Source organism: Jaculus jaculus, chromosome X (assembly GCF_020740685.1).
Source record: "Jaculus jaculus isolate mJacJac1 chromosome X, mJacJac1.mat.Y.cur, whole genome shotgun sequence".
Classification (NCBI taxonomy): Eukaryota; Metazoa; Chordata; class Mammalia; order Rodentia; family Dipodidae; genus Jaculus; species Jaculus jaculus.
Genome location: NC_059125.1, coordinates 95,762,121 through 95,834,209, shown reverse-complemented (window position 1 = coordinate 95,834,209; position 72,089 = coordinate 95,762,121). Strand labels below are relative to the sequence as shown.

General features: G+C 40.0%; 2 protein-coding genes and 1 non-coding gene across 3 annotated transcripts; 2 read left to right on the top strand and 1 right to left on the bottom strand.

The window, feature by feature from the left end:
* The first annotated feature begins 9,372 nt into the window (after positions 1 to 9,372).
* On the top strand, positions 9,373 to 13,080 carry LOC101605130 (melanoma antigen preferentially expressed in tumors-like). Its single transcript, XM_012948938.2, is given in 3 exon segments — positions 9,373 to 9,668; positions 11,247 to 11,831; positions 12,570 to 13,080. Coding segments are annotated over 3 exon segments (1,392 nt in total).
* A 17,863-nt stretch (positions 13,081 to 30,943) lies between these two features.
* LOC123456556 (melanoma antigen preferentially expressed in tumors-like) lies at positions 30,944 to 57,534 on the bottom strand. The gene is made up of 7 exons (XM_045139916.1): positions 57,463 to 57,534; positions 56,779 to 56,901; positions 47,418 to 47,484; positions 43,611 to 43,794; positions 33,239 to 33,538; positions 32,239 to 32,814; positions 30,944 to 31,487 (listed from the first exon to the last, which is right to left on the bottom strand). The coding sequence occupies exons 1-7, from the start codon at positions 57,532 to 57,534 to the stop codon at positions 30,944 to 30,946; spliced, it is 1,866 nt and encodes a 621-aa protein (XP_044995851.1).
* On the top strand, positions 39,610 to 39,711 carry LOC123456892. The gene has a single exon (XR_006634761.1). It is a non-coding gene; the product is annotated as a U6 spliceosomal RNA (small nuclear RNA).
* Positions 57,535 to 72,089: the final 14,555 nt, after the last annotated feature.

The following is a 72,089-nucleotide window of genomic DNA, read 5'->3' as shown; positions in this document are numbered from 1 at the left end:
GGATCATTTTCCTTAACTAGACAATTGGAAACAGGAAGGACTTGGGAAATCCAAAAGTATCAACAGGGGAGATATCCCGGCACCAAATTTACCATACAAAGAATGAGAGTAGTTACCCCAGTACAGCCTATAGCATACAACCGGAATATATTCCTGAATCCTCCTGAACTCAGGCCTACTCATCCTAAAGGAAAGGGTGCTCTAACCTCTACCCTTACAGACATCAATAAAAATGTCCCCACTTCTGTCCTTCCTGCCCTGGGAATTCTCCCCCTCCCAATCCTATCCTCTTCTATGTTAAACTCAATGTATTCCATTGTCAATGCAACCTATGTGAATCTAACCAAGGATTGTTTTTTCTGCTTTAACCCCAAACCTCCGTATTATGTGGGAATAAATACTAATAGTACACTAGGAGAGGGAGAACTACAAATAAGAAAGCTCACCTATACCAGGGCAGAGAAAGAATGTCCTTGGGGAGGGGGACCTAAACATGTGTTAACACTAGGAAACATTAGGGGATAAAGGACCATGTCTCAAGTTCTCTCAGTATTTTTTATCCTACCCCTTTCAGGAATACTGTAAAACAACTTTAGAGCTAAAACCACAAGTAGACCTTACTAAAAGCCCACCTACTACCTGGTTTGCATGTACTAATGGCAAGTTTACTTGTATGACAGTACATGAGGTAGGGTACATATGGGTTTGATTTTTACTGTATCAGGCTTGGCCAAAAGAGTGTCCCCAATACTGTTACCATTCTTGATAGGGGCTGGCATTGTAGGATAAGCTGCTTTGGGAAATGTCTCTCTAGTAATAGGAGCAATAACCTTAGACTACTTAGTGAACAAATAAATCGAGATCTGGAACACATAGAAAGCTCTGTAACCCACTTAGAACAAGTAGATTCATTAGCTGAGTTTGTGTTACAAAATATAAGGGTTCATAATTTACTCTTCATGAAACAGTAGGTTATATATACAGCCCTAAGAGAAACTTGTTGCTTTTATGCTAACCAGTCTGGAATAATCAGAAACACCTTAGCCTTAGAGAAAGCATTAAAGAAAGAGAACTCCAAGGAAAGGCTGGAAGCTGGTGTAAGTCTAAGTATAATTGGTCTCCATGGTTAACTACTCTTGTTTCTGTGGTCACTGGCCCCTTCTGGTAGTACTACTAGGCCTCAACATTATTAAAATTTTGGTCAGATATGTGAAAAAAAGAATCAGCTCTGTTAAGCTTATGTTATTATGGACACAATATAACCCCCCATCAGAAACTGAACAAACCCTAGATGTTATCCGTCAAGTGTCAAATATTTAAATCAGTGCCATGTCAGAGGGAGAAATGTAAAGAGAGTAAAAATTTACATTTATCTACTTTTATTTATACCTAGTTTAGAGCAAAATAGAAGTCATTTCTTTGTAGGAGCTCATAAAAGAATGGAATGAAACGCTTGTTTAAGCAGATGGGGATGGAAGATAAACAGGAGGGGGTGCTGATGGTAGATAAAGAGGAGGTTCTACTAATGGCAGTTACACAGGAGACTCTCCTGATCTGAATATCGATAGTGCCTGGGCCTGCATTGTTGAGCACACCCCTTATGGCAGATAAGATGGCTATTGGGAGACTCCTAGTTGCAGGCTGTAACTGTCACATGTAAATTGTGATTTATGTTTTAACTCCCATCCTGTTTTTGCAAAAAATATTTTGTATTTTTTTTTGTCAATAAAAGGTTACACTAGGAGCAGTTAGGGGCAGTTCTCAAAGATTCCACATCCTGATGTGCAGCTCTGGCATGAAGGTTCACTCCCAGCACTTTGTGAATCAGTGGTCTTGCGTGTGCGACAATGTACCCCACTACATTCTTTCCAAACTGTGAGAAGGTTACTATAATACCTGGCCTGACACAATTAAGAATGGAGAATTAAGCTCAGGGGAAATTTCATCATGCTGGAATAAGTTGGCTCACTCGAACATCCACAGGAGAGAAAGAGAGAGAGAGAGTCTGTAATCATGAATATCCAGAGCCAAATAAAGCACTTTGTGCACCATAGGGCTGGACTCAAGAAGATCTGACCCCAAGTGACAAACCTCCTCAGCAGGGTGCTGCCCACCAGATTAAGGTTAACCTTAATCAAAAGACCCTGAGGCTATGGGGGACACACATTCAAATCTCCACATTCAATCTCCAGTCCCCATAGACTCAGAACCATCTCAGGATGCAAACTGCACTTAGTACAACTTCAAAGGTCCCCATAGTCTCTACTAACTTTAACATTGTTTAAAATTGCAAAGTCTCATCTAAGTTTAAAGACTGTCTTTCAACTGTAAAATCAAAACACAAGTTATATTCTTCCAATGCATAATGGTACAGAATAAACATTTGCATTTCAAAAGTAGGAACAAGGAGCGACTGGACCAATGCCAATTTAAATAGCCAGTAGGAAAACATCAAAAATCTATAGCTCCAAGCAAAATATCTACGGCCAATGACAAGTCTCTAGGTTTTAATTGTGTTCTTCATGCTGGGCTGAGCAACCTGGGGAAAATTTCTTCCCATGCCAGCGTCACTCCATGGCAGGGATTCCACAGTCCTGCCAAATCCCAAATATCTTCACATCTACACTACAATCCACAGTCCATCTTCATAGAGGCTTACAATGGCCCTCCTTGGCCTCCACGAAGAGATTTTAAACCTGTTTCACACTGCCACGTATTTTTGGATCCTAGAACTGGCTTATCTTCATACAATGGCATTGCTAGGAAATCCACACAGGGATTTCAACCCTGCTTCAGTGTCACAACTCAGTGGCTCTGGAACTGGTTCAACTTCATACAGAGGCCTTACTTGGTTCCACACAGGGGTTTTAACCTTCTTTTACATTGCCACATCACAGTGGCTTCTGGAACCAGGTGCACTTCATGACGCACTTTCCTGCATTTTTCATGCTTGCAAAACTAGTACCTGGCAAGCAGCATAGTCAAATTGTTAAATCCATGTGGGAATAAACTTGCCACCATGGGGGAGTGCACCCTGAAGTAGCCAGGCACCTGGAGCAACACATGGGCACATATATATGCACAGACCACACACTACACTACCCCAGCCTCCGTACACATAACACCTGTACATACACACAAGCAAAAGAAAACAATTCCTGTAATATCAGGCCTCTTAGAGAAAATGGTATTCTTAAGTTTATGTAAATTTGTGTTTGTTGTACCAATAAATGGCAATCGAGGACCATGTTTGTGGAATAGCAGTAAAATTTTGGGCATGATATATTTTAAAATTCTTTTAATCATCACTCAGCTCAAGAGTCATTTACGTTACTTTCCACATCTGCTGACAGCAAAGAGTTGAGGGCCACCTTCTTGCAATAGCAATTTATAAGCATGCCACTCACATTATCAGTGCAACAACAGTGTTATTCCTCATTCCGAATTATGATGGTCTCAAATGCTCTACTTTTTACTTCAGGAGTTGGGATCACTGACAGGACACAACACTGAGGCAGGATGGAGGCAGGAGAAGGTTTATTCTAATCTCAGCTGGAGGAACACAATTAAAACCTAGAGACTTGTCATTGGCTATAGATATAGAGCTGCAGATTTTTGATGTTTCTCTACTGGTTATTTATTTTTGCATTGGTCCAATTGCTCATTGTTCTGACTTTTGAAATGCAAATGTTTATTCTGTACCATTATGCATTGGAAGTATATAACTTGTGTTTTGGTTTTACATTCTTTGTTGATGTTATTCCAAGGTATTTATTTTTTTGTTGCTATTGAATATGGGACAGTCTCACTGATTTCTTTCTCTGTATATTTGTCCTTTGCATATAGAAAAGCTAATGATTTTTATGCATAGGGTGATGGACACAGACACTGATGTTACTCAACACCTACCAAAACAGAGATCCTGAGGCTCTTAAGTTCCCTTCACTAAAGTAAGCTTAAAATGCTCCCAGTATGGCTCAGGGAATTTTTTCTAAGAGGTGACAGAAAGATTGTTTAAGCCATAGTTGGGACACTTTGCACAGAGACATTGCCTCTCCCTCCACATAATGCATTACCCAAAATCCCCATGTGGTTGACTTGCATCCCCTATGCGGAAGGCCTCTTCAGAAATGGGACAGGGAGGAGGGAAGGAATGGTACCAACATGTGATGTTTATATACTAAATATGTCAATATCTAATACAAATACCAATGGCTAGGCTCAGTGTGTAAAGACACTTGTTTGTCAACCCAGATTTGATTCCCCCAATTAAGGAGAAACAGGAATAAGATAGCTTTCTATAAGCACTTAGTCAGTGACAGAAACCCATATAGAGAACAAGGAGATGCCATTCTGCCTGCCCTGGCAATACTGGAACTCATATGTGATCTTATCTCATCCAGAATATCTGACAGCAACACTTCCTATCAGGAACTTCCTGCTGCTTTCTCAGCTCAGCCTCTCTGGCTCATCCCGCTGAGTCCATGAACCAAACAGGTCTTGTACTCTCCTCAATCAGCCCTTTGAGTCTAGGAATCAATCAGTCTCTCCTTACACTCTTGAATCTGATAACAAGGCTCATCCTAACTGAACGTTTGATCCAAATAAATGAGGTTAAACACATGAGCCAGCCCTCTTTTTGTCCTTCCTGTGATCTCAAGTGAACATGTGTGTAAGTCTGAATATCTTTCTGGCACTTCATGCCTGGGAATTTTCTGCTTGCCTTCTTCATGTGTTTTGCTTTGGGGTGCTGCCTCACTTTTATTACATGTATTATTTTTTCTTTTGTCCATGAGTCACTATTTCTTAGTCCTTTCTGGAATTTTATGTGAAGGGTATCTATTGGTTCTTATGCTTTGCATTCTACATGTGGGTGTATTTGGCTCCTCCAGAGCCCTTGTTTTACCCCCAGATATTTCTGTGATGAAGATTCCTTCTGTCTCCCCTCTCCCTTTCCAGAAGGTCAAAGAGGAACACTCTCCTATGGCTTCAATCTTTCAGTTATCCTCATCCTTATATCTTAATCCTCCCTAGAATAAGCCTCATAATTTATAATTTATCCCAAAATAAACTTAACATTTCATAATTTCCCTTTCTATTTTCTCAATTATGTGTTAAAATGAGGAAGAAATTTGCCAAAAGACTGGCACATCAGTGAGCCCTAGGGAATCACCTTAGTCTCTTTCCCCGACACTGGCATGATTGGTACATGCTTCTACAGTTGGCATTTTTATGGGGTTTCTGGGGATTAAACAAAGTTTATTAGGCTTGTAAAAACACTTTATATGGTGGAGAGATGGCTTAGCTTTTAAAGTACTTGTGTGAGAAGCCAAAGGACTTATCTTCAATTCTCTAGAACCCACATAAGCCAGATGCACAAAGGGGTACATACATCTGGCATTCATTTGCAGTGGCTAAATGAGCTGGCATGCCCATTTCTCTCTCTCTCTCTCTCTCTCTCTCTCTCTCTCTCTCTCTCTCTCTCTCTCCCTCTGTTTCACTTTCTCACATTCTCTCAAGTAAATAAATAAAATAAAAACACTTTATATGTTGTTATCTTCCAAGCCCAAGAAATTTTGTATTATACTTTCTTGTTTAGAATCATACATTTTGTCTCATATATCTACCCTTTTCACTTATTTCATAGCCATTCTTACACAAGTTTTTTATATATGAATATTAGCATCAATTTGTTGAAGTTCTAAGTATGTTTTGAGGTATTTTTGAAATTGAATTAAATATATACATTAGCCTAGATAGAACAGATATCTCTTTTTGCCATATGTATGTGTATGTGTTGTGTGCCTACTTGTTTTTGTATATGTGTTGGCAGATGTGACCCACATTTTTACATGTGCAGGCTAAAGATTGAAGTTGGGTATCTTCCTCTGTAAAATATCCATAATATTTTTTGAGAAAATGTGTCACATTGAATCTACAACTAACCATTTCAGCTAGTTACCCAGGAAGTCTCTATTTCCCCAGTCCTGGGATTATAAGGCTGCACTTTTACATGAGTAAGGAACATCTAAACTCAAGTAGTCATGCTTGAATGGCAAGCACTTTACCCACTGAGCTATCTTTCCAGCCCCTGACATGCTGTGAATGTGGAGTTTGTCAGAGAAAAATAAAAGTGGACTAGCATCACTTCAAGTTCCTTAAAATGAGATCTAGAGCACTTAGCAAATCGTATTTAAGGCATACCCACAAGTAATCTTTTTAACTGAACTATCTGAATATCCACACGTTCCCCCAGGAACATGCTGACATTGTTCTGTGGCATAAATTCCATGTTCTGGAAAAATCTTCTGTAGTGATTGTAACAATTTGTGAAACCATCCCCCTTGCTTCCTAAGACTACACAATCACTTTCAAGACAGTTTTTCTTTAGCAGCACTGAAAGAATTGCACTTCTTGACAAAGGGTATGTAATTAACTTCTCTTGATCTTTAACATGTTTTAAAACCTGGTAAGGCCTGTTTGAATATCATGTCTCCTGAGTTTGCAATCTTAAGAAGGCTCAAGAAAATGTAATTGTTCTTCACTATTGGACAAGATGATCTGATTTCAGCCAACAAATTATTCTATCCTAGGAAAATGTCTGAGTGTGTTTTAATGTATAAAAGCCATTTAAACAGAATAACCCTAGACTAAGTCAGTAGTTAACAGAAATTTTCTCTTCTTATTGTCCTGAGAATTATACTTTACTTTGCTCGTTTGTATGAAAGTCCATTGTCTTTATAAAATATTTAGTATAATGGTTTCATTGTCTGTTATCCTGTCTAGAACTTTTAACCATTTTCCTTGTTCTGCTAATAGAGGAAAAATTAATGACTATCTTTTTTTTATGGGTTACAAGAGTCTTAATTTTCCACTTTTGCTTCTTTACTTAACATTGTAGCAGTGTCTGAGCATGCTTCTGCTATCCTCTTTGCTGCCAGTCTTTCCCAAAAGAGATACTGTTCAAAGACTGCAATTTTAAATCCTACACATCCTATATTCAAAACCACTCATCTATTTCACACATATTAGTAGTTCATATTAATGAGATAAACTCTTAATACATTCTGTGGTGGTTTGATTGAGGTGTCCCCCATAAACTTAGGTGTTCTGAATGCTACATTCCCAGCTGATGGAGATTTGGGAATTAATGCCTCCTGGAGGGAATGTATTGTTGGGGGCTGGCTTATGGGTATTAAAGCCAGTTTCCCCTTGCCAGTGTTTGGCACACCCTCTTGTTGCTGTGTCCCACCTTATGTTAGCCAGGGGGGTGATGTCCACCCTCTGCTCATGCCATCATTTTCCCCTGCCATCGTGGAGCTTCCCCTCGAGCCTGTAAGCCAAAATAACTCTCTTTTTCCCAGAAGCTACTCTTGTTGGGTGATTTCTACCAGCAATGCGAACCGGACTGCAACACATTCATTCTTGTCTCTAGCATAAACACATTTTTGTTCATATCCCTCAGCCTCCACCTTGACCCTCTAGGAACAACTACATAACTCTTCTCAGATTGACTGTATGTTTAGTTTCCATATATAAGAGAGACCTTACAGCTTTAAGTTGGACATTTGCAGAGTCCTTTCCCTCAAATATTGCTCCTTGCTTTACTTTCAGGATACATATTTCTTCGGCTTTTAAAATGCACTGTGTGTGTGTGTGTGTGTGTGTGTGTGTGTGTGTGTGTGTGTGTGTGTTTCTTTCCGTATGTGGACCTATAGTACATGCACATGTAGGTCCAGATGCACTTTCCTCATGTGTATGTGTACAGAGGCCAGAGAATGTCTGGTATCTTCCTCTTTCTTCTCCAATTATTTCCTTGAGATGAAATCTTGCTCTGAACTCTGAGCTGCCATTTTTAGTCATACTTGCTGACCCTCTTTCATCAGAGATTATCTGGTCTCTGACTCCCTAAGTATTGGTGTTAAACATATGTGTTGCCATACCAAGGTTTTTATGTTAATACTGGAGATGAAGCTCACATTGTCTCTGGCCCTCATGCATGCATGACCAGAACCCATCATTGCTGTTTGGCATGAACTTTTTTTTACAAAAATTATTTATTTATTTGAGAGCGACAGACAGAGACAGAATGAGGCAGATAGTGAAAAAGAGGCAGAGAGAGAGAGAGAGAGAGAGTGAGAGAGAGAGAGAGAGAATGGGCTCGCCAGGGCCTCCAGCCACTACAAACGAACTCCAGATGCGTGTGCCCTCTTGTGCATCTGGCTAACGTGGGTCCGGGGGAATCGAGCATCCAACAAGGTTCATCAGGCTTCACAGGCAAGCACTGAACTGCTAAGCCATCTCTACAGCCCTGTCATGAACTTTTAAGTGAACTTTAATAATTTAACCATCTTCCTTCATAAGTATCTGTTAGAGTTTAATCTGTCTTCATTTACTTCAAAGTGTGATGACGGTCATGTCACAAATCATGTGCTTGGATTTCATATTTTGCTCTTGTTTTTAAAAATCTGTTATCTACTTATTTTATTTACTTGAGAGACAGTCAGGTAAAGAAAGAAAGAACGAGAATTAGTGTGCAGGGCCTTCAGCCACTGAAAACAAACTCTAGATGTATGCACTGCATTGTGAATCTGGGTTACATGGGTCCTGGGAAATTGAACCTCAGTCCTTTGGCCTTTCAGACCAGCACCTTAAACACTAAGCCATCTCTCCAGCACCCTTTTGCTTTTTACTCACAACTATTTTGAAATTTGGTCAGCTTCTGTTTCAAAGACGAGGATGAAGGTATTACTTTCATTTAGAATTCCTATCATCTTCTTAGCTGTTTGTATCCTATATATATATATATATATATATATATATATATATATATATATATATATATATATGGAGAGAGAGAGAGAGAGAGAGAGAGAGAGAGAGAGAGAGAAAGAGAGAGAGAAAGAGAGAGAGAGAGGGGCCTCAGCCACTGAAATCAAACTCCAGACTCTTGCAGCACCTAGTGGCCATGAGCCACTTTGTACTTGCCTCACCTATGTGTGTCTGTCTAACATGGGATCTAGAGAGTTTAACATGGGTCCTTAGACTTCACAGGCAAGCACCTTAATGACTAAGTAATCTCTCCAGAACTATCTGCATGTTTTAGGAAGAAAATATCTGGAGCCAATTATAAAGGTGACAGTCATTGTCTTCTGCTAATGTAATGCTAATTTCTAATGACATTATATTGTATATATTAATACATAAAAGACAATTTTGAAAGTATACAAATACTAGAGTTTTTCATAAGTAACTGGACTTTTACAAAATATTTATTCTGCTAATATTTTCTACATTTCCAAACTAGTGGCAAAAGAACTATGAATATGTTGCCAGGCATCCTGATTTTTTTTTTTACTCTCATGCAGGTTTATGAAGATGGAAGGAAAGGACATAGCCACACTTCTATAACTTGCTATACAGAGTCTTCTGCATAATGAATCTGTAGCAATCAATGCCCTTGGCGAGATTCCAAAAGAACTATTTGTTCCATTGTTTAATGCTGTTTTCAAGGGTGGACATAAGAAGACAATGGCAGACATGGTGAAGGTTTGGCCCTTTTTCTGTCTCCATAATGGGAAATTAAGTGTGCAGGAGCCACAGTGTGAACTCTTGAAAGCCATGGTTGATGGTCTTCAGGTCTTTCCTGCCCAGAACCTTGCTTCGTGGTATGACTATGTATGAAAAGAGGCATGTCAGACAGGAAATAGTAATGCTGGAACCTGCTAATCTCCCAGAATTAGTTAAGGGTGACTGTTGAAGGGGCAGTAAAGAGGGGCCATTGGCTCACACTTGTGGTTACCATGAAGGCTGGTGAAATGAAATAATGTGCCAGAGACGGCAAGCATGCCATTACAGGATCACAAGGAATCAAGCACTGAAGAGCTGCATGACACAGTTCCAACCCAGCTGTCTCTTCCATGAAGTTCAGTGGGGCCCCTCTATAGAAACATCTTTGGCTATCCACGCTATAGATATCTGTGGTTTTCTGTATAATGTTTGTCTTTTTCTGTCTTTCACATGGTGTCCCAATCTCTAAGTCTACTTTTCCGACAAAAATTGGTGTTAGTGAAGTGTTGGTCAATGTATCTGAAACAGGCTCTGGCACAGAATTGGAAAAACAAGAAAATAGGTCAGACATAATTGTTTTCCTTAAAGGCCTTAAAGAAAGTCAGGCATGGAGTACAGTACACTTAGGAGGAAACAATGAACCTCCTGGAACAGTGTAAAAATTGTTCTATGACTAATTTTTCTAAATGGTGGCAATTGCAATTGACTCTTTACCAGGAGTCCTTACAGAAAACAACCAAAATCAGAAAGAGCTAAATTGGGACCAAAGTCTAAGTATTAGAGAGACAGGAAAAGGAAAATTCAAAATAAAGGATTGAGGGATAAATGGATCTATTGGATCAGTGATTAATGATGGGAACCCCCATTTTGTGCATGTTTTGTCTCTCACATTTAATATAGTAATTGAAAGTAGAAGTTTAGGAAATTGGAAGTGTTTGACCACACATACCTGGGGGAAATATAAAAATAGTTAATCATTATAGGGACCTGGAGACTTTACTTGATGTGAATAATTATGGGATTGTTTGATGTAAAGAAATAAGAAAAAAGTTTCTATGAATTCTGTGAAGCTGATCCTTTCTTGAAGTTTGCTCTTGGATGACATGATCAGAAAATAAAAGACTGAGACTAAGAGCTGTGACAGCAGAGAAGCAGGGGAAAACAGAGAACAGAGAAAAAGAGAAAAAAAGAGAGAAGCAGGGCAGAGCAGAGAGAGAAACAGAGAGAGAGAAAGAGAGAGAGAGAGACAGACAGACAGACAGACAGTCAGAGAAACTCAGCTGCCTTCAGCATTAGCCTGTCAGGATGCACCAGAACTTGACTTCTAGTCATTATTGTGCTGCTCCCTTTCACACCTTTCTTTGGGGACCCTCCTTTAAGCCAGGGCTGGACCCCAGCAATAATGTATAAATTATGGAATACAAGTGATTGACGTTACTACTAATGGATTTGCATGCTGGATAGTATTACATAGAATAAAGACATGTACATATAGCATACATATTGGAAAAGGTTAGAGAATAATGGATAACAATAATAAAATTGAAATTTCATAGGTAAGACTTGTGAGTAAATGCCAGAATGTGTATAATATTTTTGCATGTCACCACAGATGCTGCTGGGTTCCATTAAGATTTGCTTCCTCTCAGATTTATTATCTCCTCTTTTCCCTACAGGAAATCTGAACTGAGGATCCTAGACTTAAGGCAAGACATTGACTGCAGGACCACATGTGCGGAAATGATTACCAAGTCCCCTATGTGTCTGCATGCTTGTACTTACTCTAAACAATGTATCCTGAAAATAGAACCACAGTGTAGTATTACCACTTCAGAGTTAGAGTCTCTGTCATCCAAGCAGGCTATTGAATTACTAGTGGACCTCTCCCTTGATGGAACACTGAGGGCGAGGGAATTTATTTCTCTGATTATCAGTAAAGTGGAGCAGAGTTTAGGATCCTTGCACCTCTGTTGTCGAGATTTGCATGTTGATGCAATGTCTGACAGCAAAGGCATCCTGAGCTTCCTGGATCTTAAATGCATTCATCACCTGGCAGTTGGTCAGGCTTCTCTGAGTGAAGTCACCACACTTTTGTCTAAGGTAGTCCAACTGGACAGCCTTAGTGTGTCTAAAATCACTTTTAGCTCTTTGAATGAGAAAATCCTCACAAATTTTCTCACACATCTTGGGCAAATGGATCACCTCAAGAAACTCACCTTGACTTCATTCTGTCTCACAAACCACCTTGAAAGACTGCTCAGGTGAGGGTTTTGGGCCAACTAAGCATTGTTGTCAAGACGGGAGAGAAAACATTCTTGACTACTCCTTGGCTTCTTTTAATCCTTTTCTCTTTCCATCCCAGTAAGGGTAATGTTGGATGTTTAAAACTCATGACACAAAATTTATCTTTGTCCATTAAGAGAATGATAGAATTATCAAAACAAGCTATCCTGCCAATCATGTGCAGATACTATAATAAGCACACAAATATACTGGTGAAAAAATCATTCTTCAATCTAGGGAAGAAATGAGACAGAGAAAGAATTTATGGTTTAGCAGTAATACACATATTCATGACTTAATGTCCATAATGAGGAATATCAGATAATTTTTCTCATGTGTGATTTTTTTTCAAGGCTTAGGATATGAATGTAGAGATTGCCATTTAGAGTTGGTGTTACAACTTTCTCTACAAATTTAGTGACCTAGATGCAAAAGTAATAATTGTGAAAGTAGTAAGTGGGTTAAACTTTTTTACTTAATCATTAACACATCCCTCTTTAATAATATATTGTACACAATATCAAAATTTAACAGTTGTATCTAAGTAGAACAGTAACGTTCTCTGAATCATAATCTATTCAATGAATTAATGGCATATTGTTGACTATTATCACAATGTATGTGCAAAATAGTTTATTGTAGATTCACAGGCAAATATTTCCTCTTTCAGTCCTCATTTTCCCAAGATATCTTTGTATTTCTTTCTTTCTCTACAGAGTCCTGCCACCGGATCTGGATTTCTGGCATGTGTCTCTCTGTGAACTTTCTTACAGAGACATGATATTTCTGGCCCAGTGCCCTCAGGCAAGTCATCTTAAGGTGCTGAATCTCAGTAACAACCCAAAGTATTGGGAAGATTTTGAGCTATTTCAAGATCTTCTAGAGAATCTCTCAGGTACCCTGCAACATCTAGAGATAAATCATTCTCTGTTAACAGATGCTACAATCTCTGTTCTCCTTCCAGCCCTAAGCCTCTGTGCCCAACTCCATGTCCTCAGCTTTGCCCCTAATCCTATTATGATGCCTATGCGCATGAGAATCATGCAGCACTTAACACCCTTGATGGAGCTGAAGCACGTGATTTATCCCATCCCTGTACATTGCTTTGACCTATGGTACTTTCAAGTTCATATAGACCTACAGAAATTAGGTGATGTGCAAGCACAGCTGAATGTGATGCTTCAGGTGGCAGGGCGGAGAGACATGAAATGGGAGACTTATTGTTAGTGACCTTCACAGTTTAACACAATTCCAACCCTGATATATACCCTTTTAATTACTCAGATTTCTTTCTACAAGCACAGAGACATATGCATAGTTCTATTATTCCTAGAGTTGGGTGCTTAACACATCTAGAGAAGAGCACATCTGTGTTGGTTTGATCTAGGTATTCCCCGTCAACTTAGGTGTTCTGAATGCTAGGTTCCCAGCTGATGGATATTTGGGAATTAATGCCTCCTGGAGGCAGTGTATTGTTAAGGGCAGACTTATGGGTGTTGAAACCAGCTCCTCCTTGCTAGTGTTTGGTACACTGTCCTGTTCCTGTTGTCCACCTTATTTTGTCCAGGGGGGTGATACCCACACTCTGCTCATTCCATCGTTTTTCCATGCCACCATGCAGCTTCCCTTCAAGTCTGTATGCCAAAATAAACCTTTTGTTCCCCAAAACCTGCTCTTGGTTGGGTGATTCCTGCCAGCAATGCGAACCTGACTGCAGCAGCATGTAACAAAAAGATAAAGGTCTTCTACAAATCCTTCGTTCCACTTCACCGTGGTCCTCTGTTTTATTCTTCTTACTGACTATAGCATTTTGTATATGATGTGTGAGAACAAAGTTATGGCATAACGTACCCTTGCACACACTGATTGATTCAATTTTGGAGACTTAACAGAAGTTATTTAAGTCACAAGTTTTTCTGGATGCGTTTGTGGAGTCGTGGGTGGGTTTTGAAACAAATACTTTTACCCGCTAATCGCTATAAGCTTCTCATATGTAAGGCTGTATTGGGTTGTTTACGTGAATCCATCAGCAATAAATGGTAGAGAAAAAGAGACTATGTCCACTACCAAATGATTTCCTCAATTATATATTGCTAACTTTTTCATAGGTTTCTGACTCCAGCAGCTGAGTTCTTTTATCACATTAACCAAGCATATGTGTGGGAGGTGATTGTAGAAGCTAAGAATGTAATGGCAACAGAAACAATGTTCCTACCTCAAGCCACAAGGTTCCTAAGTTTCTGTGGTATGTCTGTCCTTCCACCACTGCTTTTTAGGACATTTCCAGAAAATCATTATATCCTCCTACACTGCCTTTTTCATTTTTCCCTTTGACATTTCCATGTGTACAAAGTGAAATCTAGTGTTGGACAGACCTTCAACAGTCAGCTCATGGCTTAGTTGTTATCTCTTCAGAGATGTTTTCACTCACTTCCTCTGTTACTGTTATCTGTCACTAGGCAAAATACCTGAGATAGTCCACATATAATGAAGAAAAGAATATGTTGTGTCACACTTGCATATATATATATTTGGTGTTTCAAGGTAGGGTCTCACTCTGGCCCAGGCTGACCTGGAATTCACTATGTAGTCTCAGGGTAGCCTCTAACTCAAGGTGATCCTCTTACCTCTACCACCCAAGTGCTGGGATTAAAAGCATGCACCACCACCTGGCTACACTTTCAGATATTTTAGGTGCTTGTTTGTTACCTTACTTTGGTCATGTGTCAAGACAGAGTATGGTACAGTCTGTAAGAGCAGAAGACATTCTCATGTCGTCAAGCCCAGGAAGCAAGGTATGAAGAGGAGAATGGGGGTTCCAGTATCCCACTCAGACAGTGACCTAGTTCCTGAAACTATAGCCCCAGTCAATTTTATACCACTGTTAATAGTGCCCTAAACTGAGGACAAATCCTTTATCACATACTTGTTTTTTGGTTCACATTTAGGAGTCAAGTTATCTATTTCCCTAGCTTCTGCTGGTTTTCTTAATTCACCACTAGATGCACTCTATTAAAGAAACATGTTCTTTCCTTGCTGATATAAGATGGTTACCAACTTTTGTTTCTCCTTGTCCTCCAGTAGTGGAATATGATATAGTGGTTTCATGTGATATAGTAAATACTGACGTGTGTATATAGAGTCCTAGGTATTATGAAGTCACTGAAAACTATCAACTCGACTAGTTTAGGAATCAGGTACAAGACATACCTCTTAGACAAGTCTGTAAGGATGTTTCCAAAAAGAACTTAAGGAGATAGAAATTAGCCTAGAGTGGGTGAACTTTCTGTGGTGGACTATAGATATATCAAGAAATTCAGAGAGGTTCAAGGTCCTTTTCCTGTGGCTGCTTGTGCTACTTGCCGATACCTTCCTTTCACCTGGATGACCTTGGTCCTTACTTGCTGGTGGATGCATTTACCTTGTTTTGGATATTCTTTGAGGAAAATGGAACTGAATTATTTCATCAGTTGTCCAAAATGGATTGAATACTTGTGGCTCTTCAGGAATCCTCCATGGCTTCAGTGCCAGATCGGGACTGTTGAGGCATCCGTCTGTGTGGACTGAGAAACTAGTGAGTTCTCCTACTCTCCAGCCTTCATCCTCTTCCATTGACTGAGCAGCTCCTAGCTTTCTTGGTGCTCAAGCCAGCAGATATCTAGTGATGTACTGCTCTCCTCCAATCCTGTAAACTGATCCATTAAATGTATTTCATAATACATACACAGTCTATCAGCTCTGTTCCTCTAAAAAATTCTAAGAGTTACAGAACAAAAAATGATTAACACAGTCAAAATTTTTTGTTTCTATTTTTTAATTTGTGTATGTGCATATATAAGCAGGTGTGCAGACCTCTGTCTATGGGTGTGAATGAATGTACTTGTGTGCACATGGATATAGACAGATGAGAGGACAATCTAGTGTGTTTTCCAGCAAGACTGTTCAGCTTTATATTAGGGACAGTGTTACTTATCCCCAACACTGTACCCTCCAATTTTGCATGTGTTCTGGAGAATGTACTCAGGACCTTTTTCTTACATGAGAGTCATTCTAGTCACTGAGCTATCTCCCTGAACCAGATTCTGTATTTGGTGAAGAAAACAATGTTAAAATGGTTTATATGATGAAAATGGGCTTCTGTGTCTTAGTATCATGTAGTTAAATGGCATGTATTTCTGGTGGGGTTTACTTTCTAACATATAATAATTCAAAGAATGAGAAGAATGGAGAGTTAATGACATTCATATTTTCACAATACTTATATTAGGAATTAATGAAAACTATTTCAATATTGATTAATTCATTTACTTGATAACATGTGAACATTCCATTAAATTATTTTTGGCATTTTTCCTTTGCCTTAACCAAAATGCTATTAACCAATTAACAGCATGTTCATGTATTAAACTTCCCAATAAAACTTTCAGTTCAGATGTTCACTGTAATTTTTCTTTTTCCCAATTCAAATCTCTCTCTCTCTGTTTCTCTCTCTCTCTCTCTCTCTGTCTATCTATCTATATATATACGTGTGTGTGTGTGTGTGTGTGTGTGTGTGTGTGTGTAAAATTTTCTACATATGCTTGATTTCTTTACTCTCTGTAGCACAGTGTGTAACAGGTGCAGGAAATTGAGGAGGTGGAGCAATTTGAGCAAGATTGGAGTGATTCCTTTCATGCCTACATTGGTGCCATGGTCCTGCCAGTGCCCCACATCCTGAAGTGAAATCTAGAGCACTCAATTTAGTCCAGATTAGGAATGGCATTGTCATTGTACTGATAACATGAATGGCATACTTATAAATTCCTATTGCAAGAAAGCTCCCAATTCTTCGCTTTTAGTAGATCTTAAAACTAGGCTTAGTGACTTTTGAGATGTGTAATGAGCATAAAGAATTATAATTATGTTATTCCTAAAATTTGACTACTAATCAACAACGATGGTCCTCTACTGCTATTTGGTGGGGCAAAAAATAGATACTGAAGGGGGTCCCAGGATCCTCTGGGCTGCATTTCCCTGAAGGCATCCAGGCAACCATGCGATTTGGGTCTTGAGCGGATGTGAGGATGATGGGACATACTCACCTGGGAGAGGACTTCAGAAGGTAGTTCTGTTTATTCAATAGGGAAATGGGTTTATAATCAGTTGAGAGTGCAAAGAAGGTCTTAAGGGGATTGTTATGGTTCAAAGGTTGCTAGTTGATGTCTAGGGAAGTTCATTCCAGCACAGAGGGATAAAGTGGTGTTATCCACATTGTCTTGGTTCACCTAGAGACTCCATCACAAGGAAGAACATGTAGCTATTCAATGGAGGGGAAAACGTGCCTTTCAACTCTGGACTTTGCAGTGACGCATGTGGGAAACCTCATTAGCATGTGCATATGCATATACTACAAGACACACACACACACACTATACCACACATACTATATACACGGATATCACGCCAACTCCAGTGGAGTCTGTATGGCCCGTTCACCAGGTCAAGGCAAAAGGTTAAAGGAAGAAAGCCTCCTAGAAGGACGTGCATTCTCCAGGGTTGTAGTGCCTTTTGCTGTTCTCTAATAGCTGTTTTCTTCATTACTACTGTTCTTTTCCTGACATATGACAGCAGCATGATGTTCTTTCACAATTTAGTAAAAATTAGATATGGAACAGTTTCCAAAAATTGAGTCACCTGAAGGTGTGACACTACCTATGAAGACCCCACTGTTGTTTCAAGCCATAGTCAGAATTCCAAGCACCAGAACTAATGGATGAAACATTACCTTATACAGAGTGTATAGGAAGGGGGATACGCTAGTAAACAATGGTGGGAAGCATGTTTCTTGGTAATCTTTAACTTTTGTGGACAGACTTGCTAGATCGAGGCCACCTTGGTGCTTGCTTACGAAAGCACAAAGAGAAAGCATTAGGAAACAACAGGGATGCAATTATGAGAAGACAAGCTTTGATACACCTACATTTTTAAGGCATGGTTCAAGGAAGAAAATATATTAGCGTTATGACGTTACCCTGTTAGAACTTTTGTTAAAAATCGTTGATGCTCGAAACAGGCTCTTCTTAGAAACTGTACCGCATGAATAAACAAAGGCTAAGCTTATGCAGCCAGAATTGTATATAACCTGATGCTCTACTTCAGTAAAATACACTCAGATACATTAACCTTGTGTGTGTGTGTATTTGTCACTTTGCCAACTCCTCGCCCACCTTGCAAGGCCCTGTGTTCCCTCCGACTGGTGGTCCGGCTTTGCCAGTCCACGGCACACAGACATACACACAAACAATGCAGCAATATACATGTGGGTTCGAATGAATTAGATGAGTATTTTGATGATTTGCTAACAAAATATGGGTTAGTATTGCAGTATAAGACCTTAGGAATTCCAGCCACAGTGTCATTCATATGCACTTTTAGGGTCTGTTGCTTTGACCTCTTCAAGAGTCTCGCAAAATGGTTTGGAAATAGGATGCAAAATCAGAGGTGGGGTGCTTTGATTCAGGGGTTCCCCATAATCTAAGGTGTTCTGAATGCTTAATCCTTAGCTGAAGGCAATTTGGGAATCAGAACCTTGCCGGAGGTGTTGGAGGAGTGTGTTGGGGGTGGGACTTGAGTATCATAGCCAGCTTCCCCTTGCTGTGTTGTTGCTGTTGTCCACCTGATGTTGGCCAGGAGGTGATGCCCAGCCTCTGCTCATGTCATATTTCCCCCTTCAATCATGGAGCTTCCCCTCAAGCCTGCTAGGCCAAAAAAAACCTGAACATCATATATATCAATTCATGGCCATCTAGGTTAATTCTAATTCAAAAGGAGTATAAATAGAGTACCAATGAACATGGATGAGCAAATATATTTGTAGTAGAGTATGGATACCTTAGGGTATATGCCCAGGAGTGGTAGAGTTGAGTTGTATGGGCAATTTTTATACTTAGTTTTTGAGATACCGCCATACTGATTTCCATACTGGCTGCATTAATGTGTACTAGCACTAACAGTGGATGATAGTTCCTCTTGCCTCACACACTTACCAACATTTCTTACCTATTTTCTTTATGATAGTCATTCTGATTAGGGTCAGGTGGCATCTCAGAATTGGTCTTTTATGGTTCCATATTGTTTTGGTTTGATTCAGGTGTTCCCCCATAAACCTAGGTGTTCTGAAGGCTAGGTTCCCAGCTGTTGGAGATTTAGGAATTAACAACTCCAGGACACAGTGTATTGATAGGGGCAGGCTTATGGGTGTTATGGCCAGGTCCCCCTTGCTAGTGTTTGGCACACTCTCCTGTTCCTGTTGTCCTCCCTATGTGGGCCAGGGGTGGTATCCAACCCTCTGTTCATGCCATCATTTCCCCCTGCCATCATGGAGCTTCCTCTTGAGCCTACAAGCCAAAATAATCCTCTCTTTCCCACAAGCTGCTCTTAGTTGGGTGATTTCTATCAGCAATGGGAGCATGACTGTTAAAATAAGGTGGGAATGAGGAGTGGGATTGTTGCTAGATACCTGACTGTGTGGCTTTGGCCTTTTGGAGCTGATTTTTAAGGGGACTGTGGAATGATTTGAAACCTTGGTGTAAGAGTTGTCTTGTAGTGCTGGAAGTACAGCTTGATGGTCTATTCTGGTCAGAGTTGAAAGACCTGAATACTATGGACTATGGACTGTGAGGTTTGGCTTATGAGGGTGATGAAGAGCTTTGCTTGGACTGGGCCACAAGTTTGTGAGAGACTTGCTCTTCTGCCTGTGTCCTGAGAAGTAGTGCATGGTTGCTTTGCATAAAAATGGAATGATGTGAGCAGAGGGTTATGGCACAGAAAGAAACATTTAGGCCAAATTGCTGCCTGTTCAGCTGCAATTGAGAGGTTACAACCTTTGAGATTGGGCCAGTGACCTGCATTTGGAGCAACAAGAAGAATGTAGACTTTTTTGAAGGGGCCTGAGTGCGCAAGGAGTGTCCTATTCTTCAAAGTCTGACTTATTCTCCCCTGGACTAACAAATTGGCACCCTACCTGGAATTATGAAGTATGAGAATTGTAGGAAAGAGAGACTCATTGAGTTTGCAATGCTGTCTTGTGTTTTGGAAATGGCCATGGGTATCATGAAACAGGTTTGCTTGATCCCTGCATGGAGACCCCATGAGGCCATGAGGATGAACTCTGGATTGCAGTGGAGAATTAGTGGAGATGCTGGCACCAAGAGATGGCTGCCAAGGAGAGCTGCTGGCCCCAATGAAGTTTTCTAGGACTGTGAGTAGCCTAGCTGAAAGAGTGGAATTGGAACTCCAGAAACTTGTTGCTGGTTAGAATTATTGGACTTGGAGATTTGCCATTGGCTAGAGTTGTTGGACTTAAAGCTACAGAGTTTAGTGTTTTCCCTGTTTTAAATCACGTATGGGTTGAATATTTCCTTGTTATGCCTGATGCCATCTTTTGAATTGTGCATGTTTATTCTGTTCCGTTATGGGTTTTTTTGGGGGGGGGATTTTTGGTACTATGGCTCTGTTTAAAGATCTTGGACTATGGGGATGTTTGAACATCACTAGGATTGATAAAATCTATGAGGACGTTTTAAAGTTGGACTGAATACATTGTATTTTATATCATTTATGAATATCAGTTTAGGGAGGCCAGGGGTGGAATGTGGTGGTTTCATTTAGTTGTCCCCATAAACATAGGTGGTCTGAATGCTATGCTCCCTACTGATGGTGATGTGGGAATTAACACCTCCAGGAGGCAGTGTATCATTGGGGGCAGGCTTATGGGTGTTATAGCCAGCTCACTCTTGCTAGTGTTTGGCACACTCTCCTGTTTCTGTAGTCTACCTTATGTGGGCCAGGTGGTGAGGTCCACCCTCTCCTCATGCCATCATTTTTCCTGCCATTGTGGAGCTCCCCTGTGAGCGTGTAAGCCAAAATAAACCTGTTTTTCCCACAAGCTGCTCTTCGTTGGGTGATTTCTACCAGCAATGCAAACCTGACTGCAACACATATGAATTCCTCAATTAGATTTTTCAAGTTCTGCAAGGACCATCATTGTAATTTCTTTATTTTTCCCCCCGAGGTAGGATCTTCATCTCAGGCTGATCTGGAATTCACTATGTCATCTCTTGCTGGCCTCAAACTCACAGTAGCCATCCTATCTCTTCCTCCACAGTGCACGTTGCTGGGACTAAAGGCATGTGCCACCACACCCAGGTCATCATTGTCATTTTAATGGAATTACGTTCAGTCTCCCGTTTATTATATGTAGTGTTCTGTAACCTGTTCCCCTGAATTGAAATATTATCTCCTGAAGATAGTAAGAAGGCTCTTATTCAGGAAATCATGTCCAGGAGACCTGGAACTTAAAGGTGACACAAACACTCCACAAGATTATGTTAATTATAAACAGAAACATTCCTTCCTGTGTGGGTTCACAAGGAAGCTACACAGACTGAGGAAGTCAACAAGTCTGGGAAAGGCTTGCAAGTCCCCACCATAAGGCTATATAAAGACAAAAAAAAAAAAAAAAAAAGAAAAAAAGAAAACAACCCTGTCAAAAGAGGAGATTCTTCAGTTGAGCTGCCTGTAAGTCATGTAGCATGCTCAAACCTCCAGGACCTGCCAAGCTGCCTGCAAGTTGTATTCCTGAGATGCTTCTTCTGTGACTCAATACCTATGTCGCGTTAGGCTTTCTGTGATGCTACTACCACTGAGTCAAATCTGCGATGGGGAGGTTGTCATCCAGGATGGGAGGAGACTTCTCTGTGGGGAAGATGCCTTGAGGGCACCATGGTTTGTAAGCAAGCCCTCACCTGAGACTGAGGGAAGAACATCCACAGGATAATACCAAAACAGAGGTACTCCTACGTGGTGGTGTGAAAGCCATCATCTAGGATGACATAAGACTTCTCCATGGTGTGGCTGCTTCAGGATCTCCTTTGCTCCTGTAAGTCAGCCCACCCTTCTCTGTAGTCTAGCAGAAAAGAGTAACATGAGAAGAAAGTTGTACCAGGTTACAGAGTGAAGCCCCCAACAGGCCAGAAGTTACCACAGAGAACAGAGATGAGATTCAGGTCTCCCTTGAGCCAACTACAGGGAGAGACTAGGGAATAGAGTGATAAACTCCCACATGCCCACAAGCCCCCCCCCCCCAGGGAGAGACCAAAGAACAGAGAGATATGTTTCTTGCACACAGGTTACACAGAGGGAGTAACCAGGGAACAAACATTAAGTCCCCTACTCACGCTGTGAGTTACTGATCGTTTTGGGATAACTGGAATAAGAATTCCAAGAAAATTAAACTATGTAGCTGCCCTCTCACACCACATATGCTCTGTAACCTTGCTTGCTTATAGAAGAAAGACATAAGAAGCCCTGCTTGCCTACACCTGGGGCAGATGCCATTTCAGACTGATCTGGGTGTCAGTCAGCTCTCGTGAATAAATCTTCCTCTCCTCTGTCCAAATGGGTCTGAGTCGCATTCTATCAGGCAATTTCCACAACATAAGTAACCCCAATAAACTCATTGGTTCATCCAAACTGGTTTTCGTGTAAATGTCCTTTGGCTTGATGTCTGTATACTATCTGGGGAGAATTTGTGTGTTTGTGTCTCCCTAGGAAATAGTTTCAGCATAGTCCTTTTCACAATGGTGATTCCGCCAGTCTAGGAGCATGGAAGCTGTGGTTGGTTTGAATGTTTGTCACCAATATCCTCAGGATTTTTCTTTACTAAGTTAAGTCTTTCTAAGTCTCCACTGGACATACCACTGATGGAAGAAGTGTGTCTGGTGGTGGGGGATGGGAAATCTTGAGTTCAGCTATAAGGTGTGCATGAAGCCAGATTGGCGTCTAGGTATTAGTGCTTGTAAGCTAGGCTTTTTTTTTTTTTTTTCTCTGCTGTGAATGCTGAAATGAGTCAGTTTTTACCTACATGGTGAATCTTCCCCTGCAATCAGTACACATGAAATCAACACTTTTCCTCCCATAAGCTACTTCTGGTTGAATCTCCTGGTCAAGACCCTGTTGGTCAATGGCAGATGCGCCCAGACTCTGCAGCCTGCGGGAGATCCCTGGAACCAGGAAGTGTGCACCTCTTACAGTATTCCAGAATGCTTTTCCAGGCAGTCCAGCTGGATTCTGGTACTTCTATAGGATACATACCCAGGGGTCTCTCTTGCTTCTCATTTCGTAGTAGACTTCTAACTTACCAGTTCAATGCATATTTCCCTGTATTCGGAGTGATAGAATTCACTAGAAACTGTATTTCTATCAGATAATTGCATGGACAGTTAATAAGGATTCAGTTTCTCTGTAGAAGTGAATGTCTTTTTTCCTCCAGGCTGGCTTGTACCATTCAGATCCCCTCAGATCTCCCATTCTGGCCCTGTCCAACTTGTGAACAAACTAAAGAGGCCCATAGGAAAAATAATAAGTGCCTAAAAATAAGTACTTTGAATTCCTGAGTTTTTATACCCCATTTTAGCTCACATTGTTCATTAACAAATCATTACATTATTCAGCTTATTCTTCCTAACACTATGCCTAATGCTCTTTCACTTTTGTGTGTGTGTTTGTGTTGTGTGTGGTGTAGGCTGTTGTATGTGCTGATGCAGTACTCCATGTTTGCGCCTTTAGAAGAAAGAGGGGAACACTGGGTTTTCTCATTCATCACACACATGCCTGTTTTTGCTTGAAATAGACTCTTACTGAGTCCACAGCTAGTCATGTTTTTTGTTTTTCTTTTTAAGAGGCCAAGCAATACTCAGGCCTTTTTTTCTCACAAGACTTGGGGTTAAAGATGTGTGTCATTAGGTCTAGCAGTTTACATGAGGGGATTAAAAGTCAGGCAAATTCATCTACCTAAGGCTCTAATCTTTCTGAAGGGAGTACGTGTAAATACTTGGCTACCTACCCAGCACCTAGTTTACCTTCTTCTGTATTTTTGAAAAGTAGTATGTTGTAACAGAAATACTGTACCTTAATTTTATATATCTATATATGATTTTTATTAAAATATACTGTTACATGAGGCAATTTGCAATATATATGACATCTAAACATATTTTGTTTTCCACAAAATATAGAATCAGGATCAGCCAACAGAGCTAAGTATCAAAAGTTCTTGCTCTGAAAGAAAAGGATCTGAGATCAATATCCACAACCCATGCATATTTGCAATGGTGAGGTGTTCTTCCAGAGGTCAAGAAAGGTTGATACATTGGGCTTGCTTGTAAGCTTCTCTAACACAATATTGGCCAATATCTCAGACCAAAGATAGTCAGTATTCCTGGAAAACACATAAGATTGCCCTATGGCCTCTATATCCACCTGCACGCATGTGCATGCACACCTGCACACATACGCGCACGCGCACATACACATGTCTGAGTATATACATGCACGTGTGCAAAGAAACAAACAATTGGGGTAAATAAAATGTTTTAGCTGTGTTACTCATTAATTTTCATTTTAAAGATGTATTCATCTAAAGAAATGAAACAAACAAAATAAAGATGAATTATAAAGACAATTTTATTGGATTAGCTTATAGGATAGGAGGCAAGTAGATCAACAATAGTTGTCTTCAGGATAGGGTGTAGAGGAACCCAGTAGTATCTCATTCCTCAAGCCCAAATGCAGCCTGGAGACTCAGAGAACCTGCTAACTGATGAGTCCACAAGGAAGGACGACTCACCAGTCCCAATCTATCACTGTAGGACTGCAGGATTCCTGGAGAGCCACTAGTGCTCAGTCCACATTAGAAGACAGATGAAACTTGCTTCAATGTCCACAAAAGATAGGCAAAGCAAGGTAGATGCACTCACAAGTGAGTGGTGATAGAAGCCAGATAAAAAAGCCTATACTAGTGAGTAGCACAAACAGCTAGGCAAAAAGGCCTTGAGTACTCTTATAAATTATGTATAGCCCACCAAAAGGGCCATCCACTCTGAATGAAAGACTTTCTCCCTCTGTTAATCTTTTCTATAAATACCCTCATAGACTCATCAAAGAGGTGGCCCTCTTGCTTTATTCCTAATGTGAAAACATAACCATCAATATTGTCCCTAAATTATAGTTTAATAGCATATCAAAATGTGGATACTAGCAACAAAATCCAGAGACACTCAAACATATATTTTACCAAGTGTGGTGATTTGATTCACGTGTCCCGCATAAACTTAGGAATTCTGAGTGCTAGGTCCCCAGCTGATGGCAATTGGGAACTAAAGCCTCTGTGAGGGAGTGCATTGTTGGGTTTGGGCTTATGGGTGTTATAGCCACTTCCTCTTGCCAGTGTTTGGCACATACTCCTGTTGCTGTTGTCCACCTGACATTGGGCAGGAGGTCATGTCCGACCTCTGCTCATGTCAGCGTTTTCACCTGCCATCATGGTGCTTCCTCTCGAGTCTATAAGCCAAAATAAATATCCCCACCCACACACACACAAGCTGCTCTTCATAGGGTGTTTTCACCCAGCAATGCAAACCTGACTGCAGCCATAAAGTTGGTAGCAGAGGAGTTTGATTGTTGCTGATAAAGACCTGACCTTGTGGCTTTGGCTTTGCAGTAAAATGTGGATGAATTTGAAATTGTGGCCTAAAAGATGCCTTGCAGTGCTAAAAGTACAGCTTGATGGACCAATATGGTCAGAGTTGAAACACCTAAATGCAGTAAGAACTATGAAGTGGGACGTTTGGCTTATGAGGGTGAGAAAGAGCTTTTCTTGGACTGGGCTAGAAGCAGTTTTTGTGAGAGTTTGCTCTTAAGGCCATGCCCTGAGAATTTATGCAAGGTTGCATTGTGTAGAAATGGGCTGGTGTGAGTAGAGGGATATACCACAGAAATTTAATATTTGGGCTGAAATTTCTGCCCAATCAGCTACAATTATATGAGAGATTAGAACCTTTTGAGATGGGTCACATGACCTGCATTGGGACAACAGGGAGAATGTAGACTCTTCTGAAGGGGTGTGAATGCTGAAGGTGTGTCCTGTTCTCCAAAGTCTACTTTACTCCTCCTGATTTATCAAATCGGCACTCTACCTGGTGTTGTGGAGTATGAGAGATGCAGGAAAGAGAGTGTCACTGAATTTGCCACATGGTTTATGTTTAGGAGACAGCCATGGGTAGTTTGAAGCAGGTTTGCTGGATTGCCTGCACAGAGACCCAATGGAGACATGAGGATGGACCGCGGTTTGCCGTGGAGAGACGGTGAAGATGCCTGGACCACAAGACAGCTGCTAAAGTGAGCTGCCAACCCTTGATTAAATTCTCCTGGACTGTGAGTAGCCTGGCTGGAGAGCTGGATTATAATTCCAGAGACTTGTTACTGGTTAGAATTATAGGACATGGTGACTTGTTACTGACTAGAGTTATTGGACTTGGAACTACAGTGTTTGATATTTTCCCTATTTTATGTCTTGTTTGGTTCAATATTACTTTACTATGGTCAGTGTCATCTTTTGTAGTGTGTTTACTCTTTGCCATTATGGGATTGTTGAGGATATTTTGGTTATTATGACTCAGTTAAACGACCTTGGATTATAGGGATATTTGAACATTATTAGGATTGATAAAAACTATGGGGACCTTCAAGGTTGGACTGCATGCATTTCATTTTATATCATTTATGGTTATCAGTTCATGGGGGCCAGAGGCAGAATTTGGTGGTTTGATTCAGGTGTCCCCCATAAATGCTGGGACACAGCTGATGGCAATTTGGAACTAAAGCCTACTGGAGATAGTGTATTGTTGTTGACAGGCTCATGGGTATTATTGCTAGCTTCCTCTTGCCACTGTTTGGCAAACACTCCTGTTGCTGCCATCCACATAATGTTAGCCAGGAGGTGATGTCCATCCTCTGCTCATGCCATCATTTCCCCCTGCAATCACGGCGCTTCCCCTTGATTCTGTAAGCTAAAATAACCCCCCTTTTTTTTCCATACACTGCTCTTGATCTGGTACTTTCTACCAGCAATGCGAACGTGACTGCAACACCAAGTCATTCTGAATTCCAGAATGTGATCATTTCAACATGGAAACTGTACAAATATTTTATCAAGTTTTGCACATTTTCCTATCTTACTACATCTTTCTAAAGTAATTCAGCAAAAAAAGTACTATTCACAAATGAGAAACATTTCAATTATTTTTGTCATTCATTTTAGTTCTGAACTATTGACACGTCAACATGGGTTATTTTTGTTTTTCAAGATAAGGTTTCGCTCTAGCCCAGGATGACATGGATTCACTATGTAGTCCCATGCTGGCCTCGAACTCACAGGGATCCTCCTACCTCTGCATTGCAAATGCTGGTATTAAAGGCATGTACAAGCATGCTCAGCTTGCTAAATTTATATTTTCACTATGTCTTTGAAATGAAGTAAGTCACTAATTCAGCAAAGTAACAATATATGTAAATGTGGTGGTTTCATTGAATGGCTCCATACACTTGGGGGCTTTTGATTAAGATTGGGCCTATATACTTGAGTTTCCAACTGGCACACGATTGCCGGTAAAGAAGAGTGTCACAGGAGGCCAGATCTCAGGTCCAGCCTTGTGTTGTATTCAAAGAAATTTGTGCTCTGGCAGTTTCAGCGCTGGCTGTTGTATTTTCTGGCTCTTTGATGATACATTTTTCCTTGACTCTATGGAAGTGATTCAGCTTTTATGCCTTTGCTGGTATTTCCTCCGGATTCTATAAGACTGAAATAAACCCTTTCCTCACATAAGCTGCTTCTCGTCAGATGTTTATCCAGTAACACAAAAGTAACTGCTACAGGAAAATTAACACTAGGAGTGGGGTCATTGCTGTGATGAATCTGACCATGTCTTTTGGAATTGTGTGTGGGAAATAAGAATTAATTTGGTACTTAGGATTTGAGAAGTGTTACAGTGCTAGAAGCAGAGATTATGGTGAGGGAACAAAAATAAAAATATAAATATGGAGATAACTGTGGACTTAGAAGGCTTGGTTTTTGAACTTCTTTAAATATTTTTATTTATTTATTTATTTGAGAGACAGGAATATTATACACACACACATACACACACATATACATACATACATACATACATACATACACACCTACACACACATATATATATATATGTGTGTGTGTGCGTGTATGTATGTATGTATGTGTGTGTGTGTATATATATATATATGGAGAAAGAGAGAGAGAGAATATGAATGGGTATGGCTACGCCAGGGCTTCTAGCCATTATAAACAAACTCCACATACATGTCCCACTATTGGGAGCCATTTCCTGGATATTTGTTTATGACCAGTGTACACTTATTCAGTGGGCCAGACAGAAGCAGAATGTTTGCCCAGCATGAGATTACATATCAGCTGAGGTTCTGGGAACTGAGAAAGAAGTAACATTTTGAGCTAGAGGCTAAGATTTGACTGTGCTTTGATCAATGTAGGAGGGTGTGGCCTTCTCAAGAGATCCTGTGTAAATATTAGCATTTTTCTGCTTGCATTCTTGTGCTCTGCGAAGAAGTATAAGATAGCTGAACTAAATAAAGTTGGGGCCTCAGTATTCACTGACAGCCCTCCTGAGGTGATCTTTTGTCTGTCGTCTTTTTCTTCTTCCTCACTCCCCCCTCAGGTACTGTTCGACATTGCTGGTGGGTTCCTGCACCCCACCTTGCTCATCTATCTTTACATGGGTGCTGGGGAATTGAACCTGGGTCCTTTGGCTTTGTGGGAAAATGTCTTAACAGCTAAGCCATCTGTCTAGCCTGGCCTATGAACTTTTTAAAGGGGAGAGAACTTTGTTGGAACTGTGCTACTGGTATAATGTCTGGCTGAATATTTCTGCTCATGCTCAGAGAGTTTGGTCAAGGCGGAATATAAAAGTAGTGGACATGTGCACTTGGTGGAAGGTATAGAATAAAAAGATATAAAAAGTATGGGGCTGAAGAGATGGCTTAAGAAACTCAGAGAAGCTGAACATGAAGGGCGACACGGTTGATGAAGGCACTGCTGAGCTGTAGCATGTAAAACCGTTGTTTTCAGTGAAGACCCAAAGATGTCTGTGGATGTACCAAGACTGAGGAATGGCTGCCAGCTGGAGAGATGGAATTGGAATCCAGAGACTTCTGTCACTAATTATGGGTGTTGGACTTGAAACGACAGATATTTGATATTTACATGGTAGTTATTACTTGCCTTGGTCTAGTTTCTCCTTGTTATGTCTTTTTATAAAGGAAATGTTTACTCTGTGCCATTATGTGGTGGAAATAATAACTTATGTTTTAATCACTCGGGGCTCATAGTTTTGAGGCACTCTTAAATCTCAAATAAGAACTGAAACCTTTGAATGGTGTTACAAATTGGCAAAGAATATGGGGACCATTAATGTTGAGCTAAATGCAATTTGCTTTGTGAAATGGTTGTGAATGTATGAGGGCCAAGGGTAGAATATGGGTTTTGAACATATGGCTCCATAGAATCAGGTGTATCTGGTTAAGATAGAGTCTGCAACTTGAGTTTCCAGCAAGCAGAGCCCTGCTGGGGAAGGGGTGTGTCACAGGGTTGGGTTTATCTTACATCCAGCTCTAAGAAGTGTTCAGAGTTATTTGAGTTCTCGCAGTTTTAACTGTGGCTGCTGTGTTTTCTGGCTCTTTGGTGATGTCTCTCTGCTCAGATCTACAGAAATGAGCCAGCTCCTTTTGGCTATGGTGTCAAAGGAAATAAACCCTTTCCTCCAATGCTTCTACAGCTTTGGTATTACTAAATTGTGGGTGTGTGGTGGATTTTTTTCTATGTACAGTCCCATGATATCTTGGAGTGACCAAATATCTAGAACATAAGACACACATGTGTTTAGTGTGTACCATAGCAAGTAGGGTACTTCTAAGGAAATGAACATGTTGTATTAAGAGAGAGCATCTAGGAGTCAATTGAGAAAATGAGAGGAAGCTTGGAAAGTATATGGATTGAATCCTAAATATTAACTAAAAGCTTATGTGATAAAGGCTTGTTACTTACATTAGGGTACTATTAGAGGTGGGAGAAAATTGAAGACACTATAGTTTTAAAAGGCAGTTCACTATGGTCATGCTCTTGAGTGCTACACCTCAACCCCCAGTATCTTTTACATGTTCTGCTTCCTGGGATCTATGAGTTTGAATCCCTCCTTCTTTCATGACTTTCTACCATATTCTGCCTTGCCATAGGACCAAAATGATGACAACATGTAACCATCAGAAACATCAGAAAGTGTGACACAACATATTACCTGGTTCATTACACGATGACTAAGGTATTTTGTACAATGACAGAAAGGAGAGTAACATAGACAATGACTGCAAACCTCTCTTGAAAGGTAAGCCATGACCCGAGAGTGGCGGCAGTACCCCAGAGTATGGATTTTACTTTATAAGCAACAGATCATATAAAGAGAAAATTAAAATTAACTTTGGGGATAAGGGGCTAAATAATTTTCAAAAGTATCCCGAGAAACAATACAGGGTCAAATAAGCCACAGGGGTAAAAAAGCAGGAAACATGGCTCAGTTCCTTTTTTCATTATTAGCTCCTAGAATAACACCACAAATTTGGTCAATGTGAATAAATAAAGAACTCAGCCACAGGAGTCAAAAACCTATTTAAGAGCAAGTAATATATAACTGAAGACATCAATGGGTAATAGTCATACTTTCTGTCCTCCCACTATTTATTGCAGATTGATTTTCAAAAGCAACCCAACACACCCTTGTATATGACAACCTTAAAGTACATTAGGAAATAAAGTATTTGCTTCAAGATCGCCACCCACTCCAATAACACATTAATCAAAGTTTGTGAATGTCCTAAATTATGTCAGAGGGCCAAAAGTGAATCAATCAGTGGTGCTCCACCACTCGGTCATCACACATTGTGTGTGCTTGTGCATGTGTGTGTGTGTGTGTGTGTGTGTGTGTGTGAATAATGACACCGAGAACACTGAATATTGGCCAACAAGACTTTTCAAAGTCTTCCATTTTATTAGTAGAGATATTTTTTTCATAAACACGTTGAACTCTCTGTTTCAGGAACAGGAGAATCATATGCTTGGGGACTTTTTGTTTTCTGAAAGAGAACTGAGTGCTCAAAGGGCCACATGTCAGTGTTGAAATGGTATTGTTCCATGAGAATTGTCAATATAAGTCATACATTTCATTTCTTCCCTCCCTGCTTCTCTAAGCACTGTTTTCACTTGTGCTTGTAAGTCGTCTAACTTCTGTTGGTCTATATGGCCTTGAAAATACCATCCATAATAACAATCAATAGGGACAGGATAGTATACACATTTCAGTTCCATCAGGGGTGTTAACTGCTGCAAAATCATGGTGACCATGGAAGTTGTGATGGGGTTAGACGTAAAGCTGAAATGTCGGAGTTGGGTACAGTGGCTTAGGGCTGGGAGGAGATCAGTGATTGTGGAATCTGTTAACAGACAATGATTTATCTCTAGATGTTGTAGGGTACCTGAAAGATTCTCTAGAAGAGTTTTCAACGGCTCAAAATCTTCAAAATACATGGGGTTGTCACTGACATTCAATAGCTTTAGATGTTTGGCAAGAGGGCTCTGGGACAAAATTTTGAAGTCTTTGTGGGAGAGTTCACAGAAAGTCAGGTACAGGAAATCAAGATCACGTGGCAGGCCTCTGTTGAAAGAAAATATAATGATGTCTCTGAAGAAAGATGATTATAAGAGGGAAGGTATGCATGTCTATGAACCTAAACTAAACTATTTTATACATATATTACAATAGTAGTCCACAAAGCATTTTAATTCACTTAATAGACATGTGGTTTAGAGAAAGTTACTCTTCTGCTCAGATATTGATTTTCAGTTTTGAAGCTGGCGCAATATACTTCTAAGGATGATTATGAGAAAGAACAAGTCAAGAACATATTGTACTTCTAGATCACCTAACTGATGTAGACTCAACACATACAGCTTCCAAATGAAATTAGTTGGACCAGTCTCTAGAGGACAATCTCCACATTCACGTCCCAACCTTTGGTGAATCATACATCAGGACAATTGCCTGACATTTTGCACTATGGGTATTAGACTATGAATATATGCATCACTGCTGCAGCATGAATGATTTCCCTGTCTCAAGTTCTATGTTTCTTCCATAGAATGACAGAGACCGATTTTGTTCACAAATATATTTATAGACACATCATAGTGTCTGTACATGATTGACTAGCTATTTGTAGAGTTCGGTCTCAGAAATATGGTATGAGGTTCACTTTGGGGCTGGATAGTTTTAAGCTTCCAGCATCACACATGCTTGAGTAGAAAGAGCAAAGTGTATTAAGAAGCCAAGCATTGCCCGAGAATGATTTCTGTTTTGAATTAATAACCATGTATAGGAAACACAGATGTGTTTCTGAAACCCTTACCTGATAATGTTTGCAAGTTTATTTGTCAGACAAGTTGAAGAGAATTTAAATTCCTTGAGGTGGTCCATTCGTGCAAGATGCATGATAAAAGTTCTGAAGATTTTCCCTTTCAGAGATTTGCAAGTGATTTTAGACAAACTAAGACTGTACAGTTGGACCATTTCAGATAAAAGTGTTGTAACTTCACTCAGAGAAGCATGCTCAACTGCCAGGTGATCAATGCAAACCAGATCCAGAAATTCTACTGTACTTTTGTAGTAAGATGGTGTATCAATTTTCAGATCTCGACAACAGAGATGTAGCAACCCTAAGCTCTGCTGAACTTTACTAAAAAGCAATGTATTGAAGTCATTTTTCTTCAAAGAACCATCAAGGGAAAGGTCCACTAGTAATTCCCTTACTGACTGTGTCTCAGTCTCTGAGGTGGCAATACTATGCTGGGCTTCTACTTTCAGAATAGAGTGTTCCGAGAAAGCACAAGAATGGAAGCACTTAGAGGCCCTGGTAATCATCTCAGGACACGTTGTCCTGCAGCCAACATCTTGCCTTAAATCTAGGATCCTCAGTTTTGGCCTCCTGTGGGGAAAAGAAGAGATAACACACCTGTGAGGGCACAAGCCTTAATGTAATCCAGCGGCATTGGGATGACATGCAGGGAAACTTTCCCTAATCCTTGCTCTGTACACATTATGCTAACCACTTGGCAATTTGTCCATGCAAAGTCAACATCCTTTGTTATTTTTCTATCCACTGTTCTCCAATTTAGTGTCATGTCTTTCTTCTATGCTTTGCTACCAAATACACAAATCCATTTAGTGCAGCCTAATTCATTTATATTTCATAATCTACACTGTACATCAGCTGCCTTCAAGATGACCCCAAGTGTTAGCTAATAATCTCATACTTCTTCAGTAATCATGCTTAACTATCTCAGAGAGATTGGTATGCTCCTTCATAATGTTCTGCTGTCTTACCACGTCTCTTTCATACACAGTCTTACCAAGAATCAGAGTTCTGTGCAGGAAGGACCTGAAGACCATCAATCATAGCTTTTAAGACATCACAGCGTGGCGCCGGTACACTTAATTTACCAATATGGAGACAGACAAAAGGCCAAAATTTGACCATGGCTGTTAGTGTCTTCTTATGACCACCCCTGAGGGCAGCCTTGAACAATGGCATATAAAGTTCTCTTGGGATCTCCCCAAGGGCACCAATTGTTGCAGGTTCATTGCCCAGTAGACACTGTGCAGCAAGTTCTAGTAGTGTTTCTGGCTCTTTTCCTTCCATCGTCAGAAACCTATATCATGGTAAGAAACATTAAGAATCCGTTACAACATATCCAGAGTATTTTATCACCAATCGTAGCAATGCACAAAATATTTACACAATAAATATGTTGTGAAACAGCCAATTATTTATGTACAACTCTACTATCAGCATACTCTTGAAACTGACTTTCATTATAGGGGTCTCTACATATGATAAAATGGCATTAGGAATTAGCATTAAGTAAGCAAAAAACAATGTTACTCACCTAGTTACCTAGCTTCCAAAATTTTTTTTACAAAGGATACAAATAATCCAGAAGAATATAGGTAATCTAACACAAAATCTGTGTCCTCTTCATTGTCTTCAAGACAGTGCCAACACACCAAAACATGTCTGGGCAAAGAGGTAAAGAATGAAATATCAGCATATGATCTGTCACATGACCATCACCATGCTTTGAAGCAGGTGAAGACAGACCGACACTATAAGAGATACTCATGAAGGCAGATGGGTACGATATTAAACTTAACATATAATTACACGCCAAACAGTGGGTAAGTGTGCTTGCTTTGCAAGTATGAGTACCTGAGAAGAGCTACATTTGATTTCCAGCCACCATGTGGAAAGCTAGGCAAGGGCATGCCTGCGTGGAGCTCCAGTCTTGGGGAGGGTGGGAGAAATGAGAATGTCTCTGGGCTTGCTGACTGAAAATGGAAGCTCTGAATTCAAACAGACTCTGCTTAAGCAAATAATTTCAGAAGAGAGAGGTTAAAAGTTGATTTTCTCCACTGACCTCCACATACATGTGCATGAGGCATGTTCATCTGTACTCACACATGCATAATGTATAGGTCCACACACATCACCACATCACACATAGTACACACACACACACACACACACACACACACTCACACATATTTACATGCACATGCACACATACACACACACTACATGCGAAAAGATTGTTGCCATTAAGCTCAAGATTCAAGGAAAAAAATTGTGTGCTAAATACATATGTCTATACATATGTATTAGTTTTCTCTCACTTTTAGTCAGAGAAGTCTCTCTATTTAAATGATGGTACTGCTGAGGTGAATCAAAACTCAAAACTCATCAAAATAGCGAGAAGTGATATTTGAGATTTCAGCAATTAATAAGACATCTCTCTCATATTCTCCAATGGCTTATGGACTACAGAGGAAGAAGTGTGGGGAAAAATGTAAGAGCCAGAGTATGGGGAAGAGTAGTTTAGAATGGTATCTCCCAGACATAAAGTTGACACTATATTCATGACCTCACAGTAGTTTTCACTATTTGCACAAGACCAGCATAATATTGGGCAACTCCCAGGTTGTCATAGATGATAGAACAGAGCAAAAGAAAACATAGTCAATATATAAGAGAGAATAGTACAGTCAAAGTAGAGGTTCAATGGAGGGAGATGAGAAAGGGAGAACAAAGGAGGGTAGTAGGTGGGCGTGGTGGTTTGATTCAGGTGTCCCACATAAACTTAGGTGTTCTGAATGCTAGGTTCCCTGCTGATGGAGATTTGGCGATTAACACCTGCCTCCTTGAGGGTGTGTACTCTTGGGGGCAGGTTTGTGGATATTACAGCCAATTCCATCTTGCCAGTATTTGGCACACTCTCCTGCTGATGTTGTCTGTCTGATGTTGGCCAGGAGGTGATGTACACCCTCTGCTCATGCCATCATTTTCCTCTGCCATCATGCAGCTTTCTCTCAAGTCTGTAAGCCAAAATAAAACTTTTGTTTTCCCAAAAGCTGCTCTTGGTAGGGTTTTTCCAGTCAGTCATGCGACCTGACTGCAACAGCAAGTTGGTACCAGAGCAGTGGGACTTCTGCTACTAGAAACATAAATGTGTTCCCACTGGCCTTTTGGAGCTAATTTTTAAGATGAATGTGGATGGATTTGAAACCTTGGCCGAAGAGACGCCTTGCAATGCTGTAAGTACAGTTTACTGAACTATTCTGGTCAGAGTTGAAACATCTGAATGCAGTAGGAATTAAATACTGTGAGGTTTGGCTTATGAGGGTGAGAAAGAGCTTTGCCTGGCTAATGTAGGTAATTGAACAAGTTAAGAAGGAATTCAAAATAAATTCTGAGAACTAAATGCAAATGAAAACACAACATTCCAAAATTATAGGACACAATGAAAACAGGTTGAAGAAAGATGTGTATAGCTCTAAATGTCTAACATCACAAACTTGGAGATCATAAATGAATAACTAAATAAATCTGAAGGCATTGAAAAAACAAGAACAATCAAGTTCAGGGCAGAAATCAATGAATTAAAAACAAAGAAAAGAGTTTAAAAATGTGATGAGATGAATAGCAGTTCTTACAAACAAATAAGTTTGGCCAAATTGATTAAAAAAAAAAAAACAGAGAAGATACTACTCAGAAATATTAGAGATTAAAAATAGAAATGTTGCAATAGACCCCAATAAAATGCAGAAAATTGGGCTGGAGGGATAGCTTAGTGGTTAAGGCATTTGCCTGCAAAGCCAAAGGACCAAGGTTTGATTCCCCAAGACCCACATTAGCTAGATGCACAAGGGGGCGCACACATCTGGAGTTTGTCTGCAGTGGCTATAGACCCTGGCGTGTCCTTCTTTCTCTCTCTCCCTCTTACTCTGTCAAGTAAACAAATAAATAAAAATAAAATATTAAAAACCAGGACTGCCATCTTTCAGGTCCCCCGGGTGCGGTTGTTCTGCCATTCCTTGCATCCTTTAACAAAATGGAGAAAATCATAAGGCTGTAATATCAAAAATTTACATTGCACAAAATCAGAATATCTGGAAGCCCAAAGACAGTTTGATCTTGCTTGCTGAATTTGGCTTTTTTGGCTGTTTGGATGTTTCTCTCTGCTTGGATGTATGAAAGTAGCTTTTGCCACCATTAATGGAACTTCCCCTGGATCTGTAAGCTTGAAATAAATGCCTTGGTCTTGTAAGCTATGTCAGGGTTGGAACACATGTTCTCTTTTCTTTTTGTTTTTTCAAGGTAGGGTCTCACTCTGGCTCAGGCTGACCTGGAATTCACTATGTAGTCTCAGGGTGGCCTCGAACTCTCAGCGATCCTCCTATGTCTGCCTCCCGAGTGCTGGGATTAAAGGCGTGTGCCACCAGGCCCGGCGTACATGTTCTCTTTTCATATGAAATCCTAACTTGGAAATTTTTTTTATGTGCTTGTAAGCTGTAGTAAGCATCAGTAGTACTGAATAGTATGCTAGAATGTGAATTTGAGAGTGGACAAGTAGGGAGGGATCAGTAGAAGGGATTTTATACAGGCAAGTCAAGGCAAAGCATAACGGGGGTATTTTGATGAGGGAAGGGGATAAGGGAGGCTGAGGGTAGAGGCACACAATATTAAAGATGGCAAAAATTGGTACCTCAGGGCCAAAGTGCCTTGCAGGGTGGAGAAATAATTACCTAAAAATGATTGGCTACCACTGGTAAATCCCAGTGACAAAACTGTGCTACCCCCAACACCCCAACAGAGAACTCGTGTAGAATGAAGCTCATGAACTCCCCCAAACAGCACAGGCAACTGAAGAAGCTCTTGGTTGCCCACCACAGCTAAATAGGAAGACCCTATTGCTGAGAACACTATAGGCTATGATCACAGGGCATTGAGAGATCAGGCTTGAGTTGAGATGGACACCACCTCCCACCTCCCTACAGGAGAGCTCTCATAAAGCTAGAAAGTCACCAATGAAGTGAACAAGCAGAGGATCCAGATGGCTACAAATATCCACCAGCCATGCAAAACGCTCCTGCCAGTGCAATAGAGACACACAGACTATGAGGGTAATCAACTGTTCTGTTAATGGATATGTGGCCTGCTCAGTGAGAGGGAACCAAGTAAGAAACCTATGGCTTGGAAGATTATAGAGCCTGGATGGAAGCTTGCACTGTTCATTAGTTAAAAGGAGAGGTTATGCCTGTCAAAAAGTCTTTTGCATGTCTAGGTTTCTCTCCTTTGATCCATGCTGATCTCACTCATAGCTAAAGAATCTGCTTTTTACATATGGACTGGAACACCACAGAGAAACCAGGACCCCTCAAAGTGACAAGAAAGGAAAGCCAGCTGCCTAGCAAGAGCTCTTGCCTTCTCTATCACATCCCCCAGGACAAAGAAAATACTACACAAGTGGTGAATTGAATATGATTTCTGCTCTGATGACCAGAGAACCTCCTTTAGGGAGGTGGCAGTAAAACTAAGTATACATAAAACTCATCAAAACAGAAAATTAGAATCTTCTGAGAGATCAACATTAAAGGACAATAATAACACAACCTGCAAAGCTCAGCCCGCATTGAAGAATGGGGGTGGGGAGGGATAGAGAAGTAAAAGCCACCTGGTGGGAAAAATACTCTGAGGCGTTGTTTCCACCACAGGATCCTGAAGTGATCACCAACACCCCCACTGAGGTAATGGAGCAGGGAAGAGGGTACATATGAGTATAACATGATGGGAATATAACTAATGTGCAATATGTTCAAATATTAAAGTTCTCAATTAAATTTTTAAAAATTGGGGTTGGATAGATGGCTTAGCAGTAAAGGCATCTGCATACAAAGCCAGGACCCGGGTTCGATTGCCCAGGACCCACATTAGCAAGATGCATAAGGGGACGCATACGCCTGGAGTTTGTTTGCAGTGGCTGGAGCCCTGACATGCCCATTCTATCTCTCTCTCTCTTCTTCTCTCTCTCTCTCTCTGTCTCTCCCTCCCCCTTCATTCTCTGTGAAATAAATAAATAAACATAAAATCAATTTAAATTAAAATTAATAAAAGTGCAGTCATTGAAACAAAGCTTTAGTGGAAACCATAACCGCAAAGAGGATGCCAGCAGCATTATCAGAGATTTTTGGGATTATGGGGAAAGAAAACAAAGGGGAAAAGAACATTATCATAAGCTGTAAAAGAAACAGACAATCAAAACACTCATAATTTTCCTTTCCACCTCAAAAACGTACAAAATGGCTAAAAAGTCTGGATTGCACTGAATGACAGAAAATATAACAACAATACTAGATATTTTCCAATAACAATGCAATACCACAAAAACTGAGCAAAATGAAGTAAAATTCTAAGGAAAACCACTCAAAAACAAAAAAGACCTCTGCTTGTTACTTACCTAATTTATGGGACTTTGTTTAAGCAGTCACACACTAAGAGGTACTAAGACATTGACCTTGGGTACGAAAACTTGTTATGACCAAAACACATTAGTCAAGAATGAAGAATTATATTTTCTTGAGTCTTTTTAGGACTGCAATATCAAGAGATATGTAACAATCAAACAGGCCTGAAGACATGGTCCACAGTTTTAAAAGATGGTCTACTTGTGTACATTAGAAGGCAAGAAAGGTTAATTATATATCCTTTGTTGGGGACTGATATTCATTCTGTGACACAAAATTCAAACTGTATTCAAAGCAATTTTACGGTCTCGGGAAGCACAGGGGCTGGTTTCACAAGTTGTTCCAATCACTATGGAAGAATGCTTCGGAATTTGATGTTCACGCCACTTTACAAGGTCAGCATGTTCCTGGGGGAATCTATGAACATTCAGGCAACTCAGTTCAAAAGATCAGCTGTGGATGTGCCTCAAATCTGGTTTAACCAGTGATCCAGTATCCAATTTAAGGAACCTGAAAGAATTCTAGCCCACGTTGATTTTTCTCTAACAAATTCTACATCAAATATGTCAGGGAAAATGGCTCAGTGTGTAAAGTTCTTGCCACTCAGGCCTGTGGACCTGAGTTCAAATTCCTGCTACCATTGTAAAAGTGAAGTTCTGCAGTCCAAACGTTGGGTGAATGGAGGTACAAAGAGCACTGGAGTTTTCTGGCTAACTATATGAAACTACGTGTTCTATATTTAGGGAAGACAGACAACCTAAAGTTCTGGCCTCAATCCATGTGCATATACATGTGTACACCATTCTGCCACCACACATAGAAACACAAACAGTCATGCACACACACCTCACCAACATACACACAGCCAACATACATCCCTAAGGTAGTGTATAAACTTAATTTAATTTCAAAAATACCTACAGTGCTCACTTCTGCAGCATATATGTTAAAATTGGAATGATACAGAGAAGCATGGGGCCTGTGCAAGGAGGACATGCAAGTTTGTTAGGCATTCCATACTTTTATGTGCCCATACAAAGAATACACTTAATACATAAAAAGAATACCTACAGACATTCTATGGAGTTAGACAACTTTACTCTAAATTTCTTATATGTGAATAAATATATGAATAAATAGCAATTAAATAATGAAAAGAAAGTTAAATAACAGAGGACTTGTGATATTAGATAAGTAAGAATAATACAATTTTTTTAAATTTTTATTTATTTGAGAGTGACAGACAGAGCAAGAAAGGCAGATAGAGAGAGAGAGAGAGAGATAATGGGTGTGCCAGGGCCTCCAGCCATTGCAAACAAACTACAGATATGTGCGCCCCCTTGTGCTTCTGGCTAACGTGGGTCCTGGGGAATCAAGCCTCGAACCGGGGTCCTTAAGCTTCACAGGCAAGTGCTTAACCAGTAAGCCATCTCTCAAGCCCCACAAATTTTTGAGGGCTAGGAAGATAGCTCAGTACATATAGTGTTTCAATAAGCATAAGTTCCTGAGTTCAATCCCTAGAAACCACATAAAAATGTCAGGTGCTTTGGTATGCACATGTAATCTCAGTGCAAGGAAGACAGTCCTTGGTGGATCTGAGGCTTGCTGATCACCTAGTCTGACCTATCTGGTAATATTCAGGCCCATGAGAGACCCTGTCTCAAAAGTGAAAAATAAAGAATGGATAAAATTACTAAGGAGCACACTCAAGATTGTCCTGTGGCTTCACAAAGCATACACATGTGCATATGCATCGACACACATGAAGCACACTTATATATCACATATTCCCACACATTAAAATTAAAATCTGTAATGACTACATTTCAGGGAGTAAGAACAGAAAAACAGTCAAATGACAGCACAAGACCCAGAATGAGAAGGAAATGGAAAATAGTATATAATAAAGGTGACATGGAAATCCTTTGGGGTAAGACAGACATGTAAAACATAGTACTAAGACATTTAGCATTTTTCATTCTTCCAAAACCAGTGCCACATGGAGGATGCTACCACATTCTACTACAACATTAGGATGAGGACTGGTCTTGGACCACAGCTGTGGCAGCTGCTGAATGGTAACAATGAGAAGCAAAGAGTACTTTCAGCAATCTTCTTTCAGGCTTCTGTCTTTCAAACGAATTAAAAATCTTTCTATCTGGAGACTTTAATGGGACTTGCCCTCCAAGTATCTTTCTAACTGTACCAGTTCAGAGCAGTTAGCTTATAATTAATGATGGTAATCTATAGCCAGAGCAACTTAGAGAAGGAAAAGATTTATTTCATCTTATAGGGTCAGAGAGTAGAGTCTATCATGGAGAAAGTGTAATAGGAACCGAAAGCCAGCAACCATATCAGCACATCAGTGGGGAGGAGGTAGAGAGAGAAAGACAGCAGCAGCAAGGAGGACTAACTATAAATCCCCACCCTAAGGAAACACTTCCTCCAGCAATGCTCACTGTCCTAAAGATTTTGCAACCTTCCCAAACAGCTCCACCAACTGAGGTATTAAAACATGTGATTCCATGGAGGACACTTCATATTCAAACTAGCCACGGTGACCAAGAACTGGTATTAAGAGATGAGAAGAAAAGGGTGGGAGTATGGTGAAAGGAAACACGTGATATGTCAACAGAAAAAGGTGGGAAGACACAATGAGGATAGATGAACAACGAGATAGAGTGGAAGGATAATCAATTAAAATGCATTGTGTTTGGAAATGTCATAATAATATCTAAAATTCTCTAACGAAAAATATAATTAAACTAAAAAGAGTACTCAGACAAATGGTATAATGCCAAAATTTATTGGCAATTAGATACATGTGAATTAAAATTCTAGTGAGCTCCAATTCAGTGGCAGGCATATAGGCAAAAGTTTTAAATGTAAGGGAATAACTTCTGCTAGCGAGGCTGTGGGAATACAATCACTCTCACTCATTGCTAGTAGAAATGAAAGCTAGTAAAAGTTTTCCATGAAAAATATAAAAGTATTTAACATGGTTACATGTGATCTTAACTATTGGGCACAACAATCTCAGTCATACTTCTCGCAATGTACTGTGATGTACATCACCACTAAGCATAAAAATGCATACACCCAAGATATTCACTGAGTGATTATTTTTGATATGAGATCCTGTACCTTTGGTGAATAGCCCATACCAAAAGAGCCTATACAATGGTTAATGGTTTAATGAATGAGTCAGATGTATCTATAAAAAAAAAAAAACTAATGAAAATCTATATGAAATGGGAGGGAATATTTTCCAAGACAGCTATCATTTGAAAATACAAAGAAAGAAATATGTAAAGTCTGCTATTCTTCATGTAAGAAGGTAATATAAGAACATATAGGGGCTGAAAAGAAGGCTTGGTGGTTATGGTGCTTGCCTGTGAAGGCTAAGGAACCAGGTTCGATTCCCCAAGTCCCGTGTAAGCCATATGCACAAGGTGGTACATGTGTCTGGAGTTTTGTTTGCAATGACTAGAGGCCTTGGTGTGCCCATTCTCTCTCTCTCTCTCTATCTAATAAATAAGCAAAAATAAACTTTAAAAAAAGACACTGAAAGAACATAATATCTCACGTTTGTGCAAAATGCCTGACAGAAAGTTCAGACCTAAAACTGAAGGGGTGTGTTTTCTCTACAGCAAAAGGATAGTAAATGACAATACAGGAGAAGGGAAGACATATGGGGTTATATTTCTTAAGATATTTACGTTTGTAGAGCTTGGCTTCTCTGAATAATGGAAATGTTTCACAATCCAGAGTATAAACACAGTTAGCTGTTGAATCTGAAGTTTTCAGTCTTCAGAGGATTTCCTCTGTCTTGTGTCAAATACCATATACTCAGTGACCCTCCAAATATTTTTGGCCCAAAAGTGGGGCAAATGGGAGGATAACAAAACATATTTGTCACTACTGAATATTTACAATCTAGGCATAAGAGAAGATGAAATATGGGAATAGATTGGAAGATTAGAAGCTTCCATACACACATAGTGAGTGAAAAGAGTCAAGGTCAAAGTTGAAGTATGGAAACACATCCTTAATACTGGCACTTCTGAAGTGGAGACAGGAAGGTCAGGAATTAACGGTCATCCCTAGGTACATAGTGATTTTGAGGCCAGCTATGCTTCATGAGGTCATGACTTAATGAAACAAAAATAAGCAAACAAAAAAAGAGAAGAAGAAAAAGAAGAAGAAGAAGAAGAAGAAGAAGAAGAAGAAGAAGGAGAAGGAGAAGGAGAAGGAGAAGGAGAAGGAGAAGGAGAAGGAGAAGGAGAAGGAGAAGGAGAAGGAGAAGGAGAAGGAGAAGGAGAAGGAGAAGGAGAAGGAGAAGGAGAAGGAGAAGGAGAAGGAGAAGAAGAAGAAGAAGAGAGTACATGACCAGGCTGGTGTTAGGACAACAGAAAAGTGTAGAGAAGCAAAAAGGTTCTGAAGCCAGAAGTATCAAGCAGCACAAGCTCCCAGCACCAGCTCCATAGTGGACAAATGGAAGGAAAAGCCCCACGCAAAATGAGAATCAAGAGGCCCTGATCAAGACACTGGGATTCCTACAAAAGGGTAACTGGCAAATAGTCACAAACCTTAAAATCGGTAACATTGCCATAGCATGGACTCCACCTTCACTACAGGTCAACACTGGAGAAGAAATCACTTCTATCACTCCTCTTGTCTCAAAATGTTATAGCCAGGTATTGGGATTTGAATGGGAACTGTCCACCATAGGCTCATGTGTTTGAAAATTTGGTCCCCATCTCGTGGTCTTGACTAGGAAGGTTATGGTATGTTTAGGAAGAGGGGTCTTGATGGAGGAAGTGGGTTACTGCAGGTGGGCTTTGAGGTTTATAGCAAAGTCTTAGTTTTTGCTCTCTTGGCTTGCTGAACAGATTGCAGTATGATGAGCCAGCCTCCTGCTACTCCACGATGCCTTTCCTGCTACGAAGAAAGGCAACCCCTTTTGAAACTTTAAGCCAGAATAAAACGTTTCCCTCCTGAACCTGTTTCCTCCCTGGTATTGTTTCACAGAAATGAGTAAAGAAACTAGAATAGCAGAGATCATCTTGAGAGGAGCCAATTGTTAAGACAGAACTACTCTGGTGATCTGAAAGCAATGAGAAGTCCAAATAAATCAGAAGATATGCTGGAAAGATGTCTCAGCACCTAAGGCTCCATCCTTCAAAGCCTAACAAGCTGAGGTTGATTCCCCAGTACCTACGTAAATCCCAATGAAGGTGGTGCTTGTATCTGGATTTTGTTTGAGGTGGCACCCATTATCTACCTATCATCTATCTACCTATCTATCTGTCTATCTGTCTATCTTTCTATCTATCTGTCTATCTATCTATCTATCAATCAATCATCGATCCAACTATCTATCATCTGACTTTCAAATAAATAACTAAATTTTTAAAAGCTGAAGAACATGGGACAGGTTGCCAGAGCTCCTGAGTGGGCTCTGGCTAAAGAATGAAATTATGAGGAGGGTTAATTGCAGACACAGGTAGTCAGGAGTTCAGGTGGCAGATGCTCAGGCAGTGATGGGTAGACTACTCAGAGGTCCTATCATTTATACAATGAATAAACTTGATCACTATAGGGTAAGTGAGGAGACTGAGGCCCATAGTTGATGTTTGCTCACAGTTATGAATATACAGCTAACTATGTGGCATATGGTTCCATACTGGTGACAGTGAGAATTCAGAATCTCAGGACCATCAGAGCATTAGGTTTCAGCAGCCTCCTCCCTCTGATAGACTGTCTCCATATGAGCAGGATATGAATGCACTGAGCCTAATCCAACAACACAAATCTCACTGTTTGCTTTATTTTCCCTCACTCTAAAACACACTTGTTACATGCTTCTTGACACGGACATTATCTATCTCAGGATTTATAAACTTGGGGCCCCAGGAGGGAGGGAGATCATTTCTATGTCTACAGGCAGCAAAGCTATATGGGGACAGCAGATGTTCCTTGTACACAAAGAAAGGAAGCTTGGGAGAAGTCACCCCTATCAGACATTTTGACCTTGATTCCCTGGACTCAGCACCAGCATAAAAGGGGGAAAGATAAAATAATCCAACTTTAGCCTATCACTCCTTCAATCAGACATACTCCAATCTTAGAGGACATAGATAAAAAAGTTACTCAAAGATTTTGTCCTTTTAAAAAATTCACTTGTGCATATGTATGTCTATGTGTCTGTAGGGGTGCACATTCACGTGTATTCAAGGGGAGGTGAGAATAACCTCAGGTGATGGATGGTCCTGAGGAACACCATCCATTTTTTGTTTTGATGCAAGGTCTCTCATTGGCCTAGACTTTGCTAGTTAGGCTAGAACGGTTGGACAGCATAGCTAAGTATCCTCCTCCTTTTGTTATCCCCACGGAGATAACTGCATGTATGTGTTTACTGTGTTACCCTTCTCAACAATCAGGGAATTGAATCAGCCATTAATAGATGGATGGATAAAAAGATACGGTCTAAGTACACAATGGATTATGTTTTAACAATAAGGAATAAATATAATCCTTCCAATTGTGTGAAAATATATGGAACTAGAAAGCACCAAAATAAGCAAACTATGTCAATTCATGGAAAAGCAAATATTAATGGGTTTCTGTCATATGCAGAACCTATTCTTTTTTTTAAAATTAATTAATCTATTTATTTGAGAGCAACAGACACAGAGAGAAAGACAGATAGAGGGAGAGAGAGAGAATGGGCACGCCAGGGCTTCCAGCCTCTGCAAACGAACTCCAGATGCGTGCGCCCCCTTGTGCATCTGGCTAACGTGGGACCTGGGGAACCGAGCCTCGAACCGGGGTCCTTAGGCTTCACAGGCAAGCACTTAACTGCTAAGCCATCTCTCCAGCCCAGAACCTATTCTTAAACATCCTCTCTCTCTCCCCCTCTCTCTCTCTTTCTCTCTCTCTCTCTCTCTCTCTCTCTCTCTCTCTCTCTCACACACACACACACACACACACACACACACACACACACACACACATATAAAGAAAATGAGCAGGGCCAGTTTAGGTAGAGGAAGTGGGCCTATAGGAATCAGAAAGAGGAAACAAGGTTGAAAATGACACCAGAACCATCATTAACATCTACAAAATGTCATAATGAATTCAAGCTATTTATATGGCAACTATAAACCTTAAATATTTGACAAACCTGATGACAAGATAATTAATAAACACTCTGCAAATATGACTTTAAAATCCAATAAAGCTGAACACCTGTCACCCTGAATAAGATTAAGGACAAATGACGACCAAGTGAAATGAATTATCCTGAATGAAATCCTGAAAGAAAACTGTCATTACTGGGCTGGGGAAATGGCTTGGCAGTTAAGGCACTTGCCTGCAATGCCTAAGGACCCTGGTTCAATTCCCCAGGACCCATGTAGGCCATATGCACAAGAGGATGCATGCATCTGGAGTTTGTTTGCAATGGCTGGAGGCTCTGGCATGCTCCTTCTCTCTTTCTCTCTGTCTCTCAAATAAATAAATAACATGCTTTTAAAAAGTGGCGTTATTTTATTTTATTCTTTGTTTATTTTTACCTAAATCTTTGAGAGCAACAGACAGACAGAAAGAGGCAGAGAAAGAGAGAAAATGGGTGTGCCAGGGCCTCTAGTCACTGCAAAGGAACTTCAGACGCGTGTGCACCCTTGTCCATTTGGCTTACATGGGACCTGGGGAATCCAGCCTGAACCCGGGGCCTTTAGGCTTCATAGGCAACCACTTTCCCGCTAAGCCATCTCCCCAGCCCCCCAAAAGTGGCATTATTTTAGTAAAATAAATAAATATAAAATAAAATATTACTTTTCAGTTAAACTGTAGATGACATTAACATTTCACTAATGTTCACAACATACTTTTGTAGTTTTATAATTTAATAAAATGCCTACACTGGAGAAATCTTGGTGAAGAGCCCCTTGTAGGTCTGAACTTATTTTGAAATTAGAAAATAAAAGGGTAAATACTAGTCAGAGAAAGAAGAACACAACTGTAATCCCAACAGTAAGCAGGCTGAGGCAGGAACATTACAGAGTAGCAGGCCAGCCTGTAAATTATACCAACTGGGTGAAAAGACTAAGTGCTCTAGAGAACCTTTGATAAGAAACTAAACCCGTCACTTTAGATGAATACTATCTGGTTTTCGGATAGAGCCAGTATTTTTTGAAATAAAACAAACACAACAGAAAGGGAAATAAATACCTATACGGCTCAGCCCTTACTAATTTGAAAGGCTGAAAGTAAAAAAAAAAAAAAAAAAAAGACCGGGGGTGGGGGGGGTACGAAGCTGAGATGTAGGCAAAGATTATGTCCTTTTCTGTGTGATAGGGTCTTACTACGTAGCACAGACTTGCCCAGATATCCAAATCCCCAATCCCTGAAAAGCTGGTATCACAGACATTTGCCACTCCGCCCAGCCTAGGGGCATAAATTTCTAAATAGAAATAGAAAGGCTGTTTGAGGAACTTTAATAGAGCAGAGGAACTGATTGCTCCCACAGCGGATGTTGCGCACGCCTCAGGATAAGGTGCTGCCTCAAGGGAGGGGAGGGAACATGGAGCCGAGCCACTCCTTCACCTGCCCATGTGTCCCTGAACCTCAGCCCCAGATGATTTGGGCCCAAACAGGGTCAGTTTATTAAAGGACACTGCACTGTTAAAAGTACCACAACCGGGAGGATCAGGAAAACCTTCTTACCGTGGACCTCAGCGATGGTGGCCTCTTCTTTCTGGAAGCGGCTAAAGGTAAAAACGCCACAAGTTCCCTTAGCAACAGATTCTCAACCGTTACCTGTGGAATTTAGAACACTCCCTAGAAAACTCCAATTGGCCGGGCTTGGGCCTCCTGACTCCTGATCCTTCAGAGCCACAGTGTGCTGGGAGGCGGAGCCAAGCTCCCTGCCCTTCCTGGAATCCTACAAGGCTTGTACTCAAGCTCAGAGAAATAATGGCCCAAGTTAGTGGATGAAGCAATAGGTACTCTCACTTAAAAATCACTGGACTCGTCAATTAAAGCCGTCATACATAAGTGACCCTGCTTTTCATATTTATTAACAACAACAACAACAACAACAACAAAAACCTACTTGATAAAGGGGCTTGTAGTGACACAATGTGAGAAGATGAATGAAAAAGAGAGGATCTCTTCATCCCAGTGGTTTTAGATGGAACTGAGTAAAATAATAAAACCACATATCAAAAACTTAAAATAAGTTATATTTGATTCTAATTTCTTGTGAAATTTCAATTCCATCTATTGCTTTTTCTCCTGTGCCTATTAAGATAATAATATAATTTCCCAAGTCCTTTAATCCAGTGAATCACTGATCAATTTGAAAAAAATAAGCCACTCTTATATTTCATGGGTAACATGTGACTTGGTTGAGGTGTGTTATATTTAATGTACTGATTATTTAAGTTACTAATGTTTGACTGAAGTTTTTTGCATCTCTATACAAGTATATTTATCTAACTTTCTTCATGATGTCTTTGGTGCATTGTCACAGAAAGGCTTGTCTTATGAAAGGAAATACAAGTGACTTTATATCTATATCCTGGATCATACTGTGTAGGTCAGATTCTACTCCTTCTTACAAAAGTTATTTGGAATTTACCAATTGATCCTTATTTCCAGCAGAAAAATGTGAGCCTAAGACATAGAACTCAGTTTTGACTGTATCAGTTCCAACCCTGATGTAAACCTAGGGAACACCAGTCAATCTCCAAGCTCTGTGCAGGTCACTGAGGCTGTGAGACTCAGGTATGACTCACTTATACATGCCCTTGCAGCGAGTGACTGTCTATATCACTCATCTCTCACACATCTGCAACACAGCTATTACCATAAATCTAAGACTCTAGAACTACACAAGCAGAGACTTACTTGCAATGGCACAGATTCCTTATTAAAAAAATAATCATGGGGCTGGAGAGATGGCATAGCTGTTAAGAATTTGCCTGTGAAGCCTAAGGACCCTGGTTTGAAGCTCGATTCCCCAGAACCCATGTTAGCCAGATGCACAAGGGGGCGCACCCGTCTGGAGTTCGTTTGCAGTGGCTGGAAGCCCTGGCACACCCATTCTCTCTCTCTCTCTCTCTCTCTCTCTCTCTCCCTCTTTTTCTCTGTCTATTGCTCTCAAATAAATAAATAAAAATGAACATTTTCTTAAATAATAATAATCATGGCCTGCATCACTGCTCAATGAGCTATTCACCTTGGTGTTCACCTGAAATTATTCAAATCCTATGGCCTTTATACTCAGACATGAACCAGCCTAGCATCAAATCAGGTGCACAAGGAATTCATAAGTATCTAGATTCAACTTTCTTTTTTTTTAATTTTTTATTTATTTATTTAAAAAAAATTTTTTTACTGCACTGTTTCTATATTGACTATATTTATTTTAAATTTAATTTATTAGTTTTCTTTTCAGCAAATACAGGCAGTTTGGTAACATTGGTTAGGCTCATCCATGATCTACCCCCTCCCATTGGACCCTTCTTGTTGATGTAAATGGGTCGTGCATTGTGGAGTTAGCCCACAGTTATTGGTACGATAAATGTCTCTGCATATCATGACCCAACATTTGAGTCTGACATTCTTTCTGCCCTCTCTTCTGCAAAATTTCCCTGAGCCATGTTGGGTTCATTTTTGGTCTGTGTCAGTGCTGAGGTGTTGGGGGCCTCTGAGGCTCTGGCTCTCTGATTTGGTAGGAGTTGATTTTTATCTCTGTGTTGGTCTCCTTCCCCTTTGTGCTGGTATCCAGTTCATCAGGAAAACATCACCCTTGCTTATTTCGCCAATTTTCCTTGGTTTCAGTCGGGCCCCTTTTGAGGTATGTTGGGGCAGCTCTCTCCTTAGGATCTGCATCTATCTGAAAAAGAGAAGCAGATTCTCCAACAGAGAGTAAGTTAGCACCCAGAAAACTGAGATAACAATTACTTTTTTGATAGAGAGTTTGATAGGTGTAGGCCCTCTTGAACCCCATGGCTGATGGTAGCTTGATATTGGAGAGTGGGCTTATGTTTGGGTATGGTTCTGACTTGATTCCCAGCTCCAGCTATGGGTCTCGTACCACTGAGGGGATCAGTTAGCCAAATCAAGAGCAGTTCGTGCCCCACCATGGCTGTGTGCCACTATTGCACTTGTGTGGGCATCACATCAGGTTATTTGTTGCTAATTAGGTTAGACAATGAGTTGCTTGGACAGATACCGGTCATTTCCACCAGTCGCCCATGTAGCAACTTCTGACACTAGACACGCTGACTGTCTGGGGACTGACATTTTACATGTCAGCTGCGTATGGAGTCTTCAGCAATAGGGTCTTACCACTGGCCTTTGGTGGGTCATCAAGTACTCTGACAGAAGTCTGTCATTGTTTTGGGAAACCTTGTAGTTTTCTCTGACCAAAAGCTCATTGTGGATGGCAGCCCCAAGCTGTAAGTGGGGGTTACAGGTCAGTGCCCACTAAGAAATTGACGAAAAACATAACTAATATACAAGAGTTAGAGAGGAGAGGGGGGGGATAGGGAGGGAGGGAAGATGTAGAAGGTTTAGGTTACTCTTGATCCTACACTCTCCAGTGTCTTGTGGTTTAGGTGTTTCCTGTAAGGGTCTAGTGAAGGTTCAGCCATTTGGTCTGTCTTTTAGGAAGTAGAATTTTATGGTACCATTGCCGTTTGGGTCCAGATTACTGTTTTCCACACATCGATGCCCTCCCCACCCTCCCCATCCATCCTATTGTCTAGTCCATGAGGTGCTTGCTGGGTATGTAAGGTGTCTTGGGTAGATTCAGGTTAGGTGTTGTAGATGAGAGACTATGTGTCAATTTTTTTCTGTGATTGGGTAAGTTCACTGACAATGATCTGTTCCAGGTTCAACCATTTTTCCTCAATTTTTTTTGCGTCTTTTTTTCTTACTGCTGTATAGAATTCCATTGTGTAGATATACCACATCTTCATTATCCATTCTATTAATGATGGACATCTGGGTTGATTCCAGCTTTTAGCTATTATGAATTGAGCCGCTAAAAACACGGATGAGCAAATCTCTCTGGCCTTTGGTTTGAAGATTTTAGGGTAGATGCCCAATAAGGGTATAACTGGGTCTGTTGGCATCTCTATAGTCAGCTTTTTCAGGAGTCTCCATATTGCTTTCCAAAGTGGTTGTGCCATCCTACATTCCCACCAACAGTGAATGAGTGTTCCTGCTTCTCCACATCCTCGCCAGCATTTATTTTCATTTGATCTTTTAATGTTGGCTGTCCTTATTGGGGTAAGGTGCATTCTCATAGTTGTTTTAATTTGCATTTCTCTGATGGTTAGGGATGATGAACATTTTCTTAAGTGTGTGTTCGCCATTTGTATATCTTCCTCTGTGAATTGCCTGTTCAACTCTGAGCTCCATTTTGTGAGTGGGGTATTTGTCTTCTTATTGTTTAGACTTTTGAGTTCTTTGTAGATTCTAGAGATTAGGCCTCTATCAGTTGGATAACCTGCAAATATTTGCTCCCATTCTGTTGGTATTCTATTGGCTTTGCTTGTTATATGCTTGTCTGTAAAGAAACTCTTCAGCTTCATATGATCCCATTGGTTGAGTGACTGTTTAAGAACTTGAGCCACTGGGTTTTTTTTTGTTTGTTTGTTTGTTTTTCTGGAAGTCCTTTTCCGTTCCTATATCATGTAAAGTACGTCCTAAATTTTCTTCCAGTAGTATTCGAGTTTCTGGTCTTATGTTGAGGTCTTTGATCCATTTGGATTTGAGTGTAGTGCATGTTGAAATGTGTGGATCAAGTTTTGGTTTCCTGCATGTGGTTATCCAGTTTGTCCAGCACCATTTGTTGAAGATGCTATCTTTTTTCCAGCCTATATTGTTCGGGCCTTTGTCGGATATCAAGTAGCTATAGTTGCTTGACCCAAAATCCGGGTCCTCAAGTCTATTCCATTGGTCTATACTCCTGTTTTTATGCCAGTACCATGCTGTTTTTATTACTATGGCCTTGTAGTATAGCTTTATATCAGGTATGGTGATGCCACCAGAGGTATTTCGTTTGCTGAGGATATGTTTGGATATGCGAGGCCTTCTGTTTTTCCATATGAACTTTGAGATCATTTTTTTCTATCTTTGTGAAGAACATTGTAGGGATTTTAATTGGAATTGCGTTAAATCTATATATTGCCTTTGAGAGGATTGTCATCTTCACAATGTTAATTCTGCCTATCCAGGAGCATGGGAGGTCTTTCCATCTTCTCAAGTCCTCCTCAATTTCTTTTTTGAGAGTTTTTATATTTTCGTTGTATAGATCTTTTACTTCCTTGGTTAATGTTATTCCAATGTATTTTTGTTGTTGTTGTTGCTACTGAAAATAGGACTATGTCCTTTATTTCTTTTCTGTATCTTTGTCATTTGCATACAAAAATGCTACCGATTTTTTGTGCATTGATTTTGAATCCTGCTACTTTGCTATAGGAGTTAATCACCTTCAGGAGTTTTAGGATGGAGTCTCTTGGGTCTCTTACATATACAATCATGTCATCAGTGAATAGAGCTAACTTAACATCTTCCTTTCCAAATTGTATCCCTTTTATTTCCTTCTCCTGTCTTGTTGCTTGAGCTAGGACTTCCAGAACTATATTGAAAAGCAGAGGTGAGAGAGGACATCCCTGTCTTGTTCCTGATCTCAATGGGAATTCCTCCAATCTCTCTCCATTAAGTATTATTTGGGCCTTTGGAGCTTTGTATATTGCCTTTATTATGTTAAGATGTGAACTGGCCATGCTGATTCTCTCCAAAGTTTTGATCATGAAGTGATGTTGTATCTTGTCAAAGGCCTTTTCTGCGGCTATCGAAATGATCATGTGGTTTTTATGTTTAAGCTTGTTTATGTGGTGTATTACATTGACCGATTTTCGTATGTTGAATCACCCTTGTGTTCCTGGGATAAATCCCACTTGGTCAAGTTGGATAATGCTTTTGATGTGTTGTCGGATTCGGTTTGCGAGTATTTTGTTCAGGATCTTTGCATCTATGTTCATTAGGGAAATAGGCTGGTAATTTTCTTTTCTTGTGGCATCTCTGCCTAGTTTTGGGATTAGGGTGATACTAGCTTCATAGAAGGAGTTGGGCAGTTTCCCCTGTTCTTCAATTGTGTGGCACGGTTTTAGAAAGATTGGCTTGAGTTCTTCCATGAAGGTATGATAAAATTCGGCTGGGAATCCATCTGGTCCTGGACTCTTCTTTTTTGGGAGGTTTTTTTTTTTATTACTTTTTCAATCTCCATGAGTGTGATGAGTTCATTGAGGTGATTAATCTGCTCTGAGTTTAGCTTTGGTAGATGATATGCGTCCAGGAACTTATCCATCTCCTCCACATTTTCCAGTTTTGTGGAATAGAGTTTTTTGAAATAAGTCCTGATGATTCTGCCAATTTCACTTATGTCTGTTGTGATCTCTCCTTTTTCATTTTGAATTTTGTTAATTTGGAGTCTCTCCTTTTTTGCTTGATCAAATTGGCCAGCGGTTTGTCACTCTCATTTATTTTTTCAAAGAGCCATCGCTTTGTTTTGTCAATTGCTTAATTGTTTCCTTGGTTTCTAATTCATTAATTTCTGCTCTGATTTTAATTATTTCTTTCCTTCTGGAGTTCTTTGGGTTGGATTTTTCTTGTTTTTCCAGTGCCTTTAGGTGGATGGTTAGGCTATTGATTTGGAATCTTTCTGTCTTTTTTATGAAGGCATTGAGTGCTATGAATTTTCCCCTGAGGACTGCCTTCATTGTGCCCCATAAGTTTTGGTATGATGTGTTCTCATTGTCATTCAATTCCAGGAATTTTGCAATTTCATTTTTTATTTTATCCACTATCCATTTATTGTTTAAGAGTGTGCTATTCAATTTCCTGTTGCCGTTGGGATTCTTGGTGGTTTTTTTTGTTGCTTATTTCTAGGAATACAGCATTATGATCTGATATCATGCAGGGAATTATGTCGATTTTCCTAAATATGTGGAGGCAGTCTTTGTGGTCCAGTATATGGTCTCTTTTAGAGAATGTTCCATGGGCTGCTGAGAAGAATGTGTAGTCTGTGAATTTGGGATGGAAAGTTCTGTAGATGTCCGTTAGGTCTAAGTGTTCTGTGGTTTTCTTGAGCTCTCTTACTTCCCTGTTGAGTTTCTGTTTGGATGACCTGTCTATTACTGATAATGGTGTGTTGAAGTCCCCAGCTATGATGGTGTTGGTGGTTATTTCTGTTTTATTGTCAAGTAGGTTTTGGTTTATGAACTGTGGTGCCCCTGTGTTTGGTGCATACAGATTTATGATTGTACTATCCTCTTGATGGATTGTTCCCTTGATAAGTAGGAAGTAGCCTTTTTGTCTTTTTTGATTGTTTTTGGTTTGAAGTCAATTTTATCCGATATTAATATAGCTACACCTGCTTGTTTCTTATTCCCATTTGCTTGGAATATTGTTTTCCACCCTTTCACCCTGAGGAGGTTTCTGTCTTTTGTGGTAAGGTGGGTTTCTTGCAGGAAGCAGATTGAGGGTCATATTTTTTGATCCTCCCTGTTAGCTTGTGTCTCTTGATGGGTGAATTAAGGCCATCAATATTTAGGGTGATGACTGTGAGATTTGATTTGATCCCTGCCATGTTGTGGTGGTAGAGGTGTGTTGGTGATTTCATGGGATTTGAAATTTTTTGTGTCCCCTCTGGGTTTGGTTGTTGTGATCTGCTTCTTCTGGGCATTTGTGTTTTGTTATTTGTTTCTTCTCTGTGGAGAATTTCCTGGAATACTTTCTGTAGGTTTGATTTTGTGTTCATATAATTGTAAAGCTGAGTTTTGTCATGGAAAGTTTTCCTTTCATCATCTATTATAAGGGAGACTTTTGCCGGGTAGAATAGTTTGGGTTTGAAGCCATAGTTTCTTAGAGTTTGGAGAGTTTCATTCCAGCCCCTTCTAGCTTTCAGAGTTTCCATTGAGAAGTCGGAAGTAATTCTCATGGGGTTTCCTTTGAAAGTGGTGTGCTGTTTTTCCCTAGATGCTTTTATTATTTTCTCTTTGATGTCAATGTTTAGAGTGTTAATGATAATATGTCTTGGGGAGTTTCTCCTTTGCTCTAGTTGGTTAGGAATTCTGTTTGCTTCTTGTATCTTGATGGGCCTTTCTTTTAAGAGACTGGGGAAGTTTTCTTCAATTATTGTGTTAAGTTCTCCATGCCTTTGGTCTGAAATTCTTCTCCTTCTGGTATTCCAATGATTCTGATATTAGGACGTTTAAGTGTATCCCACAATTCCCTCATGTTCTGTTTACAGGAACTTTTGAACTTACTGAAATTTTTGGACTCTCGAACTGTTTCTTTCATCCTGTCTTCCAGATCAGAGTTTCTATCCTCCACTTCGCTGACTCTATTCTTGAGAGTCTCTAGCGAGTTTTGGACTTTTCAATTAAGTTTGAATTTTCTTCTACTTTCCTATGTATCACCCCATCGCTCTGTCCAGCTCCCTTTACACCTCATTTTCTGATTTTCTTGATGATTCTTGGAAATCATGCTTGCATTTCTTTATGTTTTCATTTAGTGTGGCCAGCTGATTTTTAAGTTCCTCTTTTTTTTTTCACACTCCCTCAACTCTCTTAGCTCTCTTTGAATTCCTTCCAGTGTCTTATCATATTGCTGTAGCTTAGTGATGGTAGTAGGATCCACACGATTATCTGTCCTTTGTAGCGTTCCTGCAAGTTCTAGCAGTAGGTTGGTCAGGGTTGCATTGCTCATAGCTTCCACTTGATGTCCTAATCCTAAACACTCTTCTATGTTTTGGTTAGATGTAATCCTTGTTGGACTGGGTGATCTGTCTGGATTTTCTTGCATTTTATTTTTCATGTTATTTCTTTTGCACTGTGGTCTACCCATGTCAGTGTATGGGCAGGTAGGTGGGTGGAGCAGCCTGGGCTCCATCTCAATGAGAATCCAATGCAGCCTGGGGCAGTTGCAAGCGGCCTGGGTTTTTGCTCTCTCTTGCCAAAGCCACATATCTACTTCCTGACAGGGGCCCCAAAGTTGCCTGAATTCTCACCCAGTAATTCTCCAAAGCTGCCTGCCTTCCAGCTTGAAAGGGGACTGAGGTAGCAAGCCCTGAAGCTGCCCAAACTCTGGCTGGGAACACTGGGACCTGCAAGCAGTCTGTGCTCTCCTGCCTCAGGGGAGTTGGGGGTGGGTGGCAAAGGACAGGTAGGGGATGGCACCTGAGCTGCACTAGTGTCAGTGTGGGCTTGTGTGACCCTTGCTGTGGGACTGGGCCTGCTGCACGTGCAATTGTAGTTCAGAGGCAGCTGATGTGGGCACGGGATCTGGACACAGCAGAGGCTGGCCGGTGGACAAGCGATCAGAGCACAGCAGCGGGGGGTCTGGCAGCCACCTAATCACAGCAGAGGTGGCCCCTGCGGGTGTGCGAACCGAGCACAGCGTGGCGGGCCAGCGCGCGTGATCAGAGCACAACGGCGGAGGTCCCCACGTGGTCAGCGCAGCGGGCTGGCGGGCACGCGATGGGCTGGCGGGCACGCGATCAGAGCACAGCCGCTTGGGGCGCGGGGCACGGTGGCTGTATGGGGGGGTAGACTACCCACCCAAGAGGGGATCCGTGATTCCCTGTTTTTCCCCACTCTGTGCCCTCCCACTGGAAAGAAGGTCCTGATAACCCTTAATTCCGTGCCTTTCTTTCCCCAGTATCTGCAGCACAGCTAGGCGGTCGCCATCTTGGCCGGAAGTCCCTCAACTTTCTTGGAGTATAGTTCCAACCATAGAAATTTTGAGTTCAAATAAGTCAGTCTTGTTCCTAACCCTATATTATGCTAGTCCTTGTAGACTGTGTGGTTTTAATAGTTGCCTTCCTGTTGCTGCGACAAACCAAAACTGAATCTGAAGCAGCTTATGGAAGGTAACGTTTTATTTCCACCTTACATTTTTGAAGGATACTTTGTCATGGTAGGGAAAGCACAGTAGAGACAAGCTATCTGGGCATCAAATCTCCATAGTAACAGGGAGGAATTAGAGAAAATGATCTAGCTTTCACTGTTAAACAGCCATGGACAATGACATCGTAAAGTTTTGTCCAATAGCACATCCCCTCCAGCAGGACTCCAACTCCATAGGCTCTACCAGCTAGGGATCGATTACGAAGGTTAATCATGAACACCTGAGTGTATGGGGGAGTATTTAAGATTAAAGCCTTCAAATTCTGCCCCTGACCTCTGCATACTCATGGCAATGTCATAATGAATATACATATAGTTCAACATTAAAAGTCCCAATACTCTTTACCAGTCCCAATATTGTTCAAAAGTCCAAAATCCAAAGTTTCATCTGGAATGCAGGTAGTCTCTTAACTCTAAGCCCTGCACCTTCAAAATACAAGTTACAAACTTCCAACACTTAATGGCACATTGTCAAATATTTCTCATTCCAAAAGGGAGGCATGGGTGCATGATTGAACCAAAGCAGATTGAGAACCAGTAGGGGAAATCTCAAATCCTACAGCTCTGTGTCTGACTTCTAGGACTTGTGATACATTATGGAAATACAGAAATTGTAAGTAATAAAATAGGCACAATGACCCACCAGTACACAGCAATAAGCACTATGTGGTTCATTCCTGGTAAGCTGTAAGGTGCACAGAGAAGACTATGTTTATCCTTACATAAGATCTAAGGGCCAAGTTTGAAGTTATCCATCTGCTTCTGTACAATTAAGTTTTCACGTGATCATCTTCAATCCCAGTCATACTGTTCACAATAGGCACTGTGGACTGTGGGGGTAAATTTCCCTTCATATTGCTGGAAAAGCACACCCAATCTGAAGAAGCTTATAGAAGGAAAGTTACACACTGTGCTATCTATAACAGAGAATCATTTAGAGATGGTCACTGATTTGTCTCAGGTTTTAGTGGCAGGAAGATGGAGAGTAGATACTCAATTCAAACCCAAGTTGTGCTTTATTGTTTCCTGCAGCCTCTCCTCATGTGCATGCTCTCTAATACTGATACACCTATAGGCTGGCATTCTAAGGCCTCCCAGGTATTCATTAACCTCTTAAACACTGAAACAAGTTTTCTCTGAAAACATTCTTATATGTTAATATTAAAACAGTACTTCTGGAACAAATGTATAAGGAAAACTGAGAATAAAATTGTCACACATACAGCAGAAAAAATACTTACAAACTTTATATAGTAAAATCTATGAAAATGATGTCATGTTAGAATTTTCATTATGAGTTTCTTATACACTAAATAAAGCTACAAGACTCTCCCCATCACTATAGCTATTGTAAGTACAAAATAATGATTAAGAACCTGAATCTTACCATATAGCCCAGGCTAAAATTACAAGTGTGGCACATGATGTTTAGATGAGAAAATACATAAAGTGATCATTTTTCAAAAGGTGAAAAGCAAGGACAGAGGATATATTTGGAGGGAGGGTAAAGGGGGTATTAAGAAATAGGCCCAATAAGGATTCAAACAAACCAATCAAAACATGGGCTATGGAGCTAAATAGAGAGTTCTCAAAGGAAGAAATACGAATGGCATATAAGCATCTAAAAAAATGTTCTACGTCACTAGTCATCAGGGAAATGCAGATTAAAACTACATTGAGATTCCATCTCACTCCTGTCAGATTGGCCACCATCATGAAAACAAATGATCATAAATGTTGGCGGGGATGTGGAAAAAAAGGAACCCTTCTACATTGCTGGTGGGAATGCAATCTGGTCCAGGCATTGTGGAAAACAGTGTGGAGGTTCCTAAAACAGCTAAAGATTGATCTACCATATGACCCAGCTATAGCACTCCTAGGCATATATCCAAAGGACTCATCTCATTTCCTTAGAAGTACATGCTCAACCATGTTTATTGCTGCTCAATTTATAATAGCTGGGAAATAGAACCAGCCTAGATGTCCCTCAACAGATGAGTGGATAATGAAGATGTGGCACATTTATACAATGGAGTTCTACTCAGCGGTAAAGAAACATGAAGTTATGAAATTTGCAGAAAAATGGATGGACCTGGAAAGTATTATACTAAGTGAGGTGACCCAGGCCCAGAAAGCCAAGCGCCACATGTTCTCTCTCATATGTGGATCCTAGCTACAGATGATTGGGCTTCTGCGTGAGAATGAAAATACTTAGTAGCAGAGGCCAGTATGTTAAAAAGGAGATATAAAGGGTAGAGAAAGGAAGGGAGGAGGATACTTAATAGTTTGATATTGTATATATGTAATTACAATGATTGTAATGGGGAGGTAATATGATGGAGAATGGAATTTCAAATGGGAAAGTGTGGGGGTGGGGAGGGAGGGAATTACCATGGGATATATTTAATAATCATGGGAAATGTTAATAAAAATTTAAAAAAAAAGATAAAAAGGAAGATGAAATGCAAAAAAAATAATAAAAAAGAAATAGGCCCTTCTCATGTAACATTCTTGTCAGATTTTGATAACTTTCAAATTTCAATTGGAAGAAACCACTAAAATTATGATGGTCTGCTGTTATGTTTTATAGAGCTTTCCTGCTTTTGTGCTTGTAACATGTTTTGTCACTATAGCTCTACATTTCAGTTTGAGGTCAAGCAATATGACCCTTTCAGCTGTGTCTTTCTGCTTAGAATGGCAGTGGCCATATATGGTTTCTTGTATTTCTTTAAAAACTTTGAGATTGTTTTTTCTCGTTCTATACAGAATGTCATTAGAATTGTGATGGTGATTGCATTAAGCCTGTCGATTACTTTTGGCATTATTGCCACCTTCACAGCATTATTTCTGCCAATCAGGAACATGGATGTTCTTTTCATCATCTTCTGATTTCTTCAGGTTTATTGTTCGGCACTGCCAGGCACAGACTAGAGCCATCAGGAGAGGGGCCTGAGCTTCCAAGGATGTCTATGGACCCCCAGGCTATAGGAGGCCACTCCCTCTCCAAGCCCAGCACACCTGAACTTAGGCTCTGCCCATAGCCCTGTGTCCTTTGGCCAGTTGACTGGGAAACTTCTTATCAGCCCTCACACTGCCCATCCTTATGAGACCCTAGATCACCTGAACTCCCCACCCCGCCATTGCCTACCTGCTAGAATGAATGTCCTCATATGCTAATTAGGCATCATAAATGAACTTGGTGTGTCCAATCCCATTAGGACCATTCCCCCTACCCTCAGATGCTTATAAACCCATTCCACTGACAATAAACTGAGAGAGAGCTGTTCAACTTTATCACGGGAGTGTTTCACTCCTCACACACTCACCCACCCCTGGTTGCCTGGATGCCAACGGGTGGAACTGAGGCTGGCCCCTGGGGCAAGAATTCAGGAACCCACAGCTCATTATTATTATTATTATTTATTTATTTAATGTCTTAAAATTTATCTTGAAAAGGTCTTTAACCTCCTTAGGTTTACTCTTCAGTATTTTACCTTTTGTAGCGAGTATGGCTGGTATAGTTTTCCAAATTTATTTATATTCAAGTTAATTATTTGTATACTTAAAATCTACTGATACTTCAATTTGATTTATTATAACCTGAAAACTTACTTAAAGGGTTTATCAGGTCTAAAAGGTTTGAGTAGAATCCATGATGTCTTTTAATTATAGAATCATGCTACCTACAAATAGGGTATGTTGACTTTCTTTTATCTGTCTTCTTTTTTTTTTAATCAATTTTACATCCTTCTTTGGTCTTATTGCTTTAGCTAAGACTTGCCCATGGTACAGGCCACAAAGTAAGACATAATAAATACCAAAGAAATGTCTAAATACTTCCCATATGCCTTATTAGGCCACAGTGGAATCAAAGCTCATATGAATAGTAAGAATGACCTCACACAAGTACAGAGAGAGTGAAGAATACACTTTTGAACAAGTTGGGAAGGAAGGCTTAAAGTTCATACAAAGTAAAGAAAATGATAATACAACCAAAACAAACTACTAATTTACAGCCAAGGCAGTTGTGGTAGTTTGAATGTGATAGCTTAAATACATGGCTGCAGAACCAGGAGTTTTATTAACATTGAGCTTGCAACTTCAGTCCCTCACAGGCACATGCCTGCTAAAGGGGATGTGTCACTAGGGGCATAACTTGGAGTCCAGACCTAAGGTGTGTTTTCTTGGCAGATATGAGTCCAGCACTACTAGGTGTGTCCAGAGCAGCTGGAGCTCCAGCAGTTTGTCTTTGCTGTTTTGTAGTGCTGGATGTTTGATGGTCAAGTCTATGTTTGAATATATGAAAGGAAGCTAGCTTCTTCTACCTTTGATGGTGTTCTCCTGGTCTCTGTAAGCCTAAAAATAAACCCCTTCCACTCAGAAGCTGTGTCTGGATGGATGTTTGTGTCAGTAGCGAGGAGCTGACTGCAATAACAGTGCTAAGAAAAAAGTTTCTAGCTAGAATTAATCACACTAAAATCATAGTGATACTAAATAAAAAACCAAACTATGCACTCCAAGGCTCTAAAACAGCAATGATTCTTCAAAATCAAACATAGCAGATTAAAGACCTGGGCTGAAACAACAATGAGAATGAACCAGTGGTAACAGGTCTCACTAGAAGGAAATGCTCAGGCACAGAATTATCACTGAAATCTCCAAACTTGCAAAAGTGATTTGATACCAATACTCCACAGTCTGTGACCCAAAATAGGGAAGGAACACTACAAAACACATCCTGCTACGCTAATACAACTCTCATACCAAGTCCAGATTAGGATATAATTCAATGAAAAAACAACAACAACAATAACAAAAGAAAACCGTAGCCCCTAAAAGTTTGATGAAAATAAGAATAGAAATCCGCAAATTAGCAAACTATTAAGAGGTCATAACATGATCATACATACTAAATAAGTTACTTTCAACCTATGGATGTAAGAGTTCCTCAACATATACAAGTCAAAAAAGAGTATTTACCGTATTAATGTAACTATACACAGAAAACACAAGATTGATCAAATGGTGCACCAAACATATTTGACAAAGTTCAGTACCTTTTCTTTATAAAAGTTCCAAAGAAACATGGGACAAAGAAACCTAAACGTGATAAAGAATATGTACAACAAAATGATAGCCAGTATTTTCTTTTTTTTTTTAAATAATTGACAACTTCTTTAATTGCAGACAATAAACAATGGTATTTCCCACCTCCACTTTCCCCTTCACAATTCCACTCTCCATCTTTAACCCTCCCTCACTCCAATAGTCTCACTTTGATTTTGATGTAATCAGCTTTTTCTCCTATTATGAGGGTCTTGTGAAGGTATTGCAAGGCACTGTGAGGTCATGGATATCAAGACCAATTTCTGTCTGGACAGTTGCATTATAAGGAGTGGTACTGCTCATTAGGCTTTTGCATTCTTTCTGCCACCTCTTCCACAATGGAACCTGAGCCTTGGATGGTGTGATAGAGATGTTCCAGTACTGGATACTCCTCCGTCACTTCTTCTCAGCACTATGTTGCTTTGGGGTCATCATAGTGGTCATTGCCATCTGAAAAAGAGAAGCTTCTCTAACCAAAAGTAAGAGTATCATTAATATATAAATATGAACATTAAGTGTAGGGCTTTCAGGGCAGTTTGGTGATTATAATATGTGCATTTAGAGGCCTAGAAACACGAGAGCGGGCTTTATACCCTTAAGACTCATGACCTCCTGCCATAGAGTAATGATTAGATTTTCAGTACTAGGTATGTATTCCCTCCCATAGAGTATGTCTCCAGTCAAATTAGATAGCAATTCGATTCCCCCAGTGCAGACATGCCACTACTGCACCCGTTTTTTCATTTGGCCTGTCTGGCCAAACTTGAGGCTTCCAGTGACCACTGTTGATACAGCTGATAACTTCTGACTCCCACAGGGCTGTATACTGTCCAGCTTTTTCTAGCTTTCAGTTGGATGGTCTACAGGGAGAATGGTTTGAGCTCAACACCAGCATAATTTCTGAGTGACCTTGCCAGTCAGGCATTTGAAGTCTTCAGCAACAGGGTCTTAACATCTGTTACTCATGGAAAATTAAAGGCCTTGGCAATAGCCTGTAATGTTTCGGAGGCAACAGGGACCTCCCTGGCCAACAACTCACTGGACTGTATCCCGTAGCTGGTACGTAAAATTTTCTAGTAACAACCTATGGATTCTGGATGTGCTCTTATCTGAAAGGTAGGCTTTCATATGTCTTACTCAGAATATCTTGAATGTTGGTTGACCCTCCCCCCACCATTGTCTTACTCAATCTTTTCCACTGTCCTCACTTAGGCGATTCCACTGCCTGCCATCTATACTTTTACTTGCATATATACAATAGCATCCCCTAAAGTCCTTCCCTCTCCTCCCTCCCTTATAGCCTTTGTTAAGTTTTCTGAACTCTGCTACCAATTTCTGGTTCCAGCTCACACACAAGTCTAAACATTTGTAGCTAGGATGCACATATGAGAGAGAACATGTGACGTCTGGCCTTCTGGGCCTGGGTTACCTCACTTAGTATACTCTTTTCCAGATCTATCCACTTCAATGCACCTTTGTAATTTCATTTTCCTTGACTGCGGAATACAGTTCTATTGTATAAATGTACCACATCGTTATTATCTCTCTGTGGCCTAGGCTGCACTGGAATTCCTTATGTAGTTTCAGGGTGGCCTTGAACTCAGGGTGATCTTCCTACTTCTGCCTCCCAAGTGCTGGGATTAAAGGTGTGTGCCACCATGCCAGGCTTCATTTGTTTTCTTGATGATAGTCATTGTAACAGGAGTAAGATGGAATCTCAAAGTAGTTTTAATTTGCATTTACCTGATTTTAGATGTTTATATGCCATCTGTGTTTCTTTCTAGAGAAATTTGTTTAGTACCATAGCCAATAGTTTATTGGGGTTGTTTGATTTCTTCTTCTTATTTTTTTTTTTTTTAGTTCTTTGTATATTCTGGATATTAATCTTCTGTCAAATGTGTAGATGGCAAAGATTTTCTTCCATTCTGTAGGTTGTCTCTTTGCTCTATTCACACTGTCCTTGGCTGTACAAAAGCTTTGTAATTTCATAAGATCCCAGTGGTTGGTTAGTGATTTTATTTCCTGAGCAATTGGGGTTATATTCAGAAAGTCATTGCATTTGCCAATATATTGTAGGAGTTCCCCTACCTTATCCTCTAGCAGCTTCAGAGTTTCAGCTCTGATATTAAGGTCTGGGATCTATTTGGCCTTGATTATTGTGCATGGAAAAAGACAAGCATCTATTTTCATCCTTCTCTATATAGGCACCCAGGTTTCCCAGCACCAGTTGTTAAAGAGGCTATCTTTTCTCCAATTTATGTTTTTGGCATTTTTGTCAAAAATCAGATGGCTGTACCTGCCTATATTAACATCTGGGTCTTTTATTCTGTTCCATTGATCTTTGTGTCTGTCTTTGTGCCAGTACTATCCTATTTTTGTTACTATGGCTCTATATTATGGCTTAAAATTGGGTATGGTGACACCACCAGCCTTATTTTTGCTGCCCCAAATCATTTTGGCTATTTGAAGTTTTTGCACTTTCAAATAATTTTTAAGACTTTTTTTTCTATTTCTGTAAAGAAGGCCTTTGGAATTTTAATGGCGACTGCATAAAATGTGTAGATTACTTTGGGTAAGTTTGATATTTTCTCAATATTGATTGTTCCATACCAAGAACATGGGATGTCTTTCCATTTCCTTGTGACTTCTGTAATTTCTTGCTTTAGCATTGTAAAGTTCTCATTGCAGAAATCCTTCACTTACTTGGTTAGGTTTACTCCAAGTTACTTTATTTTCCTGAGGCAATTGTGAATGGGAGAGACTCCATGATTTCATCCTCTTCATGTTTGTTGTTGCTATATAGGAAAGCTACTGGTTTCTGTGTGTTAATTTTGTATCTTGATACATTACTAAAAGTGTTTATTCTGGTCTAACAGTTTGTTAGTAGACACTTTAGGGGCCTTTATGTATAGGATCATGTCATCTGCAAATAATGATGATTTGATCTCTTCATTTCCAGTTTGTATCCTTTTTATGAGTGTCTCTTGCCTCATTGCTATAGCTAAAACTTTAAGTACTATATTAATACAAGTGGGGACAGTGTAGCCCTAGTCTTGTTCCTGAAGTTAGTGGAAAAGCTTCAACTTTGTCCCCATGTAGTAGTATGTTGGCAGTAAGTTTGTCATAAATACCTTTATTATGTTGAGATATGTTCCTTCTATTCCCAGTTTCTGTAGGACATTTACCATGGAGGGATATTAGATTTTGTCTGATGCCTTTTCTGCATCTATTGAGATTATCAAGTGATTTTTGTCCTTCAGCTCATTTATATAGTATGTTATGTTTATCGAGTTGCACATGTTGAACCATCCCTGCATCTGTGGGATAAAGCCTACTTAGTCTGGGTGAATAATATTTCTGATATATATCAGGGTGATGCTGGCTTCATAAAAGGAGTTCGGTAGAATTCCTTCCTTTTCTATTTTATGGAAAAGTTTGAGAAGCAGTGGTGTTAGTTCTTCCAATCAGGTCTGGTAAAATTCACCAGTGAATCCATCTGCACCTGGACTTTTGGTACTTGGGGGAATTTTTATAACTGTTTGTACCTCCACACATGTTATAGGAATATATAAATTATTTATCTCATCTTTATTTAATTTTGGTAGGTCATATAAATCAAGGAAATCATCCATTTCTTTCAGATTTTCAAACTGACCGGTGTATACACTCTGAAAGTATGTCCTTACAATTTTATGAATTTCTTTGGTATCTGTTGTAATGGTGCCTTTTTATCTCTAATTTTATTAATATCTGTCTCTTCTATCTTTCTTCTGGTCAGATTTATTAAGGGATTATCAATCTTGTTTATCCTTTCAAAAAATGAATTCCTTGTTTCATTGATTCTTTGGATTTTTTTTTTTTTTTGGTTTCTATTTCATTACTTTATTCCCTAATCTTTATTATTTCATGCCATCTACTGATATTTCATTTCCCTATTCTTCTTTTTCCAAGGCCCTAACATGAAGCATTAAATTGTTCATTTGCAAACTGTCTACTTCTTAGTATAGGCACTTAGAGGTATAAACTTCCGTCTTAGGACTGCCTTCATTGCGTCCCAAAGGTTTTGGCACGTTGTATTATTATCATCACTTGATTGTATAAATTTATTGATTTCCTGCTTGATTTCTTCAATGACCCATTTATCATTCAAAAGTGTACTGTTAATGTCCATATTTTTGTGTATGCTCTGTAGGTTTTTCTGTTTATTGATTTGTAGTTTAATCTAATGTTGTCAGATAGTGTACCAGGGATTATTTCAACTTCCCTGTATTGTTGAGATTGGCTTTGTTTCCTAACACACACACACACACACACACACACGTGTGTGTGTGTGTGTGTGTGTGTGTGTAGGTATTATTGACAATTTCAATACTTACAGACAAGAAACCATGGTATTTCCCTCCCCTGCCCTGCTTTCCCCTCCATAACTCTGCTCTCTGTCAAATCTCCTCCCTCTGTCTATTAGTCTCTCTTTTAATTTGATGTCATCATTTTTTCTCCTATTATGAGAGTCTTGTGTAGGCATTGCTAGGCACTGCAAGGTCTTGGATATCAAAGCCAATTTCTGTCTGGACAGTTGTATGTAAGGAGTGCTACCCTTCCTTTGGCTCCTACATTTTTCCACCACCTCTTCTGCAAAGGACCATGAATCTTGGAGGGTGTCATACAGATGTTTCAGTGCTGGATACTCCTCTGTCTCTTCTTCTCAGCACTATGTTGCCTTTGGGGTCAACTCATTTGTCACTGCCATCTGAAAAGAGGAGCTTTTCTAAACAAAAGTGAGGGTAACATTAATATATGAATATGAACATTAAGTTTAGTGGTTTCAGGGCAATTTGGTGGGAGTAATATATGTATTTACCCAGGCAAGAGCAAGTTTTATACCCCTACATCTCATGACCTACCCTGCCATAGGCTTTTGATTATGTTTTTGTACCAGGCATGTACTCCCTCCCATAGAACTGGCCTTCAGTACAATTAGAGAGCAGTTGGTTTCCCGCAGAGCAGACATTTCACTATTGCACTCTTCAGTCATTTGGCCACTCTGGCCAAACTTGAGGCTTCCAGTGTCTACTGTTGTCACTGCTGATGACTTTTGTCTCCCATAAGGCTGTATACAGTGCAGCTTTTTCCAGCTTTAAGTTGGTTGGTCTACAGGAAGAAGGTTATCTGCTCAGCACCAGCTTGATTTCTCAGTGATTTTGCAGCTCAGGCATGTGAAGTCTTCACCAAAAGGGTCTTCCCATCTCTTTCTCATGGGAAGCCAAGGGCCTTGGCAATAGTGTATGATGTCTTAGAGGCAACACGGACCTCCCTGGCCTACAACTCACTGGAAGGTATCCCATCCCTGGCACTGAAAATTGTGTAGTAACAATTTATGGCTTCTGGAAGTGCCATTATTCAAGAAAGTAGATTTTCATATGCCTTATTGAGAATATCTTGAAGTTTGATTGACCCTCCCTGACCCATCTTTTATACAATCTCTTTACCTGATCTTGCTTAGTCCTTTCCCCTTACTGCAATCTGTTCTTCTACTTACATATATACAATAACATCCCCTAATGTCCTTCCCTCTTCTCCCTCCCTTAAAGCCTTGTTCTAGCCTATGAGCCTCTGCTACTTATTTTGGGTTTCAGATCATACAAAAGTGTATACATTTGTAAGTAGGATTCACATATGAGAGAGAATATGTGACATTTTGCTTTCTAGGCCTGGGTTACCTTATTTAGTATACTCCTTTCCAGATCCACCCATTTCACTGAGAATTTCATAATTTCATTTTTATTTACTGACAAATAGAACTCAATTGTGTAAATATACCCCATCTTTATTATCCATTCAACTGTGGATGGATATCTAGGCACATTCAATTTCCTAGCTATTGTGAATAGGCCAGCACTAAACATGGTTGTGTAAGTATCTCTAAGGATGAGAAGAGTCATTAGGATATGTACCTAGGAGTGCTATAGCAGGGTCATATTGTAAATCTATTTTTAGCTGTCTCAAGAAGCTCCACACTGATTTCCACAATGGCTATACCAGACTACATTCCCACCAACAATGAAGAAGGGTTCCCCTTTTACCGAATTCTCACCACCATTTATCGTCCTTCGATTTCTTGATAGTAGACATTGTGACAGGAGAGAGGTGGAATCTCGTGGTAGTATTAATTTGCATTTCCCTGATGGCTAAGGATGTAGAACCCTTTTTCAGATGTTTATATGCCATCTATGTTTCTTCTGATGAGAACTCCCTATTTAGTTCCACAGCCCATTTTTAATTGGATGGTTTGATGTCTTATTGTTTGGTTTTTTGAGTTCTTTGTATATTCTGTATGCTAATCCCCTGTTCAGAGGTGTAGGTGGCAAAGATTCTCTCCCATTCTGTTTGCTCTATTCACAGTGTCCTTTGCTGTGCAAAAGCTTTGCGATTTCATGAGATCCCAGAGGTTGATTGCTGTTTTTATTTTCTGAGCAGCTGGGGTTATATTCAGAAAATCATCACCTATGACAATATGTTAAAGGGTTTTCCCTGACTTTCCTTGGGCAGGTCTGATATTAGGGCCCCTGGTCCCCTTGGATTTGATTCTTGTGCATGGAGAAAGACAAGAATCTATTTTCATCTTTCTATATAAATATCCAGTGTTCCCAGCACCACTTTTTGAAGAGGCTGTCTTTTCTCCAATGAACATTTTTAGCCATTTTTCAAAAATCAGATGGCTGTGGCTGCCTGAATTAACATCTGGGTCCTTTATTCTCTTCCATTGATCTATGTGTCTGTCTTTGTGCCTATACCATGATGTTTTTGTAAGTATTACTTTGTAATATAGCTTAAAATCAGGTATGCTGATACCACCATCCTTATTTTTGTTGCTCAAACCATTTTGGCTATTCGAGGTTTTTGTGCTTCCAAATAAATTTTAGGATTGTTTTTTCTATCCCTATGAAGAATGCCATAGGAATTTTAATGGGGATTGCATTAAATGTGCCCATTGCTTTTGGTTAGATTGATACGTTCACGATATTGATTGTTGCAATCCAAGAACCTTGGATGCCTTTCCATTTCCTTGTGTTTTCTGTAACTTCTCGCTTGAGTGTTTTACAGTTCTCATTGTAGAGATCCTTCACTTCCTAAGTTTATTCTCAGGTACTTTTTTTTTTTTTTTGAGTCAATTGTGAATAGGAACGATCCCCTGATTTCATACTCCACATGTTTGTTGTTAGTGTATAGGAAAGCTACTCATTTCTGTGTATTGATTTTGTATCCTGCTACATTGCTAAAAGTGATTATCAGCTTTAACAGGTTGCTGGTAGTGTCTTTAGGATCTTTCATGTATAGAATTGTATCATCTGAAATAGTGATAATTTGGTATCTTCCTTTACAATTTGTGTCTCTTTGATTAGTGTCTCTTGCCTTACTGCTAGAGCTGAGACTTCCAGTACTATATTAAATAAAAGTGGGGACAGTGTACACCCTTGTTTTATTCCTGAATTTAGTGGAAAAGCTTCAAGTTTTCTCCATTTAATCTTAAGGTGGCTGTAGGTTTGTCAAAAATAAATGTTATTATGTTGATACATGTTCCTTCTATTCCCAGTTTCTGTAATACTTGTACTACGAAAGGATGTTGGGTTTTGTCAACTGCTTTTTAAGCATCTACTGAGATGATTATGTGCTTTCTGTCATTCAGACCATTTATGTGATGTCTTACATTTATCAATTTGCATATGCTGAACCATCTTTGCATCCCTGGGATAAAGGCGACTTGGGCAGGGTGAATTTTTTTTTTTTTTGACATATTCTTGTATGCTATTTGCCAATACTTTGTTCAGAATTTTTGCATCTATGTTCATGATGGAGATTGGTCTGTAGTTTTCTTCTTTTTGGTGTTTGCCTGGTTTGGGTATGAGGGTGATGCTGGCTTCATACAGGGATTTGGGTATAATTACTTCCTTTTATATTTTATGAAAAAGTTTGAGAAGCAGTGTTGTTAGTTCTTCCATGAATATCTGGTAAAATTCAACATTGAATCCACCTGGGTCTGGACACTTTTTTTTTAGTTGGGAGACTTTTATAAATGCTTAGATCAGTGTACTTGTTATAGGTCTATTCACATGGTTTATCTCATGTTGATTTCATTTTGGTAAGCATTATAAATCAAGGAAATCATCCATTTCTTTCAGATTTTCCAACTTAGAGGCATATATATTCTTTTTGTGGTTTTTTAAACAGCTTAGTTATGATGAACATTCTTTTCTTTTTAAAAATATTTTATTAATTATTTTTGTCATCATCAAATACAGTCAACTTGGTACCATTATTAGGCTCATCCATTACATACCCCCTCCTCTTGGCCCCTCCTTGTTGAGGTATATGGGTCATGCATTCTGGAGTTAGCCCACAGTTATGGGTACGATAAACGTCTGCATATCATGAACCAACATGTGGCTCTGACATTCTTTCCGCCCCCTCTTCCGCAAAATTTCCCTGAACCATGTTGGGTTCATTTTTGGTTTGCTTCAGTGATGAGGTGTTGGGGGCCTCTGGGTCTCTGGATCTCTGATTAGGTAGGAGTTGATTTTTCTCTGTGTTGATCTCCCTCACCCTTGTGCTGGTACCCGGTTCACCAAGAAAACAGCACCCTTGCTTGTTTTGCCAACTGTTCTTAGTTTCAGCCAGGGCCCTTTCAAGGTATGACAGGGTGGCTCTCTCCTTAGGATCTACATCTATCTGAAAAAGAGAAGCACATTCTCCAATGGAGAGTAAGTTAGCACCAGACAAATGAGATAACCCTTACTTTTTTATACAGAATTTAATCGGTGTAGGCCCTCTTGTAGCCCACAATTGGTGGTAGCTTGATAATGAAGAGTGGGCTTATGTTTTGATATGATTCTGACTTGATTAGGAGGTCCAGCTATGGGTCCATTACCACTGAGGGGATCAGACAGCGAAATAAAGAGCAGCTGGTTTCCCACCATGGCTGTGTGCCACTATTGCACTTGTGTGAGCATCCTGACAGGTTATTTACTGATAAGTAGGTTAGATCCTGAGTTGAAAGGACAGATATTGGTCATTTTCCCCCAGTGCCCACCTAGCACTTTCTGGCACTAGACACACTGACTGTCTGGGGACTGACTTTCTTCTTGTTTCCAGCCATGCCATTCCATTTTATGTGTCAACCACATAAGGTGTCTTCAGCAGTATGGTCTTACCACTAACCATTGGTGGGTCATCAAGTACTCTGACAGAAATATGTCTTTCTTTTAGGAAACCCTGTAGGTCTCTCTGATCAAAAGCTCATTATGGTTGAGGGCCACATGCTGGTACTGGGTGGATAATACTTTTGATGTGTTGTTGGATTCGGTTTGTGCGGATTTTGTTCAGGATCTTTGCATCTAAGTTCATCCAGGAAATAGTCCTGTAGTTTTCTTTTCTTGTGGCATCTCTGCCCGGTTTTGGAATTAGGGTGAGACTAGCTTCATAAAATGAGTTGGGTAGCTTTCCCTGTTCTCCAATTGTGTGGCACAGTTTGAGTAAGATTGGTTTGAGTTCTTCCATGAAGGTTTGATAGAATTCAGCTCCAAAGCCATATGGTCCTGGACTCTTCCTTTTGGGGAGTTTTTAAAAATTTATTATTATTATGTTTCAATCTCAATGAGTGTGATAGGTTTGTTTAGGAGATTAATCTGGTCTGTGTTTAGCTTTGATAGATGGTATGTGTGCAGGAATGTATCTATCTTCTCCACATTATCCAGTTTTGTGGAGTAGAGGGTTTTGAAATAAGTCCTGACGATTCTCCCAATTTCAGTTATGTCTGTTGTGATCTCTCCTTTTTCATTTTGAATTTTGTTAACTTGAAGCCTCTCTCTCTCTCTCTCTCTCTCTCTCTCTCTCTCTTTTGCTTGATCAAATTGGCCAGGGGTTCATCAATCTTGTTTATTTTTTTCAAAGAACCAGCTCTTTGTTTTGTCAATTGTTTTCTTAGTTTCCTATGCATTAATTTCTGCTCTGATTTTAAATATTTCTTTCCTTCTGGAGCTTTTTGGGTTCGATTTTTCTTGTTTTCCAGTGCCTTTAGGTGGATGGTTAGGTTATTGATTTGGGATCTCTCTGTCTTTTGTACGAAGGTATTGAGTGCTATGAATTTTCCCCTGGGGACTGCCTTCATTGTGTTCCATAAGTTTTGGTATGATGTGTTCTCATCGTCATTCATTTCTAGAAATTTTGCAATTTCATTTTTTTATTCCATCTACTATCCATTTATTATTTAAAGTTGTGCTGTTCAGCTTCCAGGTGCTGTTGGGCA

Bases quoted from the DNA above. Each gene is read 5' to 3' on its own strand.
- LOC123456556 (XM_045139916.1), bottom strand. From the start codon at position 57,534: ATGAAGGGAAATTTACCCCCACAGTCCACAGTGCCTATTGTGAACAGT. The intron at 33,539-43,610 runs GTAGCAGGAGGC...ACCATGATATAG, and splicing joins AGCAGGAAAGGCATCGTGGA to GTTTCTGACGATGGAAGGAA. The intron at 31,488-32,238 runs GTAAGGGTTTCA...TTCTTTCAACAG, and splicing joins AAACTTGCAAACATTATCAG to AGGCCTGCCACGTGATCTTG.